General features: G+C 43.4%; 1 pseudogene; it reads left to right on the top strand.

The window, feature by feature from the left end:
• Window positions 1-36,447: 36,447 nt before the first annotated feature.
• On the top strand, window positions 36,448-47,465 carry LOC132390923 (eukaryotic translation initiation factor 4E transporter-like; annotated as a pseudogene).
• The last annotated feature ends 24,624 nt before the right edge of the window (window positions 47,466-72,089 follow it).

The raw sequence follows: 72,089 nt of genomic DNA, 5'->3' as shown, positions 1-72,089 counted from the left end.
GTTACATTTTTTCATGTAGTTCCTTAAATTGAATCTCTAGGGTGCAAAATCAGGAATGCTGTGAAACAAGATGATTATAAAGTGTATTTCTAATATCTTTGCATCATATAATAAAAGCAATAATATTATACTAGTCCTTGAAGTATAAACAAACAAAATTGTTTTAAATATTTAATGAAATTTCTCATTAAGATACAATTTAAATGAGTAAATATGAAAAATTAACACTGGTCTTTGCCAAATTATTTTCAATTTGTCTTCAGATTGCTAATGTCATTCATATTGAATTTATTTTCTCTCAAGACATGCTTTACTTACTTGGTTATTTTTCTCCACCATAGGTAATGCGCCATGATCTGTTTATCTAAGTAACTGTTGGGTCTAAAGACTGAAGGGAAGTCCACAGTTGTGTAAACAGCGAAGCACATTGGCCTCTTAGCCCTGTAATTAATTCAAGTCAAGTCAAGTCAACTTTTATTGTCATTTCGACCATAACTGCTGGTACAGTGCATAGTAAAAATGAGACAGTGTTTTTCAGGACCATGGTGTTACATGACACAGTACAAAAACTAGACTGAACTACATAATAAAAAAACACAGAGAAAGCTATACTAGACTACAGACCTACACCGGACTGCATAAAGTGCGCAAAAACAGTACCGGCATTACAATAAATAACAAACAGGAGAGTGTCAGAACAGGCTTCGAGTATTGAGGAGTCTGATAGTTTGGAGGAAGAAACAAAGAATACTAAGACCATAAGACCATAAAATTTAGGACCCAGATTAGGCCATTTGGCCCATCGAGTCAGCTCCACCAACTCATCACAGCTGATCTATTTTCCGTCTCAGCCCCAAGATCTTACGTTTTCCATGTATCCCTTCAAGTTATGACTAATCAAGAATCTACCAGTCTCTGCCTTAAATATACCCAGTGATTTGGTCCCCACAGCCATTTGCTGCAATGAATTCCACAGGTTCACCACTCTCTGGCTAAAGAAATTCTTCTTTATCACCATTCGAAAAGTACGCCCCTCTATTCTGAGGCTGTGTCCTCTGGTCCTAGGCTCCCATACCACAAGAAGCATCCTCTCCACATCCACTCTACCGAGGGCTTTCAACAACCGATAGGTTTCAATGAGGTCATCTCCCATTCTTCTGAATTCCAGTGAGTAGAGGTCCAGAGCCATCAAACACTCCTCATACGACAAGCTTTTCAATTCCAGAATTATTTTCATAAACCTCCTTTGAACCCTCTCCAATGGCAGCACATCCTTTCTTAGATAAAGAGCCCAAAACTGCTCACAATACTCCAAGTAAGAACTCACCAGTGCTCCATAATACCTCATTTTGCTTTTATATTCTCATCCTAATGTGAGGTAGTTAACTTCAGCAGTAATGTTGGGTGCCAGCCATGTGAAAAGTTTGTCCAAGAGAAACTGACATTCGTAGTGTAGTTCCCAGTAGATACTTCTAGGTACTCCAATGAACACTACTATAATATCTGTGAAAAATAAAACAGAGGGTGATTGACCCTGAACTTGAACTTTGGTGTAGAGGTGTGGATACATTAGCTCCACACTTAGTAAATAAACTTGAGTATTGCAAGCAATCACCATGTTTCAGTGCCAAAGTGCAAGGACTATGTGTTTTGATGGGCTGCTTCTAACAGCTTGTTGGACCCCACTTGGACTGTGGTGTGCAGTTTTGGAGGCCACATCTAGAAAATTCATAATTTTGTGAGAGAGAATACAGACGAGGTTCATCCAGATGTTTGCCTGGATTAGAGAACTTTAGTTGTGGGGAAAGACTGGACAGGCAGGGATTGTTTTCTCTGGAGTAAAAGAGAGTGAGCAGTAACCTGAGAGAAAAACATAAGGTTAGTAGAGCTGTGGATAATTTAGACCATCAAAATCTTCTTCCCATACCAGGGATTTTAAAAATGGAGAGCCTACTTTTTAGGCGAGAGGAAAGAGTTTAAAAGGGCATCCGCATGATAAATATTTACACCAAGATTGGCAGATATCTGAACATGCTGCTAGAGGAGGTGCTGGAATTAGATGCAATTACTATGTTTAAGAAGCACCTAAATAGACACTTAAATAGGGGATGTATGGAGGGATACAGTTCCAAGGCAGGCAAATACAAATGGTGTAAAAGTGTGAAAAGTCAGCGTGGACTTTGTGACTTTTTTACTCTACCACTTTACAGCACGATGACCATGATTCTGTGAAAAATCTCTAAATTATATATTCCTGTACTGTGGTTGTAACTGACAAGATAACGTTTAATGTCACCCCTCATGGAAGATATTGTTGACCAGCTTTCTTTAACTTATTGTGGTGGAAGTCTTTCTACTGTTCAGGAATTGGTCTCAGCACTTTTATATGTTTCCAGTTTAGAACAATCCACAGCTTGGAGGAGAATCATATGGCTCTGGTATTGTGAGCAGTTGGAATGTTGTGAGCAGTTTTATCTAAGAAAAGATCTGCTGGCATTGAAAAGGGTTCAGAAGAGATTAAGGAGAATAATTCTGGGAATGAAAGGGGTTAACCTGTGAGGAGCATTTGATGGCTTTGGTCCAGTACTTGCTGGAGTTTCAAAAAATGAGGGGAAATCTCATCAAAAACTTATCAAATATTGAAAGGCTGAGAAAAAGTGGATGAGAAGATAATGTTTCCGATAGTAGGTTAGTCAAGGACTAGAGGTCATAGCCTCAGAATAAAAAGATGCACATTTAGAACATAAAGAGATGCACATTTAGAGTGAGAAGGAATTTATTTAGGCAAGGTATGGCAAATTTGCGGAATTCTTTGTCACAGACAACTATGGAGACCAAGTCCTAAGTATATTTAAAGCACATGTTGATAGGCTGTTGGTTAGTTAGGGCATCAAAGGTTATGGGAAGGAGGCAGGATAATAAGGTTGGAAACCATGATGGAATGGCGGAGCAGACTCGATGGGCAAAGTAGTCTAAGTCTGCTCCTGTGCCTTAAGCTCTTATGGTCTTATTCAAATGCAGCTGCTACTCCTGTCCTTCTTGAAGTTAGCATTGTGGGTTTGGGTTGGGGAATGTTCAAGAAATCATGATCAGTTGTGGAAGTTCATGTTGCTGCACCACTGTTGGGAGAAATGTACGTTTACCATGGGATGGGGTTCTAGATGGTGAAGCCTTTCTGGAGTGTTGCTAAAACTTCATTCATCCAAGTAAATGGATAGTATTCCATTACACTCCTTCCTAGTTGATAGTTGAATAGTTTGCTAGTGACTACTTCTGACCTATTTGTGAGATCACAATTCTTCATATTAAATTGCAAGGTGAGCCTACTCTTATAGCCTTGATATTTTAAAGGCCATAAATGTTTTCTATTGACAAATATAGATGCAATTTCTGTAATGAAGCATTACTGCTAATTATTAAATATGTATTCTTATTATGTTAATTCCTTAAATAATATGCAAATTAGACTACTGTGAATTTAGCTGAGTAGAGGCAGCTGGACCAATGGGAAATTCTTCAATCAATCTATTTGTCCTTGGTTATGTTTTCTAAACTCCCTTGTGTCTGTAGTTACTAGTCACATTTTTATTAAAATTGTTGACAGTACATTGACTAAAAACAATATGCAGATTTTTGTTGAAGGACAAGGCAATTGGAATAGCTCAGGGACAAATAATGTTAAGAACTGTTAGGACTGTTATAATGTAGAACCATAGCAACCAGCTTCAATGATCAGGCTTTTGAGTTGCTCTCTGGAAACTTGCTAGTATGGTTCTACATTAAATTATTCAAACAGGTGCATTATTGTCAATGAACGGTTTGGGAACAAGCTGAGACCAGAAAAAAAACAACAAAAAATGCAAATCACAATTGTAAAAATACATTTTCAGTGTCAGAGAGGGAGTTTGGTAATATTGAGATATACCATTCCAGTAAAGTGTCCTTAAATTTGGATGAATATGTCCTAACAAATTTTGGATCTAGCAATTAGTTAACTAACAGATAACTAAAACAACTGTGATGAATTACATGCCACACATTTGTATTTCATTTCTAAATTTATTGATCTCATACTCAGTGTGGGCTTCCTGAAATGCTACCATAGTCATCTGTGAATATGATGTACTTACTGTACATCCTTTAGCAAAGTTAAATGTAGTATAGGTAAATGTGGTTTACATTGCCTTTATTGAGGCTTTTGATCTTACTTTGTAGACTGGTGCAGCTGAGGCATATTGGTAAACTCAATCCAAAATTTGAGTTATAGGAAGTGGAGGGTAGTGATAGCAGGCATTTTTCTGTCTAGAAATCTGTAAGTAGGATACTATAGGGATCGATGCTGGAACCTTTCTTATTCATATTAAGTTTTTAAATGACACAAAAATTGGTGGATTCAGAATGTATGTCATATGTATATCATACAGAGATTCACCATCAAAGTTCAGTGGTGCCAATCAGCAATCAGCCAATCACCTTATCATTATTCCTGCATTAAAATCAAGATTAATTGATAAATTAATTAGCAAATAATAAACAAAAGGCATTATCTTGAAAAATTAATGAAATGTTACTTCAACAGAAAATTGTTAAACAGTACTACTGTCAAAAATTTTGAACATCTGGATTTTGCAGCAAATGGAGGATCCTGCATTTTCTAGAATTTCTTATGATGTAAAAGTGAAGATTACAAATAAATGAAGTGAGTCTTTACACAGTGCTTCTCCAACATTTGTGAACTCCAAAACTAATGCAAACACTGAATGTTTGGGGACAATAGACAATAGGTGCAGAGGTAGACCGTTCGGCCCTTTGAGCCTGCACTGCCATTTTGAGATCATGGCTGATCATCTACTATTAATACCTGGTTCCTGCCTTGTCCCCATATCCCTTGATTCCCCTATCCATAAGATAACTATCTAGCTCCTCTTGAAAGCATCCAGAGAATTGGCCTCCACTGCCTTCCGAGGCAGTGCATTCCTCACCCCCACAACTCTCTGGGAGAAGAAGTTTTTCCTTAACTCTGTCCTAATGACCTACCCCTTATTCTCAAACCATGCCCTCTGTTACTGGACTCTCCCAGCATCTGGAACATATTTCCTGCCTCTATCTTGTCCAATCCCTTAATAACCTTATATGTTGCAATCAGATCCCCTCTCAATTTCCTTAATTCCAGCGTGTACAAGCCCAGTCTCTCTAACCTCTTTGCGTAAGACAGTCCGGACATCCTAGGAATTAACCTTGTGAATCTACGCTGCACTTCCTCTACAGCCAGGATGTCCTTCCTTAACCCTGGAGACCAAAACTATACACAATACTCCAGGTGTGGTCTCACCAGGGAACGGTACAAATGCAAAAGGATTTCCTTGCTCTTGTACTCAATTCCCTTTGTAATAAAGGCCAACATTCCATTAGCCTTCTTCACTGCCTGCTGCACTTGGTCATTCACCTTCAGTGACTGATGAACAAGGACTCCTAGATCTCTTTGTATTTCTTCCTTACCGAACTCTACACTGTTCAGATAATAATCTGCCTTCCTGTTTTTACTCCCAGTGGATAACTTCACATTTATTCACATTAAACATCATCTGCAAAGTATCTGCCCACTCACCCAGCCTATCCAAGTCACCCTGAATTCTCTTAACATCCTCATCACATGTCACACTGCCACCCAGCTTAGTATCATCAGCAAACTTGCTGATGTTATTCTCAATGACTTCATCTAAATCGTTGATGTAAATCGTAAACAGTTGTGGTCCCAATACCGAGCCCTTTGGCACCCCACTAGTCACAACCTGCCATTCCTAGAAAGACCCATTCACCGTTACCCTTTGCTTTCTATCTGCCAACCAGTTTTCTATCCATGTCAATATCTTCTCCCCAATGCCATGAGCTCTGATTTTACCCACCAATCTCCTATGTGGACCTAATCAAATGCCTTCTGAAAATCGAGGTACGCTACATCCACTGGATCTCCCTTGTCTAACTTCCTGGTTACATCCTCGAAAAACTCCAATAGATTAGTCAAGCATGATTTACCCTTGGTAAATCCATGCTGGCTCGGCCCAATCCTATCACTGCTATCTAGGTATGCCACTATTTCATCTTTACTAATGGACTCTAGCATTTTCCCCACTACTGATGTTAGGCTGACAGGATGATAGTTCTCTGTTTTCTCCCTCCCTTCTTTCTTAAAAAGTAGGATAACATTAGCTATTCTCCAATCCTCAGGAACTGATCCTGAATCTAAGGAACATTGGAAAATGATTACCAATGCATCCGCAATTTCCAGAGCCACCTCCTTTAGTACCCTAGGATGCAGACCATCTGGACCTGGGGATTTGTCAGCCTTCAGTCCCATCAGTCTACTCATCATCATCGTTTCCTTTCTAATGTCAATCTGTTTCATTTCCTCTGTTACCCTATGTCCTTGGCCCATCCATACATCTGGGAGATTGCTTGTGTCTTCCCTAGTGAAGACAGATCTAAAGTACTTATTAAATTCTTCTGCCATTTCTCTGTTTCCCATAACAATTTCACCCAATTCATTCTTCAAGGGCCCAACATTTTTCTTAACTATCTTCTTTCTCTTCACATACCTGAAAAAGCTTTTGCTATCCTCCTTTATATTCCTGGCTAGCTTGCGTTCGTACCTCATTTTTTCTCCCCGTATTGCCTTTTTAGTTAAGTTCTGTTGTTCCTTAAAAATTTCCCAATCATCTGTCCTCGCACTCACCTTAGCTCTGTCATACTTCCTTTTTTTTTAATGCTATGCAATCTCTGACTTCCTTTGTCAACCACTGTGGCCCCTTTCTCCCTTTTGAATCCTTCCTTCTCCAGGGGATGAACTGATTTTGCACCTTGTGCATTATTCCCAAGAATATCTGCCATTGCTGTTCTACTGTCTTTTCTGCTAGGCTATCCGTCCAGTCAACTTTAGCCAGCTCCTCCCTGATGGCTCCATAGTCTCCTTTGTTCAACTGCAACACTGTCATCTCCGAGCTGCCCTTATCCTTTTCAAATTGCAGATAAAAACTTATACTGTAAAACTTATAACCTTATATTGTAAATATAGTTATCCTTTCATTCTTATTTGCAACATTCATGTGATCTTTGAAAGTAATTTGATGTCAAACTGGCTATGCTCAATGTCATGAAAGAGGAGAGAATACTCTGGCTGAGCAATCACTTCTTTCAGAGTCCTCATTCAATCAGAAGCAGCATTATATTGCACAAAAATATGTAAGCTATTATCTGGGTTATCCGGAAGTTATTCTTCACCTCCCTTAGCAAAGTAGTAAATATAGATTACATGGCCTTTACTAATGCTTTTGATCCTACATAGTAGACGTGCAGCTAAGGCACAATAAGCTGAGACATATTGGTAAATGTGATCCAGAACTTGAGTGAGAGGAGGTGGAAGGCATTGATATATGGAGACTGTGGATTGGAAGTCTGTGGCTCCTGTTGTGACTGTGAATGAAGTCACCAGAGAGATGTTAAAGCTGGTGGATATACTGTAGAAGTCTTTACTCAGCAAAGCAAGCAGAAGTCATTATACTAGAGGCACTCTTGGAAGAAGAGGTTCCTAAACTCAAAGTACATCATGTTTTTATACCTTTAAGAAATGGTAACCCAATGCAGTTTAAATGGTTACAATGACATTGTTTACTTCAACACTTTGTGTTGGCAATGCTTCATTTAATTTGCAAGATAAATTTCAAACACCTTACTCTTCACACCAATGCTCCAGACACCCTAGATTGAATTTTAATCACCATTGCCTCTCTAGCTGCATTCATGCATATGCAGACATCTCAGGTGAATGAATGTTTCCTGGCTTGCAATCAACCTCAGTCTGCAGCTCCAGGAAGACCTTTTGTTCTGAGTTGCATTTTAATTTCAATCTACAATCAGATCTGAAGACTGGTTGCTATTGAAATTAATATTTGCTAAATACCCCAACTCTAGAATATGTCCTAACAACTCCCTGAAAGTGGCAACACATAGATAGGGTAATGGAAAATGCATTTAATATGCTTGCCTTCAGTGGTGAGCCATCGAGTACAAGAGCCAGGACATCATGTTGCAGTTTTACCAAATATTGATTAGGTGGCTCTTATTGTGTACAGAAAAGATGCAGTAGTAATAGAGAGTGTGCAAAAGAGATTCATTGGAATGTTGCTTGTAATGGGTTTGTAGTTGTAAAGAGAGATTAAACAGACTGGATTTAACTGGAATGTTGCGGGCTGAGGGGTGACATTATAATGGTTTATAAAATTATGGGGTATATAGCTAGAACCTTTCACTCAGAAGAGGAAAATGTGAAAGCAGAAGACCCAGGTTTATGGTGAGGTTGGTGACTATCTGCACTGCCAGAGGAGGTGTTGGAGGGAGATACAATTACCATGTGTAAAAGGTAATCAAGTAAATACTTGAATAAGATCGTCATAAAGGGATGTGGACTGAAGGTGGATATATCTGATGATGTAGTCAGGTATCATGGTCAGCGTTGATGAGGTGGACCAAGAAGGCCCATTCCTTTGTTGTACTCTTCTAAAGTTCAATAATTCTGTGGTCCTGGTTTGTCTGATCACCACGGGTGAAAGTCATTGAAGTTTCAAACATTCTGCTCATTCATGTTTCCGCGTCATCTTTTTCTGATCTTTCCTTTCCCTCTTGGAATGATCAATGGAAAGTTATGCTTAAATGATACCAGGTAGTGAGCTGTGGCTTGGGGGTCAGTGGGTCCCATACTATGGGGATGTACTAAACAGAGAGGTTTATACAGGTGAGATAAGCAGAGCTTTGAATTCTGTTTGAAGTACAGCAGTGAGTTTTTGTTTTCAGCTATTTGTGATATCACCTTCTACACTGCAGTGGTAATTAATTCTGGTGTACCCGGAAATAAAAAGTAACAAGACTTGAAAAAATGCACTAATCTATTTTAAGACTGCTTGTGTCCTCTTAATTAGTGATGGGACTCCTTTGGGCAAAATTCAGGATGTTCACTCCTGACTTCCCTTTTCCATCAGGAAATGGGAGTGGGAAGGAGAATTATGACAGCAAGTGAATAGAAACTCAAGACAGCCATTGTAAACAGAACACAGGTATTCTACAAAACTGATGCATAGACCTGATTATAGACCATAGACTGGGACCACCTTGGTGCTGGAGATTTAGATGCAACAGAATTTGGTAGATGCATGTCAAGGGGGGCCGGGTGGACCCAAACGCAGGACGCAGGCACTGAAGTACTAGGGGGAGGACAGGATGGGGATGCCATGGCACTGAAGGGTAGCTGGGGTTCAGCAGATAGAGTTCTGGCAGGCGGAGTGGAGCGGGCTCCCGAAGACCAGGTTCAGGTAGACAGGCTCCCAGGGTTCAGGCAGGCAGGCAGGCAGGTCCCAGCGTTCAGGCAGACAAGTCCCCGAGGTTCAGGCAGGTAGACAGGTCCTCGAGGTTCAGACAGGTAGACAGACAGACAGGTCTAGGTGGCGATAGGCTAGCCGAGAGCCTTCCCTGGGTGGACCGCATGTATCCCGGGAAGGGGCGCCTCCCAGGCGGAAACATTGGAGGCCTGGGCACGATGAGGACCCCTAGGCAGGTGCGGGTACTATCCCAGAGTTCGGGCGGAAGAGAAGGTGGGGGCAGAACTACTGCCGGGCCACGGCGGGTCGGCCGGAGCCGCCCAACAGAGGCGAGGGATAGGAACAGGCAGAACTCCTGACAGGCCACGGCGGGTCGGCCGGAACCGCCCGATGGAGGCAAGGGATAGGAACAGGCAGAACCCCCACCGGGCCACGGCCCATCAGCCGGAACCGCCAGACAGAGGCAAGGGATAGGAACGGGCAGAACCTCCACTGGGCCACGGCCCATCGGCCGGAACCACCCGACGGAGGCAAGGGATAGGAACAGGCAGAACCCCCACTGGGCCACAGCCCTTCGGCCAGAACCGCCCGACGGAGGCAAGGGATAGGAACAGGCAGAACCTCCACTGGGCCACAGCCCATCGGCCGGAACCACCCGACAGAGGCAAGGGATAGGAACAGGCAGAACCTCCACTGGGCCACAGCCTATCGGCCGGAACCACCCGACGGAGGCAAGGGATAGGAACAGGCAGAACCCCCGCAGGGCCACGGCCCATTGGCCAGAACCGCCCGACGGAGGCAAGGGATAGGAACAGGTATAGGTCCAGGTCAACCAACACAACAGCCATGACAACAGAATATTCAGAAACGGTCAGCAGACAGCACGACCGCGCAAAACACAAAACTGAGCGGAGAAGCGGGACCAGCGCATGGGAAGAAAGTTGGGAGAGCGGACCAACCTGGCAGTACTGGTACAGGCAGAGAAGCATGATGAAGAATAGGTCTGAGCCCAGACGGGATGACAGAATGCAGAGACAAGTTCAGAGCTGGCAGGGAAACAGAACAAAACAACCAACAGTCTGGTCCCAGTCCCAAGACCCCTTATAAACACCTGCAGCTCAATGAGTTACAGGTGTGTCTCCTTGAACCAGGGGGGTCCTAACTAGATCATGGGTGACGGGAGGGACAACTGCAGGACCCAGAGTCCGGAGCCCCCGGACCGGATCAAAACCCGGAATGCTGTTCCGGATCGGACCCTGACAATGCATCTAAGAGGGTGTCTTAAATCAGTATGAAGATAGTGCAACTAGAGAAGGATCCATACTGGACCTGGTAATAGGAAATGAATTTGACCAGGTGACAGTGCTTTCAAGGAAACAGTGATCATAACTTCATTACTTTTAAGAAGGATATAAAGATAAATATTGACCTTGTGAGAAAGTACTAAACTGGGACAGGGCAAGCTACAAGAGTATTCGGCAGGATCTAGTAGAATTTAATGTAAATAGTTTTTCTGGGCAATTTGAAATCTGGCATGTGGAGGGTACTTAAAGACCATTAAGAAGGTAGGATAAGAATGGCAATGTAAAGGTTTCTTCGATTACAAGTGAGGTGGTGAATTTAATCAAGAAGAAAAGGGAACTGAATTTATGGTGTAGGGAGCTAATATTAAACAGGTTCTTTAAAGATTATAAATAAATTAGAAAAGAACTCAAGACAAGAATTAGGAGAGCCAGAAGGGGCCATAAAAAGTCCTTGGCAAGTAGGAATAAATAGAACCCCAAGGCATTCCATAAATGCTGTACTTTAAAAACCTGGAGGTTAACTTGGGAGAGGGTTGGACCACTCAAGGGATAGGTGCTTGGACATCGAAGACATCAGAGATATCCTAATTGAGTGCATTGTGTCAGTATTTATCAAGGAGAAAAACATGTGGGATATAAGATCAATGTAGAGTGTGCTAATATTGTAGAGCATTTTGAGATGAAGGAATGAGTAGTATTGAGTCTCTTATGGTACATTAAGATGGATGACTCTGGGAATGATGGGATATACTCAAAGTTATTGAGAGGGGCAAGAGATGAGATTGTTAGAGCCTTGACCAAGATCTTTGTGTCCCCACTTGCCACATGAAAGGTCTCAGAGGAGTGGTAGGAGCTAATATTGTTCCAGTGTTGAAGAAGGAAGTAGGGATAATCCCAATAACTATAGACTACTGAGTTTCATGTCAGTCAGGGATTCTATTCTGAGGATTATGATTTATGAGCATTTGACCAGCCATGTCTTTAGCAACAGTCAGAATGGCTTTGAACAGGGCATATACTTACTAACCCCATTAAGTTTTGAGGGGGCAATGAAGGTGATTGATTTGGATAGAGTTGTGGATGTTGTCTATATGAATTTTAGTGAAGTCCCACATGGTGGTTCCATTCAGAAGTTTGAGAGGCATGGGGCATCCATGATGACTTGGCCATTTGAATTAGGAATTTGTTTGCCCATGGAATAAAAAAGATTGTAATCCTTGACTTATTATGGCTGGAAGTCTATGACCGATAGTATTCAGTAGGGATCCTTACTGGGACTTCTCCTGTTTATGATATATGTAACTAATTTCAAAGTAAATGTGGATGGGTGGATTAATAAATTTGTAGATGCTACAAATATTGGTAGCTTTGTGGATAGTGTATCAAATTGCCAAAAGAGATAAGAGTATTTATGTTAGTTGCAGATATGGGCAGACAAATGGCAGGTGAAGTTTAATCTAGCCAAGTGCAAGTGTTGCACTTTGAGAGAACAAATGTAAACAGACAGTACACAGAACTTTAACAGTGTTGATGTACAGAGGGATTTTAGTGTCTGTCAAGCTCCATAACTTATTGAAATTGATAGGGTAATAAAGAAGCATATGACATGTATATCATTATCTATCAAGGTATAAGTTCAAGAGTCAGGAAGTAATGTTGCACCTTTATAAAACTCTAGTTTGGCCATATAAGGAATATTGCATTTATTTCTGGTTGCCCTATTATAGGAAGAATATGGAGGCTTTGGAGGGTTCAGAAGAGGTTTACCAGCATACTGCCTGAATTAGAGGGTATGTGGTATAAGGGGAGGTTGGGCAAATTTGAGTTGTTTACTCTGGAGTGGGGATACCTATAGAAGATTATATGATTATGAGGAGCATAAAGAAGGCAGCTCCCAAGAGTGAAATATGTAATAATAGAGGGCATGCATTTAAGGCAAGAGCAGGTAAGTTCAATGGAAATGTGCAGGGAAAGCTTTTTACACAGAGATTAGTTGGTGCTTGGAATGTGCTGACTGGGTTAGCAGATTAACATAACTCAATGATTGCTATCTGATTCCGCTCTATCTTCTTTGGCCAAGCCAATTTTGAATCCAAGCTATCAAGTCTCCATGGATCTTATGCACTTTAATCTTGTAGATATTAGCTCATCATAAGGGATTTTGTCAAAAGCCTTATTAAAATACAACCTCCAGAACCTTATCCTCATCAAACATCTTCCTCACTTCCTCAAAGAAAAAGCAACCAAGCTTGTAAGACATGATCTTGCTTACACAAAGCCATACTGACTATTCCTAATAACTTTACACTTCCCCTGTAATTTCGCTACCACTAATGTAAGGCTCACTGACCTATAATTCCCTGGGTTGTACCATTTCCGTTCTATAATAGAGGAACAGCACTGCCTTTTCAACATTCTGTAGGACCTCTTTGGCAAAAGATGATGTAAACATCTCCTCATGAAATTTGACTTTTTTCATCATCCATTCCATCCACCCACCCAGACATTCTCCCTTTCCCCTCTTCCATTGGACAGCAAATAAAAAAGCCAGGAAGTATGGAGCAACGTGCTCAATGAAAGCTTCAACCCACTGTTTAACCCTATTGAATGCTTCCCTAGTACAATAAGCTGGGCTCTTGACCTCACAATTGAGCTGATTATGATCCTGCACCACTTTGTTTACCTGCACTGCATTTACTATGCAATTGTTACACTTTATTCTGCATTCTCTTATTGCTTTACTTGTTTGTCCTTCAATGCACAATGTAACGGTATGATCTATATGAACAGAGTGCAAGACAAGCTTTTCACTGTATCTTGGTACACGTGACAACAATAAGCCAATTCCAATTTCAAATCTCAAATTCATTATGTGAAAATAATAACAAAATAATCAATCATTGCAAACACAAAGAAATCTGCAGATGCTGAAAATTCGAGCAACAGACACAAAATACCGGTTGAACGCAGCAGGCCAGGCAGCATCTATAGGAAGAAGTACAGTCGATGGATTTTCCTCCAACCTGAGTGAGGCTTCATCTTGATTCCCACTCTGATATGTCCCACACATTTTAATTCCACATCCCATTCCCATTCTGATATGTCAATCCATGGCCTCCTCTACTGTCAAGATGAAGCCACACTCAGTTTGGAGGAGCAACACCTTATATTCCGTCTGGGTAGCCTCCAACCTGATGGTGTAAGCGTTGATTTCTCCAACTTCCATTAATGCCCCTCCTCCCCGTCTTACACCATCCTTTATGTATTTATTTATTTATTTATTTCAGTTTTTTCCCTCTCTTTTTTTCTCTCTCTGTCCCTCTTACAATCACTCCTTGCCTGCTCTCTGTTTTCCTCTGGTGCTCCCCTCCCCCTTCCTTTCTCCCTAGGCCTCCCGTCCCATGATCCTTTCCCTTCTCCAGCTGTGTATCCCTTTTGCTAATCAGCTTTCCATCTCTTAGCTTCATCCCTCCCCCTTCTGTCTTCTCCTATCATTTCAGATCTTCCCCTTCCCCTCCCACTTCCAAATCTCTTAGTATCTCTTCTTTCAGTTAATTCTGACGAAGGGTCTCGGCCCGAAACATCGACTGTACTTCTTCCTATAGATGCTGCCTGCCTGCTGCGTTCCACCAGCATTTAGTGTGTGTTAATCAATCAAGGTTTAGTTTTCCAATGATTCCAAACTATAATCTTTTGCCTATTGGATAATAATACTTCTTCATCTGTTTTTTTAAATACCATTCCACATTTTTGAAACTTCCAGAACTAGAAATTTTTCCACAGACATAAACCTGAGCACCATTTTTCAGAATTCTCCTTTTGCAATAAATACCTTCAAACACTTCTCTACCCTTGGAACCTCCTACACTGCCGTGATAAAAGACAGTGAAAGAAAGAAGTAGGAATAGGTTACATCGTGAATACTGAATGACCGGAGATCTGGAAAAAAGCTCTTAGCACCAATGCTGGCAGCAAAGTTCAATGTTGATGAAATACAGTTTGTGTCTGGAAAGCATGTAGTTATTTTTTTACATATTCCTCTTAAAAGTATATGTTGCCTTGCCCATAGTGTTCATAATTAGTTCAATGGTGCTCTTACAGGATTTCCGAGTTCTTACCAATAGAACACCGCAGTTAAAAGTGCTTGATTTATTTGAAGTAAACTTCAGTTATCACAAGGTGGAGAAATTGCAATTCGGGATGAACACTGCAATCTTAGGAGAAAATAGAAATTGCCTTTCTGTAACATCTTTATGTTTCCATCTTTTCTGTTTGGAGATTTTTCCAATTATACCAGTTCATTCAAGTTGATTTTTACTTCCTTCTCCAACTATTTGTGCAACTATTTCTCTAACTTCAAAAATGCATACAGATGTTTATGATGTTACAATAGAATGATACTAACCAGCAGAAAATTCACTCAGAAATTTCATGAATGGATGAATGGCGATAAAGACTCTTGTCTACCATTTCCTTCAACACCACATAAAGCAAAATACTGCAGAATTCATGATAATATGCCACAGTCATGACTGTGATAATCCGAGGTCCTTTGCTCAAACTACTGCCATTTCAATATTTATTAGCAAGGTTGCAAGGTTCACTGAGTAGAAATAATCTTTAATTTAGAAAAAAATGCATAGTCATACATAATATTTCACTCTTGAGTTTTATTAAAAGGAAGAAAACCAAAGTATTTGCAACATAATTTGTTTAAAATCTCTCATTCTGAGAAGTTAAGAATGGGTTTGACCAGATGAGTTATATCAGATGGCTTTTTTAATACTTTGTAGTTAAAGGTCAGTTCTTATACAAGTGTAATAATCACTTGCTCACATGTTGTGGCAATATGCTGCTCATTAATTATTGAAGTTGCAGTCTGATATTTATTTTTCAATATTGGGCAGCAATTTAAATTTTAATACCCTTCCAACCGTAATGTGCCAAGACCAGAGCACAATTTTATAATGTTCTAAACTGACTACTGAGCAGTTCAGTTAGTGTTGGAGAGTTAACAGGCAGTGACTCACTTGTAACCAAGTTCCTGCAAACAGTTCAACAGGGAAGTTGTATTTTCCATTAAAGAGGGAATTTGCAGAGCACAAGTGATCTTATCCACAAATGAACTGTCATGCCCAATGACTCCAAAATACAGGAGTGTCTGTATATAAGACCACAAGTCCATAAGATATAGGAGCAGATTTAGGCTATTTGGCTATTGAGTCTCCTCCACCATTTTATTGTGGCTGATCCATTTCTCTCTCAGCTCCAATCTCCTGTCTTCTCCCCGTATCACTTTATGCCCTGACTAATCAAGAATCTATCAACCTCTGCCTTAACTTGGGCTCCACATCCACCTGTGGCAAAGAATTCCACAGGTTCACTATTGTCTGGCTAATATCTTTGAATACGAGAGTGGGTAGAGTTGTATCTCCCTTGTTCTTTTCATGCACAGGTGCTGGTTGGGTAACGGTCCCTGTCAGTATGAAAAGGGAATGGAACAGAGTAGTTGTGGTAAGGCAGGAGTGGGGTAAATTAGAAATGACTGTTTATGGCTCCTGAAGCTTGTAAGTCTGGAAAATAAATGGAGTGAGGGGAAAGTCAGAGGCATATTAGGTTTCAATGCATCAGCAACTTCAATCTCTGTACTGTGTTGACTTGACCACTACCTATATCTATTACCACTTTCAGGAGCCTGGTTTGCTCTTGCAAGAGAGGCAGGCCACCTGCAAAATTGGCCCTATGAAGTCCTGTAACTTGTGGCCAAGTCTAGCTGGTCATTGATGACATTTTAATGAGGTCAGAGAATAACATTTGTAGATTTCGTCCTCAAGGTCAAATTGGAGCCACTTGTTAGCACAATGCTGATAAAGTTCAATTACAGTTCTCAATAATGTGAGGACATTATGATAAATCAACTGTAGTAGTATATCACCTATGCCATATTTTCATGAAACTTCTGAGCCAGTGCAATTGTATAGATCCAAAGAACATAGATGATAGAATAATATAGCACATTACAGGCCCTTTGACCCATGATGTTGCATGGAGCTTTTAATATACTCTAAAATTGAGCTAACCCATCCCTCCTATGTTACCCCCTATTTTTTCTATCATTCAGGTACCTTTCTGAGAGTTTCTTAATTGTCTCTAATCCATCTTCCTCTGCCATCAACTGGCAGGATGTTTCGCATACCCACCTCACTTTGTGTAAAATACTTACTGAGATTCCAATAAATTCTGGATTATAAACTCTTCAAATCCAAAATTAGAATGGAAAATGGAAAAAAAACTACAGTTTTATATCATGCTAACCATTGCAAATCAATGCAAACTTTGTAGATACGTGCTTAGTAAACTGAGCTATTGCATGGATGATTGTTAATCCCATCTGGGGTAGCCAACAGATCACTCAACTGTGAAATCTCTTTCGAGCAAAACACTAGGCTGGTATTGCAGCCTAAGCATATTCCAAGGACAGAACAAATAAGCAATTTGGCATACAAATTAAATAATATTGAAAAATACAACTTACCTCAATCATATCATTATAGACATCAACAACAAAAATGTAATTTGCAGTAAACCGTGCAAACAATTACAGCTGTAAATCAGTGAATCAGTTGTAAATATAGTTCCAGTTGGTTAAAAGACTGGGTTAATAAACCAGGGAGCAGCATTAACAATTGAAAACCTTGAGTTCAAATCCCACCTTAGCAGCTATGGATTTTAAATACCTTTAATTAATTTATCCAGCATTGAAAAAAAAACCTGTTTTGATAATATTCATGAAACTGCCGGATTGTCAAAACAGCTATCTGATTCCTCAAGAAAAGAAATCTGTTGTCTTTATTTGGTCCGGTTTACAATATGCTATGCTACAATTACAATGTTTACAGCAATATGGTTGAACATGAATTGTCCTCCGAAATGGTCCAGAAAACAGCCACTCAGATATGGCACTTGCAATTGAATATATTTAGTACGCATCTGGCAACTCTAAATAAGGTCTCCATGAGACTCATGAAACCATCAACTTTGACAACAATGTGGCGACCCATTTCCTGGCACATCCGAACTGGCTCACAATTAGCCAGCATTCCGGCTAAGGGAGATAGCCTACAGGGGTTTGCGAGCACAGAGCTTTGGAGCCTCTGCGCCACGGGGGGACAGGTTGAGCGAGGCTTAAAAGCAAGGCTGGGTGTTTCGAATAGAGTTTTTTCTTCGACTGCAGTTACCGACTCCGTGTCGTAATTTTAGCGCTGCGTGTAGCACACCGCTACAAATGGTGACCCCGACGGTCCAAACGATTTTTGGACCAGAAATGACCGACGCCGCCTCTATTCATGCGGTTTCGTTGAAACTGCTGGGTTTCTGGACACAACGACCTCACCTATGGTTTCAGCAAGCCGAAGCCCAATTCCACGTTCGGCAGATCACCTCAGAGAATACCCGCTACTACTACGTGGTGAGCTCCCTCGACCAGGACAGAGCGGCCCAGGTCACGGAGTTCGTACAGTCGCCCTCGGCCGATGGCAAGTACACGGAATTCAAAGCCTTGCTCCTCAGGACTTTCGGACTCTCAGGGCGCAAGCAGGCTGCCCATTTACTGCACCTGGATGGCTTGGGAGACAGACCTCCATCGGCTTTAATGAATGAGATGTTGTCTCTAGCCGACGGACACACACCCTGCCTCATGTTTGAGCAGGCATTCCTGGAGCAGCTGCCTGAGGACATACGTCTGCTGCTGTCCGACGCGGATTTCAGTGACCACCGGAAGGTGGCAGCCTGGGTGGACTTGCTGTGGAACGCCAAGAAGGTGAGCAAAAATCCATCGCACAGATCACCCAGCCACGCTCCCGGCAGCAAACCGGTCCAGGCCCGGCCGCAGAGCCCGCCAACCCCAGGGGCAGGGGTGGGGTGCTTCTACTGCCAGCAGTGGGGTGCAGAAGCCCGCTGTTGTCGCCCGCCCTGCAAGTTCCCGTGAAACACAAGGGCCAGCCGCTACTGATAGCCTCCTGCATGTGTGGGACAAGCGGTCAGGATGCCATTTTTTGGTTGACACCAGTGCTGAGGTCAGCGTCTTACCTCCGACGAGTTACGACACCCGCAGCAGGGTACCGGGTCCCCCCCGAGGGCCTCGAACGACAGCACAGTAAGGACCTATGGCACCCGTCAGGTGCAGCTACAGTTCGGCTCCAGCCGGTTCACGTGGGACTTCACACTGGCCGCCGTAGCCCAACCGCTTCTGGGTGCGGATTTTTTGCGGGCTCACAGCCTACTGGTCGACTTGCCCAGGAAGAGACTGGTCCACGCCGAGACCTTTCAGACGTTCTCCCTGGGTGCAGCCCAGTTGCCAGCCCCACACCTCGGCTCCATCACGCTGTCCGACAACGACTTCACCAGGGTCCTGGCGGATTTTCCTTTGGTTCTGGCACGACAGTTCACAGTGGCCCTGCCCCGCCACGGCGTACAGCACCACATCCCGACCCAGGGACCACCCCTCCATGCCCGCGCTCGGCGGCTCCCCCAGGACAAGCTCCGACTGGCAAAGGAGGAGTTCAAGAGGTTGGAGGAATTGGGGATCATCCGGTGGTCCGACAGCCCATGGGCCTCCCCCCTGCACATGGTGCCCAAAGCGACAGGGGGCCGGAGACCATGCGGCGACTACCGCAGACTGAACGAGGCTACCACACCGGACCGCTACCCTGTGCCGCACATTCAGGACTTTGCAGCAAACCTGCACGGCGCACGGATCTTCTCCAAGGTAGATCTCGTCTGAGGGTACCATCAAATCCCGATGCATCCGGACAACGTCCCCAAAATGGCTCTCATCACCCCGTTTGGCCTTTCCGAGTTCCTTCACATGCCGTTCGGCCTGAAGAATGCCGCAGAGACGTTCCAGTGGTTAATGGACGCGGTGGGACGGGACCTGGACTTTGCATTCATCTATTTGGACGACATCCTCATAGCCAGCAGCAGTTGTCAGGAGCATCTGCCCCACCTTCATCAACTCTGCGCCCGACTGAGTGAGTACGGTCTAACAATCAACCCGGCCAAATGCCAGTTCGGACTCGATACCATTGACTTCCTGGGCCACAGGATTACTAAAGATGGGGCAACCCCTCTGCCCGCTGAGGTAGATGCGGTCCACCACTTCCCCTGACCCACCACGGTCAAAGGCCTTCAGGAATTCGTAGGTATGGTCAATTTCTACCACCACTTCCTCCCTTCAGCTGCCCGGATCATGCACCCCCTATTCGCTCTGCTGTCCGGTCCGGGCAAGGACATTACCTGAGACGAGGAGTCCGCCGCCACTTTCGTTCAAACGAAGGAAGCTTTGGCGAACGCCACGATGCTCGTGCACCCCAGAACGGACGTCCCTACCGCCCTCACAGTGGACGCATCTAACACGGCAGTTGGTGGGGTACTGGAGCAACTCATCGCAAGTCGCTGGCAACCCCTGGCATTTTTCAGCAAACACCTGCGGCCACCCGAGCTCAAGTACAGTGCTTTCGACCGGGAAGTGTTGGAGCTACCTGGCAAACCGGCATTTCAGGTACTTCCTAGAAGGTCGGCCCTTCACCACGTTCACGGACCACAAACCGCTTACCTTTGCGTTTACGAAAACGTCTGACCCCTGGTTGTCCCGCCAACAACGCTACCTGTCCTACATATCTGAATACACGACGGATGTCCGGCACGTCTCGGGTAAGGACAATGTCGTGGCGGATGCGCTCTCTCGCCCTACCGTTCATGCCCTTTCCCAAGGGGTAGACTTTGAGGCACTGGCAGAGGCACAGCAGGCAGATGAGGAGATTCCGAGTCACAGAACCGCAGTCTCCGGTTTGCAGCTCCAGGACCTCCCCGTAGGCCCAGGTGAGAGGACCCTACTCTGTGACGTCGCCACCGGCCAACCCCGTCCCGTCGTCCCGGCACCTTGGAGGGGACACATTTTCGACTCCATTCATAACTTGGCGCATCCCTCCATCCGGACAACTGTCCGGATGGTTTCCAGCAGGTTCGTTTGGCACGGACTCCGCAAGCAGGTCAGTGAATGGGCCAAAACGTGCATGCACTGCCAGACGGCCAAGGTGCAGCGGCACACCAAAGCCCCACCGCAGCAGTTCCATCCCGCCCACCGGCGTTTCGACCACATTCATGTGGATATCGTGGGCCCCCTGCCAGTGTCACGTGGAGTGCGGCACCTCCTGACTATCGTGGACTGGTTCACAAGATGGCCAGAGGCGATCCCGCTCACCGACACCACCTCCGAATCTTGCGCCCGGGCACTGATCACAACCTGGATATCTCGCTTTGGTGTACCAGCCCACATTACCTCCGACAGAGGCGCCCAGTTCACCTCCAGCCTGTGGTCAGCTATGGCCAGCCTTTTGGGGACTCAGCTGCACCACACCACTGCCTACCACCCGCAGTCAAACAGGCTAGTGGAGCGTTTCCACCGTCACCTGAAGTCGGCCCTCATGGCCCGCCTGCAAGGAGCCAACTGGGAGGACTAGCTTCCCTGGGTCCTACTCGGCATCCGCACAGTGCCCAAGGACGACCTGCACGCCTCGTCGGCCGAGTTGGTATACGGCGCGCCCCTGGTCATCCCCGGGGAGTTCATACCAGCCCCAAGGGGGCAAGAGGAAGAACCCGCAGCAGTCCTGGGCAGACTACGCGAGAAGCTCGGTAACCTGGCCCCCATACCCACTTCACAGCATGGGCAGAACCCGACCTGCATACCCCAAGACCTGCAGAATTGTAAGTTTGTGTTTGTACGAAGGGGCAGGCATCGGCCACCGCTGCAACATCCCTAAGGGGCCGTATATGGCGCTCCGGAACATGGGTCCACGTTCGTTCTGGACATTGGCGGGAGAGAGGAGGTTTTCACGGTGGACCAACTCAAACCGGCCCATGTGGACCTGGCGCAACCAGTCGAGTTTCCGGCACTGCGGCGCAGAGGCTGATCTCCCAAACAGGGTCCGGCCCAGACTGTGGACATGGGGGGGGGGGGGGTGTATCACCAGTTCTGGGGGGGGTGTTATGTGGTGACCCATTTCCTGGCACATCCGAACCGGCTCACAATTAGCCAGTGTTCCGGCTAAGGGAGATAGCCTACGGGGGTTTGTGAGCACAGAGCTTTGGAGCCTCTGCGCCACGGGGGGCAGGTTGAGGGAGGCTTAAAAGTGAGGCTGAGGATTTCGAATAAAGTTTTTCCTTCGACTACAGTTACCGACTCCGTGTCGTAATTTTAGCGCTGCATGTAGCACACCGCTAGAACAATAGAATAGATTTCCACCACAATCGAAATTATAATGCCCTGGCATACCTTCAGTCTATCATTGCCATTAAACTGATTAGGAGGGATGGATCAATGTGGAGTATAAGTCATGTTGGGATCAGAACATCCCACACATGTTAATGAGGTGAGAGCCTGGCAAAAATTTAGCATATAATGTAATCAGCAAGAAGTAGACAGATTTAAACACAATGATAGATTACATCAAATTCTGCAGCTTTGTTACATTGGATCATGAATGGAAATAGATAATTAAATAACTAATAAAAGGAGGAACTTCCAAGAACAATAGCATCTTTAAAAACGGTGGAATATAAGTATGTGGAACATAAGTCAGTGCTGTAACATTTACCATTATGTTTAGATGGAGTGGATTGTCCCACCCCGAGATTTCCACCACTGGAGAAAACAGCTCTTTACTCAATTTCAGTCACCTCATGTGAAATTGAGACATTACAAGCAGAACGCAGATGCTCCACAAAACAGGCAGCTATTTTATGCTTGGTTTCACTATTGCAAAGGAGGTCACATTGAATACACCAAATGTAACAGAACAAGTTGGGAGAGGTGCGGTTGAACTTCTGTCCCACCGGAAAGGTTGCTTATACCCCTGGATTACAGTTGGGGAGTAGGTGGAGGGCCACATATTATACCTCCTACAATTGCAAGAGAAAGTGTCAGGGGATGGCAAGGACTGTATGAGGAGCAATGAGTGGATCAGGGCATCTGGGAAGGAGAAGTTCCTGCAGAATGTGAAAAGGATTATGTTGGAACTGGTAGAAATGGCAGCAAATATATAGGATATAGAGACTGGTGGGTGAAATGTGAAAATCAGTGAAAATTAATGAGAATTATTGTTGTTCTGCCTAGGAATGGGGTGCACAACATATGCCAGTAGAGATCACTCTTAGAACACGATGCAGTGTTCCAAGCAAAGGTAACATTCAGAGAGGTGATAGACTATGATGGTTGTTTAGCATGGCTCTTGTTTCAAATTGTAAATAATTAAATTCAATTTGTTCAGGCTGGTATTTCTAACAAAATGGTAAATATCCTTGGAATGCTTAGAAATATTTTAAAGGAAACATTGAAAGAAGGAAGTATATATTAACTATCTTAAAATGTATATGCAATTTTGCAAAAGCATTACAATTAATAAGACTGCAATGCAGATTCATCACATAATTAACATATTTTGATGTCATGAAAAGCACCATGGTATCGAAGTCAATTAAAAGGCCCATGGTTTGCTCTCACTAGTGAAACCAAACTGAAAATGTCACATCTGGTTAATCTGAATTTACTGACAGCTTCTAATGATCTCCCTTGGGCTGTATGGTATTTATTCACTTCACAGCTCATCTTACTTAGTATAACTCAGACAGTTTTATAATGCAGATAATAAGTATGTTTCAACAAATTGCAAATGATTCATATGAGAAAAAAATCAAGTATTTAAGCAAGATACTTTGGAAAAATAAAAGTATGCACAGCAGCATCAGTATTCTTCCTACAATACTATAGATTTCATTGGGATTTAAATTATTTTCTGCATATGGCTGAACAATTATGTACTTTGAGTAACTTGTGAAACAAACTTGTGTAAAATATTATTATGCTGGCATAGAATTTCCTACACAATATAATTTATACCGTTTTGCATAATATTCTCAGAGATGAGAATTGGCTCCAGTATTTAAAGGATCTTAATTTAAACAAGCCACAGGGTGGATGTGAGTGAGTCTGAACTACTACAGCTAACAACCAAAATACTTTCAGGAATACAATGCAATAAATCAGATCAAAATACTTGATGCTTATCTCTTACTTGTGTTTAATTATGAACTGAGCTCTTGTGATTAAAATGATGATTGTGATTCTGTCTAGTCTATTCTGATGCTGCAAAGTCTTGAGAAATGTGAATAGTTTTGCTGACCCACAAATGCAGTTCAAAGTTTCCAATCACTTGTCTTTTCAATTCTCCACCCACTCTGACTTGCTGGCTTTGATTATACACACCACCGAATGTCAACCTAATTATAAAAGGAGAACCCCATTTTCCATTCATTTTATTATCTTCCCATAAAATACAAGGCCCCTGTATGGTAAAGCCTACATAATGTAGTGGCCATGGACCATTACATCATGGGTAAAGTCCCCTACACCAACACCATTGAGCAAATCTACATGGAGCACTTTGCAGGAAAGGAACATCCATCATCAAGGACCCCCATCATCCAGGACATGCTCTCTTCTCAGTGATGCCATCAGGAAGAAAGCACAAGAGCCTCAGGTTCAGGAACAGTTATTACCCCTCAACCATCGGGCTCCTGAACCAGAGGGGATAATTTCACTCAAATGCACTCAATTTTCCTACAACCTATGGACTCATTTTCAAGGATTTTTCATATAATGTTCTTGATATTAATTGCTTATTTATTATTACTATTACCATTATTATTCATCCTTATTTCCTTTTCTATTTGCACAGTTTGTACTCTTTTGCACATTGATTGTTTGTCCATCCTGTTGGGGATCATTCTATTGTTGATTCTATTGTTTTTCTTGGATTTACTGTAAATGCCTGCAAAAAATGAATCTCAGGGTGGCATCTATGCACTTTGATAATAAATTTACTTTGAACTTTCCAAGATCAACACTGAGTGTAATATTTCTAGACCCATGTCTTATTCTTTGCTTCAGTTATCATCAATATTGTTTAATCTCTCCTGTCTTCCACCTATGTAACTTTCTTTTCAGTTTTTCTTTTCTTACTGAGTTCATGTTTAAAAATTGATTTACCTTTAATTCTGGTGAACTCCAATGTACTTCAAGCTCCAGTTTGAACTCTAGAGATACTGACTGATCTGCTAAGCAGCTGGACAATTTTCTGTTTCTATTTCAGGTATTCCGTTCAGTTGAGTAGGTGCCTGGTTCGTGCAGGTTCAGATGAAAGGATGTTGCTGAGTCAAGTTCCATCTATTAGTTTAATTTGTGTCGATGCCTGAGCATGTTTCTGTTCTTGTACTAATTGTCCTCTGATAAGTGAGCTGACTGTGCCAAGTGTACGATGTCCCTCAGTACCAGAGTAACAACTTTCATATTATGCCAGCCATTTTCATAGACACACAGAACTTTACAATGCATAAGGAGTCCACTCAGCCCATTAGACTAGACTGCCATGGTATAACTACGGCAACATCCCTGGTAGAGTGCTCAGAGGATGTGCAGACCAGCTAGCGGATGTTCTCACTGACATCTTCAACATCTCCCTGAGCAGCGCCACCGTTCCAACGTGGTTCAGGCCACCACCATCGTCTCTGTGCCGAAGAAGTCTTCAGTGTCCTGCTGAAATGACTACTGTCCCATTGTACTCACATCCATCATCATGAAGTGTTTCGAGAGGCTCGTCATGAGGCAAATCAAGACCCTGCTGCCCCCCTCACTGGACCCCCTGCAGTTTGCGTACCGTCCCAACCCTTCAACAGATGACGCCATTGCCACCACCCTCCACCTGGTGCTAGCCCACCCGGACAAAAAAGACACGTACTTTCGGATGCTGTTCATAGACTTCAGTTCAGCATTCAACACAATCATCCTTCAGAAACTGATTGGAAAACAGCCTACTGGGCCTGAACACCTCCCTCTGTAACTGGATCCTAGACTTCCTGACTGGGAGACATCAGTCAGTCTGGATTGGGAGCAGCATCTTCAACACCATCACACTGAACACGGGGGCTCCCCAGGGCTGCGTGCTCAGTCCACTGCTGTTCACTCTGCTGACCCATGACTGTGCTGCAACACACAGCTCGAACCACATCATCAAGTTCACCGATGACACAATCGTGGTGGGTCTCATCAGTCAGCTTACAGAGAGGAGGTGCAGTGGTTAACAGACTGGTGCAGAGCCAACAACCTGTCTCTGAATGTGAACAAAACAAAAGAGATGGTTGTTGACTTCAGGAGGGCATGGAGCTGCCACTCCCCACTGAACATCGACAACTCCTCGGTAGAGATCATTAAGAGCACCAAATTTCTTAGTGTTCACCTGGCGGAGAATCTCACCTGGTCCCTCAACACCAGCTCCATAGCAAAGAAAGCCCAGCAGCGTCTCTACTTTCTGCGAAGGCTGAGGAAAGTCCATCTCCCACCCCCCCATCCTCATCATATTCTACGGAGGCTGCATTGAGAGCATTCTGAGCAACTGCATCACTGCCTGGTTCGGAAATTGCACCATCTCGGATCGCAAGACCCTGCAGCGGATAGTGAGGTCAGATGAGAAGATCATCAAAGTCTCTCTTCCCACCATCACGGACATTTACACTACACACTGCATCCGCAAAGCAAACCGCATTATGAAGGACCCCATGCACCCCTCATACAATCTCTTCTCCCTCCCGCAATCTGGGAAAAAACACTGAAGCATTCGGGCTCTCACGACCAGACTATGTAACAGTTTCTACCCCCAAGCTATCAGACTCCTCAATATCTGAAGCCTGGACTGACATCTTACTGCCCTATTGTCCTGTTTATTATTTATTGTATTGCCTGCACTGTTTTGTGCACTTTATGCAGTCCTGGATAGGTTTGTAGTGCAGTTGTTGTGTGTTTTTTTTTCTCTGTGTTGTTTTTTATGTAGTTTAGTCTAGTTTTTGTAATGCGTCATGGTCCTGAAAAACATTGTCTCATTTTTACTATGTACTGTACCAGCAGATATGGTCGAAATGACAATAAAAGTGACTTGACTTGACTTGACTTGAACTATTCTGCCTAATCTCATTTTCTATCTGTGGTTTATAACCTTGCAAGTTATTTATAGTATTTAAATACCTTTTAAGGAAGTTTTCCGTTTACCACCTTCAAGCAGTAATCGCTATTCCACCAGGTCCTTTGGATGAAAAAACATCTCCATTTTCATTCTAATCTTTGCCCCAATTACTTTAAATATAAATCCCTCATTGCTGTCCTCTCTGTTTAGGAATATGGATTCTTTCAATTCATACTGTGCAAGGAAGTTAAGTCTTCCCTTAACCACCTTTGTCAAAAGAAATGTGGTATTTTCAATCTTTCTGCACTACTGCTTTTAAATATTTTCATAAATTTCCTTTGAAGGATTCCCAGTAACATCGTATCATTTCTGCATAGCAGTTGTCAGAATCATTCATAACACCTTCCTTTGGCCTTCTCTTTGCTCTTATTATCTGTACTTTGATGGTTCCTCAAAGAGTGTTGGAAGCTGAATAACTTTAAGGCCCAGAGGTCCAAATGGCCTAATCCTGCAAACAATTTCAATGTTTATATGTTCCTATCTAATTATTAGGCAGACTCAGCTTTCAAATAATGAAATTCTGCTTACATCACTTGATTCATAATAGTAAGTACTAATCCTCAGAAGATTTTCAAACAATTTTACCACCATCGATGTCTAATATTACTTACTTTATTCCAGTCATTCTTCTTCAGCAAAGCTATGATATCAGTCAGAGAGAATTAGAAAATGCTAATTAGATATATTGCTGCATCTTAAACACAAGAAATTCTGCAGATGCTGGAAATCCAAAGCAACACGCACAAAATGTTGGAGGGACTCAGCAGGACAGGCCGAATCCATGGAAATGAATGTATCGGGCCGAGGCCCTTATTCAGGACCAGAAAGGAAGGGTAAAGAGGCCAGAATAAAAATGTGGGGGAGGGGGAGGAGGATATGTGGGTAGGAAACATCAAGGGCTGAAGAGGAAGGAATCTGATAGGAGCGAAAGTAGGATATAGGAGAAAGGGAAGGAGGAGGGGACCCAGGGGGAAGTATTAGGCGAGTAAGAAGAGGTAAAAGATCAAAGTGGGGAATAAAGTGGGGGGGGGGGGGGGGAGTTGTTTACCAGATGGCAAAATCAATATTCATGACATCAGGTTGGAGGCTCCCAGACGGAATATAAGGCACTGCTCCTCCACCCTGCAGGTGAATGCTTCAGATTGTGACAAAGCTTATTTGGCCTTTTTAAAAGCCTCTTCACATCAATTTGTCCTTTACCAGTGTATTGATTTATTTAAAAGCTCAAAATGTGGTTTCAGCTGGCTAAGTCAGTAACAAACTTTACGTATTATTTTAGTAGTCCAAAGAAAGATCTTAATTGACTTACATTCTGTGGTGATAGAGCCTCCATGATTGTCTTCATCTTTGATGGTACCATTTGTTGTGTTGATCATATGGCCCAAATTTTCAATTGAAGGTTGAAAGAACACACACTTGGTCTTCCAGACAGACCCTTAGTCCATAATTCCTGAAACTTTGTAATGTAATATCCAAGTTTTGTGGGTGTTCGTGTTCACTTTTCCCAGTAATGAGTAAGTCATCAAAATACCTTTGCGTCCCTGTCAAATGCAGGGAAATGTACTATGGACATGTGGTCGATGTTTAAGGATCTCTTGCAGGATGTTAGGGATAAATTTGTCCCAGTGAGGAAAATAAAGAATGGTAGGGTGAAGGAACCATGGGTGACAAGTGAAGTGGAAAATCTAGTCAGGTGGAAGAAGGCAGCATACATGAGGTTTAGGAAGCAAGGATCAGATGGGTCTATTGAGGAATATAGGGTAGCAAGAAAGGAGCTTAAGAAGGGGCTGAGAAGAGCAAGAAGGGGGCACGAGAAGGCCTTGGCGAGTAGGGTAAAGGAAAACCCCAAGGCATTCTTCAATTATGTGAAGAACAAAAGGATGACAGGACTGAAGGTAGGACCGATTAGAGATAAAAGTGGGAAGATGTGCCTGGAGGCTATGGAAGTGAGCGAGGTCCTCAATGAATACTTCTCTTCAGTATTCACCACTGAGAGGGAACTTTGTGACTGTGAGGACAATATGAGTGAGGTTGATGTTCTGGAGCATGTTGATATTAAGGGAGAGGAGGTGTTGGAGTTGTTAAAATACATTAGGATGGATAAGTTCCCGGGGCCTGACGGAATATTCCCCAGGCTGCTCCACAAGGCAAGGGAAGAGATTGGTGAACCTCTGGCTAGGATCTTTATGTCATCGTTGTCCACAGGAATGGTACCAAAGGATTGGAGGGAGGCGTTGGAGGTGGTGGACGTTATGGAGAACCCCACCAGCCTCTGGATCCAACGTATAATTCTCTGTAACTTCCGCCACCTCCAATGGGATCCCACTACCAAGCACATCTTTCCCTCCCCCACTCTTTCTGCTTTCTGCAGGGATCTCTCCCTATGCGACTCCCTTGTCCATTCATCCCCCCATCCCTTCCCACCAATCTCCCTCCTGGCACTTACCCTTGTAAACGGAACAAGTGCTACACCTGCCCTTATACTTCCTCCCTCACCACCATTCAGGCCCCAGACAGTCCTTCCAGGTGAGGCGACACTTCACCTGTGAGTCGGTTGGCGCGGCATACTGCGTCCGGTGCTCCTGGTGTTGCCTTTTATATATTGGTGAGATCTGACGCAGACTGGGAGACCATTTCGCTGAACACCTACGCTCTGTCCGCCAGAGAAAGTAGGATCTCCCAGTGGCCACACATTTTAATCCTACGTCCCATTCCCATTCTGATATGTCTATCCATGGCTTCCTGTACTGTCAAGATGAAGCCACACTCGGGTTGGAGGAACAACACCTGATATACCAGCTGGGTAGCCTCCAACTTGATGGCATGAACATTGACTTCTCTAACTTACGTTAATGCCCCTCCTCCCCCTCTTACCCCATCCCTGATATATTTAGTTTTTTTCTCTCTCTCTGCCCATCACTTTGCACGTTCTCCATCTCCCTCTGGTGCTCCCCTCCCCCTTTCTTTCTCTGTAGGCCTCCCGTCCCATGATCCTTTCCCTTATCTAGCTCTGTATCCCTTTTGCCAAAAACCTTTCTGGCTCTCAGCTTCACCCCCCTCCCTCCCCCCCGGACTTCTCCTATCATTTTGCATTTTCCCCTCCCGCTCCTACTTTCAAATCTCTTACTATCTTTCCTTCCAGTTAGTCTTGACGAAGGGTCTCGGCCCAAAACGTCGACAGTGCTTCTCCCTATAGGTGCTGCCCGGCCTGCTGCATTTCACCTGCATTTTGTGTGTGTTGCTTACCTAATAGCTGTCTCTTTGTCCTGAAACAGATAAAACAGGCAAAGCTTCTTCAACTCCAGAATAAGAGTCACTCAGTCTGTCCTCATTATGTTCCATCTTGTTCACGTTTCTTTTTGTTTTTCCAAATATTACTTTTCTTTATTGCAGTATTTTTGTTGACAGTGTCTTTTTACTTTTACAGTCATGTTCAATATGTCCCTTTTTGCCACAGCTTTGGCTATCTAAAACCTTATACCAATGTTCTTTTGCTAAATACCCAGTTTTGCCACAATGTAATATTGATTGCCAATAGGTGTCTTGTTCTTAAAGTCAGTAGAAACTTGATGAACTTATGAGATACACTTAACAGCTATGTTTCTTTAGCTGCCATCTCCATAGATACTCTAATCTCAATTGCCTTCTGTAAAGTTAGTCTGTCATCTGTAAGTGAAAGTTTCTGAATTGTCTCACTACACAGAGCATATGCCTCTATCACATAACACGTCGATCAGCAACTGTCCAAAATCACAGAGTTCAGACAACTGTTTCAACACTGCCACAAACTGTGAAATAGACTAACCTTCCTCTTGATTCCTTTTATAAAATATAAAAGTCTAAAAAATCTAAAAATCTAAAATCTCAGCAACAGTTAAGGGGTTAGGTGTATAGTGGCCCTTTAACGCTTTAACTATGTCCCCGCTTAGCAGGTCGCACTAGATTGCTTAACAAACTAAATGTTTTTGCACAATCACAGTCAGAAAAGTTGAAACACAAATACCATCTGAAATTTCCAGAATCTCCAGGCTTTCCCCGTTTATTATCTGAAATTCAATTTGCCAGTGCAAAATATTCCGATCCTTCTGTATATGACCTCCATTTTGACAAAAAAATGCATATTTCCAAACATTGGTGCCACTTTCAAATACAATCTCATTCCAGAAAAGTCAACTGGTCTTATCCGTCTCTTTCACCCTCTCTTATTTGTTTCATTTAACCATCCCATTCTTGTTCTTTCCCCTCAGATTCTTCACTCACCTTGCTCCCTGTGGCCATTTGTTTTTCATGTGTGGCATTTTCATTTTGCTCACCAACATTATCCAGCAGTCCACTACCAGCATTGCACACAGATTTTATTTTTGCTGAAAGGAGCAAACCAGTAAATATCACATATGAGGACTTGTCACCCTATTGTCAGTTGTTACACTTGTGGTACTGGGAAGCTGAGTGGCCGTGAACAACACACATAAGAGATGGAGAAGTGGGGAACAAATGTGCTGCTGTTTATTTTACTTGTAACTTACCTATTCAAAATCTTCTCACAATATGTTCAGTACATAACACACAGGGAAGCTTGAAAGCAACTTGTAAGGGTCAAAATATAGATGCACAGATACCTCTTCAAAAAACTCCACGAGGTTTGTTAGATATGACATCTCACACACAAAACTATGCTGACTAATCCTGATCAGGCCTTGTGATGCGATATCTTGTCCCTCAGAATTCCCTCTAACAACTTAACTACAAAAGAATGCAAGCACATGGCCTTGGATTTAAAAAAAAGAATCTAGTGCTTTCATGGAGTAAATGACGAATAGTCTTCTTGGGCTTCCAGCTGGGTACAGGTATTGATCATAACCAACATTTCGATAGCAAACTCTGCCACGTTCTAGAGTTTGCCATCGAAACATTGGTTATAATCAATACCTGTACTCAGCTAGAAGCCTGAGATAGTTTATTCATCTTGGCCTTCTTGTTCCTCTGTTTTTGATTGAAGTATGGCGGAAACGCAGTCGAAACATTCCTGTGCAAGTCCAGTGAAGAACTTTAAAAAAAAGCTGTTTTTTCAACAGTAGTCTTTGATTGGAGCACAGTACAGATGCAGTAGAAACACTCCTGCACTTTAAAATCCCAATCTCCATAAAAGAGAGGTACATCTGAGTGGAGCAGTCATCAGCAGAATGGTCTGAGTCAGAGTGGTAAGGCTTTGGCTCAACAGGTTTCAGCGAGATCAGGTGGAGGCAAGTTCATTCCTTATTTCTTATTTCCTTTTTCTAATTTAACTCTTGAGGGAATAGGGGGTCTACAGGGCCAGTGTTCTGTTCTGGGTGTCAGATGTGGGATTTCTGGGAGACTACCAGCCTCTGTTATGGTCACAACTACACCAGGTGCACTGAGAAGCAGCTCCTGAGTGACTGTGTTAAGGAACTGGAGCTGCAGATCGATGACTTTTAGCTTGTCAGGGAAAGTGAAGAGGTGATAGACAGGAGCTACAGGGAGGCAGTCACCCCAAGACTATAGGAGACAGATAAATAGGTGGCTATATTAGGAGGGGAAGGGAGAACATCAAGTAATAGAGACCATCCTCTCCAACAGTAAGTACTCCATCCTGAGTACTATTGGGGCGAGCAGGGGTGGTGGAATGACCTACCTGGGGAAAGCAACAATGTCTCAGTGTCTCTGGCACTGAGTCTGGCCCAGTGGCTGAAAAGGGTAGGGAATTGAAGAGGATAGCAGCAGTAATGGGAGACTCTATAGTTAGGGGGACAGATAGGAGATTCTGTGGACATGAAAAAGAAACACAGATGATAGCTTGCCTCCCAGGCTTCATGGTCCACAGTGCTTCTGAACGCATCCACAATATCCTGGAAAGGGAGTAAGCAGCCAGAACTCATGGTATATATTGGTATTAACAAGAAAGGCAGAAAAAGGGAGGAGGCCCTGAAAACAGATTACAGGGAGTGAGGAAGGAAACTGAGAAGCAGGACCTCAAGGGTACAGTAGTAATCTTAGGATTGCTGTTTGTGCTACACAACAAAGAGGATAGGGATAGAATGAAGTGGCGGATAAATGCAAGACTGAAGAATTGGAGCAGGGGGCAAGGATTTAGATTTCTGGGGCAGATGTGACCTATACAAAAAGGACAGGTTGCACTTGAATCCGAGGTGGATCAATATTCTTGTGGGCAGGTTTACTAGATCCATTGGGAGTGGTTTAAACTATTATGGCAAGAAGATTGGAAACAGTATGATAGAACTGAGACATGAGGAAATCTGCAGATGCTGGAAATTCAAGCAACACACACAATATGCTGGTGGAACGCAGCAGGCCAGGCCACATCTATAGGAAGAAGCACTGTGGACGTTTCAGTCAGAGTCCCTTTGTCAGGACTAACTGAAAGAAAAGATAGTAAGAGATTTGAAAATAAGAGGGGAAGGAGGAAATCCAAAATGATAGGAGAAGACAGGAAGGGGGAACCTAACAGCTGGAAAGGTGATTGGCAAAAGAGATACAGAGCTGGAGAAGGGAAAGGATCATGGGATGGGAGGCCTAGGGAGAAAGAAGGGGGGAGGGGAGCACCAGAGGGAGATGGAGAGTGATGATCAGAGAGAAAAAAAAGGGGGAATAAATAAATCAGGGATGGAGTAAGAAGGGGAGGAGGGGTATTAACGGAAGTTAGAGAAGTCAATGTTCATGCCATCAGGTTGGAGGCTACCCAGACGAAATATGAGGTGTTGTTCCTTCAACCTGAGTGTGGCTTCATCTTGACAGTAGAGGAGGCCATGGATAGACATATCAGAATGGGAATGGGATGTGGAATTAAAATGTGTGGCCACTGGGAGATCCTGCATTCTCTGGTGGACCGAGCATAGGTGTTCAGCGAAATGGTCTCCCAGTCTGCGTCAGGTCTCACCAATATATAAAAGGTCACACCGGGAGCACCGGATGCAATATATCACACCAGCCGACTCACAGGTGAAGTGTCGCCTCACCTGGAAGGACTGTCTGAGGCCCTGAAAGGTGGTGAGGGAGGAAGTGTAAGGACAGGTGTAGCACTTGTTCCACTTACAAGGATAAATGCCAGGAGGGAGGTCGGTGGGAAGGGATGGGGGGGACGAGTGGACAAGGGAGTCGTGTAGGGAGCGATCCTTGTGGAAAGCAGAAAGAGGGGAGTGAGGGAAAGACATGCTTAGCAGTGGGATCCCGTTGGAGGTGACGGAAGTTACAGAGAATTATACATTGGATCCGAAGGCTGGTGGGGTGGTAGGTGAGGACAAGGGGAACCCTATCCTGAGTGGGGTGGCGGGCGGATGGGGTGAGGGCAGATCTGCGGGAAATGGGAGAGATATTTTTGAGAGCTGAGTTGATAGTGGAGGAAGGGAAGTCCCTTTCTTTAAAAAAGGAAGACACCTCCTTTGTCCTGGAATGAAAATCCTCATCCTGAGAGCAGAAGCGGCGGAGACGGAGGAATTGTGGGAAGGGGATGGCATTTTTGCAGGAGACAGGGTGGGAAGAGGAATGGTCCAGGTAGCTGTGAGTCAGTAGGCTTATAGTCAATATCAGGAGATAAGCCGTCTCCAGAGATGGAGACAGAAAGTTTAAAAAAGGGGAGAGAGGTGTTGGAAATGGACTAGGTAAATATGAGAGCAGGGTGAAAGATGGAAGCAAAGTTAATGAAGTCAACAAGCTCAGCATGCATGCAGGAAGCAGCGCCAATGCAGTCATCGATGTAGCGAAGGAAAAGATGGGAACAGATACCAGTCTCGGCATGGAACATGGACTGTTCCAAGCCTATACAAAGGGGCTTCCCTTCATCCACCATCAACTCTGCTCTCATACACATCTCTCCCACTTTCCGCACATCTGTCCTCACCCCATCTGCCTGCCAGCCCACTCGGGATAGGGTTCCCCTTGTCCTCACCCACCACCCCACCAATCTCCAGGTCCAACATATAATTCTCCGTAACTCCTGCCACCTCCTATGGGATCCCACTACCAAACACATCTTTCCCTCCCCCCTTCTTTCTGCTTTCCGCAGGGATCACTCCCTACACGACTCCCTTGTCCATTCATCCTCCCCATCCCTTCCCACCGATCTCCCTCCTGGCACTTATCCTTGTAAACGGAACAAGTGCTACACCTGCCCTTACACTTACTCCCTCACCACCATTCAGGGCCCCAGACAGTCCTTCCAGGTGAGGCGACACTTCACCTGTGAGTCGGTTGGTGTGGTATACTGCGTCCGGTGCTCCCGGTGTGACCTTTTATATATTGGTGAGACCCGACACAGACTGGGAGACCGTTTCGCTGAACACCTACGCTCAGTCCGCCAGAAAAAGCAGGATCTCCCAGTGGCCACTCATTTTAATTCCACATCCCATTCCCATTCTGATATGTCTATGCATGGCCTCCTCTACTGTCAAAATGAAACCACACTCAGGTTGGAGGAACAACACCTTATATACCAGCTGGGTAGCCTCCAACCTGATGGCATGAACATTGACTTCTCTAATTTCCATTAATGCCCCTCCTCCCCTTCTTACCCCATCCCTGATTTATTTATTTTCCCACCCTACTTTTTTTTCTCTCTGACCATCACTCTGCACGTTCTCCATCTCCCTCTGGTGCTCCCCTCCCCCTTTCTTTCTCTCTCGGCCTCCCATCCCATGATCCTTTTCCTTCTCCAGCTCTGTATCCCTTTTGCCAATCAACTTTCCAGCTGTTAGCTTCACCCCACCCCTTCCTGTCTTCTCCTATCATTTTGGATTTCCCCCTCCCCCTCCTACTTTCAAATCTCGTACTATCTTTTCTTTCAGTTAGTCCTGATGAAGGGTCTCGGCCCTAAATATCGACAGTGCTTCTCCTTATAGATGCTGCCCGGCCTGCTGCGTTCCCCCAGCATTTTGTGTGTGTTGCTTGATAGAACTGAGGATAAGCTGGCAGGTTTACAAGTTGATGATGGGTGTAATATGAATGTAGGGAAGGACAAGCCAATGATTGGGTACAAATGCAGACAGAGCAAAAAGTTAAATTATTCTATAGAGGCAAAATTCAAAAGGATGAAGAATGCAGGACTCAAGGTGTTGTATTTAAGTGCATGCAGCGGTTGGAAAAGTTGAACAAACTGATGGTGCAATTAGAGATTGGTCAGTATGATATTGTGGGCATCAAAAGGCTTAAGCAGTGGTGTGGCTCTGCTAGTAAGAGATAGAATTACATCTTTAGAAAGAGGTGACATAGGGTCAGAGAATGGTGAATCTTTGTGGGTGGAGTGAAGAAATTGCAAAGGTAAAAAAAAAATTATGAGAATCATATATAGGCCTCCAAATATTAGCCAAGATGTGGCTGGAAAGGGAGCTGGAAAAGTCATCAAATAAAGGTAATATCACAATTGTAATGGGGGGCTTCAATATGTAAGGAAATTGGAAAAATTAGGTTGGTGTCAGACAGCAAGAGAGGGAATTTGTTGAATGCCTATGAGGCCTATTAGAGCAGATTGTACTTGAGCCTACTTGGGTAAAGGCTATCTTGGATTGGGTGTTGTAATCTTATTAGTGAGTTTAATGTAAAGGACCAGAGAATGTTCTACCACATCTTCATAGGCTTCAAGACAGAGTCTGGCATGATGCCTTATGGGCCACCATGAAGAAATTGAACATCGGGCAGAAACTGATTCATACAATCCATCAGCTTTACACCAAAGCAACCAGTGCAGTACTTACTCAGGGCACCATTGGGGAGTGGTTCCAAACCTGTGTAGGGGTCCGTCAGGGCTGCCCCCTCTCCCCCACTCTCTTCAACGTCTTCCTGGAATGGATCATGAGTGTTGCCCTTGAAGATGGTGTGGGCACTGTCAGCATCGGAGGGAGGAACATCACAAACCTAAGATTTGCTGACGACATTGATGGACTTGCAGAAAAAGAGGACGAACTGGCCAACCTGGTCAGCCATCTTGACAGAGCCTCCACAAAGTTTGGAATGGAAATAAGTGCCGAGAAAACCAAGCTCATGACAAATGCCAATGGTGCCATCACAACAGACATCTCAGTCCATGGTCAGAAACTTGAGACAGTGCAGCAGTTCAAATACCTGGGGGCAACCATCAGTGATGAAGGATCAAGACCAGAAGTCTTAGCAAGAACCACACAGACAATGACTGCACTATCCAAACACAAGACAATAAGGAGGGACAGCAACATCACCATGAAGTACAAGATCAGACTCCTGCGTGCATTCGTATTCTCCTTCTTCCTGTACACATGCAAGAGATGGACCCTCAAAGCAGAGCTACAGAGGAAGATACAGGCATTGGAAATGAGATGCTATCGCAACATCTTGGGCATCTCATACTTGGACCACATCACAAACGAGCAGGTCCGCAAGACCATCCAGCTCCACATTGGCCCTCGTGAAGACCTTCTGACAACTGTGAAGAAAAGAAAGCAAAGATGGTACGGCCACGTAACAAGATCCAGTGGCCTTGCAAAGACTGTTCTACAAGGAACTGTGGAGAGGAAAAGGAGAGGCAGATGGAGGAAAAGTTGAACAGACCACATTAAAGAATAGACAAGGAAATCATTTGCAGTGACCCAATCTCTGGCACACAACCATGACAAATGGAACAGACTGGTGCAAAGTTTTTCATGATGGTGCCCCGACGACTCCACTAGGAGTTGTGAGTGCAAGCCAAGGCAAGGCAATGTAAAGAAACCCTGAGGAGGCAGTGATCATAATACAATTGAATTCATACTGCAATTGGAGAGGGAGAAGCATAAATCACATATATCAGTATTGCAATGGAATAAAGGGAATTACAGAGGCATGAGAAAGGGGCTTGACAAGGTGGATTGGATGAGGAAACTGGGGGGGGATGACAACAGAGCAGATGTGGCTGAAGTTTCCGGGAATAGTTTACAAGCCCAGAGTAGATAAGTCCCACAGAAGAAGAAGCTCTCAAATGGCAGGGGTAGGCAACTGAAACTGACAAGTGAAGTTAAAGACTGCATAAAAGCCAAGCAAAGGACATATGAGGTAGCAAAAGTGAGTGAGAATTTAGACAATTGGGAAGCTTTTAAAATCCAACATAAGGCAACTAAAAACAGTTATAAGAAAACAGTTATAAAGATAAAATATGAGGGTGAACTTACCAATAAGATAAAGCAGGATGCCAAAAGTTTTTTCAGTTATATAAAGAGTAAAATGGAGGTGAGAGTTGCTATTGGACCACTGGAAAATGATGCTGGTGAGCATGTAATGGGGGACGAAGAAATGGTAAATGAATTAAATGATCTATTTTGCATCAGTCTGCAATGTGGAAGGCAACAGCAGTATGCCAGAGGTTCATGAGTGTCAGAGAGCAGGAGTGAGTGCCATTTGCTAAAGGAAAAATTGCTAGGGAAACTTAAAAGGTCTTATGGTGGATCCCAGAGTCCTGAGAGAGATTGCTGAAGAGATAATGGATGTATTGGTCATGATCTTTCAAGAAGCATTTGATTCTGGCATGGTCCTGGAGGACCAGAAAATTGAAAATATGATTCCACTCTTCAGGAAGGGAGGAAGACAAAAGAAAGGAAATTATAGACCAGTTTGCTTAACTTCAGTGGTTGGGAAAGTGTTGGAGTCTCCTATTATGGATGAGGTTTCGGTGTACTTGGAGACTAATGATAAAATAAGTAAAATTCAGCATAGTTTCTGTAAAGGGAAATCTTGCCTGACAAATCTGTTAGAGTTCTTTGAAGAATTAACAAGCAGGGTGGACAATGGAGAGACAGTGAATTTCATTCAGTTGGATTTTCAGAAGGCATTTGATAAGGTGCCACACATGAGGCTGCTTAACAAGATTAAAATCCTGTGGCATTACAGGAAAGATATTGGCATGGATAGAGAAATGGCTGACAGGCAGGATGCAGTGAGTAGAATAACGGGGGCCTTTTCTGGTTGGCTGCCAGTGACTGGTGGCGTTCCTCAGGAGTGTGATTGAATACAATAAGGGTCCTGTTTCAGTGCTTTACCATCCTGTGACTCTTTGTCTTTGAATTTATGACTCTAAAACAAAGTGGCATAACCTCACAATAATGGATTGGCCATTTAGGATGGCAACAAATAGAAATGTCCTTATTAAAATTTTTTCAGTCTTTATTCCAGATCACACTAGATAATAACTCAGAATATGTGCAAGATGGAAATTAATGTATTGTTGAATGCTAAGGAAATCAAAGGCAATCAGATGGTAGGGATAGTGTAAGGATCAATTGTGATTTATCTGAATAGCAGAGTCGCCTTGAAAGAATAAGTGGTCCACTACAATTTCTTGTTATGTTCTTTCATAAAAAATATGGATGATTCTGGTCCCACTCAGATAACCAGCCTGGCAAACTATTACAAATCAATAACTTTGGATGTTGTGTTCCCTTGGGATTCCTATCTACAGATTATATTGAAATTATTCCATCTGTAATCAGTGTTCTTCACACAGTTGTGTTATCTACACTGTCAAAACCTGTACATTTAGAATACTATTTGCAACGAAGCAAGGTGAGTCAAACTTGCAAACTTATGATTGCCAATACTTATAGTGATCACCTCCAGAAGTTCTCCCACGAAATATAATAATTTAACTCTTGCAAGACTTATCATGAGCTGCTGAAATTCTAAGATGTGATGTCACCTTTTAATTTGAAAATGCAGTACAAGACCAGATAGATATACTTTGTATGGATTTTAGCAAATCAATTGCCTCCACTCGGATTCTGAGATTATTTTTTAATCCAAATCCTTAATAATGGATCTAATAAGGTGCCTTTTCTTTCTTTATTCAATCCAAAGTGTTTGATAATATATTAACCTTTTTTGAATCAGTCAAATGTTTGGTCTATTCCACAAAGTACCAATTAAAGACTGAACTACTTGGAGTCTGTTAATTCAATGAGCACTGCCACACAAGCACACCCAGTATCAGTCAATTCTGTGTTATTTTTAATTTTATTCAACTTGTAGATCAGATTTCAGTCTCATTCAGCAAGATCAAAATGGGCTCAGCTTGGTTGCCAATATTAAACACCATTCAATTTTACACTCCCTTTAAGTTAACGAAGCGCAAAATCAGATGTAGTGTAAAACAGAGATCGAAGATGAGCATGTCTTATCCAGATATATTGGTTAGATTGAAACTGGACCTTATTGCCTGTAGAATTATTTCTGCTAGTACAATGAGCATATGCCTCTTGTTGACTGTGGAAATGAGTATGTTGAATATATGCATTGCATAAACTAAAGCCTTATTGTCTCAAGTATGAATCTGCAAATGACAGATTGGAAATGTATCTCCTTCCAGAGAAGGGTATTGAAGCAGCATTGTATGTTGTCCTTGTGATGACTTTAAATACAGCCTAACTCAATAGTTTTTGTTCAAACATTTCCTCTTTGGCAGATCATAATAAAATCTTCAGCTGAATTTTGTGCAGCTGTCAGCTCTTAGACCACAGCTGTGACTTTGGGGCTCCAGCCGTTCAAGTGGCAGCACTACAAATCAAACATCAATTCTGAAGTAGTAATTATCCACAAAGAGTCCAGAAGAGACAGGAGGTGGGAGGAAGAGAACCACGCTTCATTGATTTAATGGAGGCAATGCACACAAGCCAAGGGGTCCTTTAGTGTCTGGGCAGAGGTACAGAGCCATCTGGGGCAACAGTCGTGTGCATCTACAAAAAAGCTGCAGCAGGGATGGTTTCGCAGAGCAGAACACCCAGCAGATGGAGCAATGTAGAAAAAAAAAAGTAAAATATGTGATGGTGAGAGCTCTACACAACAAAATCACATTGGGAATCAGCTCTTACATTTTCACTCTTGCTTACATCCAGTCAACGCCACCTGCTTCTTCTCTCCCCTTTAGCACTGACAATCCAGAGATGAACATATTCAATAAGTAAGCCACTTCATTAATACCCCGCAAGTTGCAAGAAATCAGAGCTTTTCACTCCAGAGAGGAACAGAACCCATCACCTTACACATCAACACTTGCCCAGCTCCCAGCCCTGGAATTAAAGCTCAGAGTCTGGTTACTCTACAACCACTGGGCCATGTGTTCTTGGAAAATCCAGCCTCTATAGTATGTTTTTGCCACATCACTCCCTCCCAAACTGAAGTGAAATCAGTTTGCTACTCTCCATCCAGAAAAAAATCAAGCATGCACATTGCTGCGTTGAGTTCTTGTGGAGTGGGTGGTTATTTCTTTGAATAACCATGGTGGGTGTACCACACATATACTGTATACTTTGTCATGTCTTTTTCCAAGTTCTAAACTACAGCTGATTAACAACTTGTTTTAAGAATGAGGAAGCAGCCTTCAAGCAGACTGGAGAAGTGGAAAGTGAGAGTTTTTTGTAAATCTACTTTTCAAGATTTTGGTCATAAGAGCATAAGATAGAGCAGAAATAGGCTATTCAGCCCAACAAATCTGCTCTGCCATTTGACCACAGCTGATTTATTTTTCCTCTTAACCTCACTCTCCTGTCCTTTCCCCATAACCTTTGAAGCCCTTACTAAGCAAGTAGCTACCAAACTCCCCTTGACTTGGCCTCCACAGCTGTCTGTGACAATGAATTCCACAGATTCAAACCTTCTTGCTAAAGATATGCCTCCTCATCTCTGGTCTAAAGGGAGGTCCTTCTATTCTGAGGCTACGCCATCCAGTCCTAGCCTTCCCAATTATTGGAAAAATTCTCTGGAAATCCACTTTTCATAGGTCTTTTCAATAAGATTTCAGTAGATTTCAATAAGATCTTCTAAATTTCAGCAAGTACTGTCCCAGAGTCATCAAACACGGCTAACAGATTAACCTTCTTCATTCTTGGGATCTTTGTTGTAAATCTCCTTTTGAAATCAGGTAACTGGCCTATATTTTTCTGCCTTTTGTCATCCCTCCCTTCCGAAAGAGTGGAGTTGCATTTAGAATTTTCCAGTCTTCCAGAAATATTCCAGAATCTAGTGATTCTTGAAAGAGGATGGACTGAGTGACTCTCTCTTTGTGGTTGATGAACCTTTATATATTTTCTGTTTCAGGACAAAAAGACAGCTACTGGGTGACCCCACACTTGGACAGGGCTACAGAGAGGATACAGGTAGACACAGGTGCTGCTGTATCACTGATGTCAAACAATTTACTTGGAGAAATTGCAGCAACACACCCCAGAAGTGGTGAGGTTGTTCCAGTGTGGGGAGTACCACATGTTAGAGTGGAGATAACACCCAGAAAGAAACTTCTACTCTACATTGTTAAAGGTAGTTGGGCTGCTCGTGTGATGAGAGTTCTTGCTGAGGATGGCTTGGACCCAAGTGCTGAACTATCCAAGGCTGGGATCAAAACACAATATTAAACGGGATCAAGAAACTGAGCACAAAACAAGTGTAGACAAATCACTGATAGGCTTACAACTGAGCACTGAACAGACATTTAGATGTTCCTTAAGTACTCAATTCTTGGTGCCCAAAACATGATTATCAATTAATGGAAACACCCTAAGCCCTTAAGGAGGCTGCGCCAGCTTTCTGTACTCTGGAGAGTTAGAGTGTTAAAATCTCGGAACCTGGCGTGGTTGAGAATGTCTCATAACAGGACTCCCTCACCCGTGGCCGACTTTTGACGGCCCTGGTTGCTCAGAGAGGCTGTGATGTTAATTGTGGATAAGAGCCAGATCCAGGATGTCTCTTTCCAGCACCCAGCACCTTTCCTCTTGTCCAAATCCCTCCCAGTCAAATAGGTATAGCTGAACACCTCGAAGAGTATGTGAATCAAAAGGTCTTTTTCACCATGAAGACCTTTTCCCCCTTGTTAAACCTGGGTGGTGACAGAGTTGATGATGGTGGGGCTAAGGGGATGGTGCAGGCAAGTTTTATGCTGGAGATGTGTTAGGTGGCATTCAAATTTAGGGACTTAGGGAGCTTCAAAGTGTAAGCCACTGGGTTTACTTTCCTCAGGACCTTAAAGGGACAAATAAACTTGAGACCAACTTTCTAGATCCGACTCAGAGAGGCAAATCATGAGTGGACAGCGAGACCGGTTATGTGGGTTCCCAGATTTCTCCTTCAGTTACCTTGGTCTCCACTCTCTGGGTAGAAGCCAGCAAAATCTCTCTTGCCCTCATCCATTTCTCCTTGCAGCGTTGGATCTTCTGCCACAGGGACTCCAACCTTAGCTTCTTGTTCTGGAAAGAAAGGAGGAGGATAACCAAATTGGCACTCGAGTGGTGACATCCCATGTGCCGAATGCTATAAAGTGTTGTCGATGATTCTGCCCACATCAATTGATCACACCACTCAATGAGGTCTTTCCAAGGCCAGGCATCTTCAGGTTTGTTCTAAATCTTGGTTGGTCAGCACATTCTGGCCATTGGACTGTGGATGAATCCCAGAGGAAATGTTTGCTGGTGCCCTTATCAGTTTACAGAACGCCTTCCAGAAATGTGATGAGATTTATGGACCACGATCTGAGACCAGGAATCTGTGGACCCTGAAGATTTAGTCCGGGATGATCTCAGCTGTCTCTGCTGTGAAATGTAACTTCTCTAAGGCAATGAACTTGCAGGCTTTTGAAACCGATTGATAGCCACCACGATGACCAACTTCCCCTTTGATGGCGGGAGACTTGTGACAAAGCCTATGGAACAGATAGGTGTGAGGAGCACTTGAGATTGCAAACAAGGCTCCTTGTTCCAGAAGCATACCTCACATGTTTGCACGTACTGCCGAACTTCTCTCATCATTCTGGGCCATCAATACCTCTTCTTGATAAACTCAGAGGTCCTGGCAATTGCTAAGTGTGCAGTCATTCTATAGCTCAGCATTTAATACCATCATTCTCACAATCCTGACTGAGAAGTTGCAGAACCTGGGCCTCTGTACCTCCCTCTGTAATTGGATCCTCGACTTCCTAACTGGAAAACCACAATCTGTGTGAATTGGTGATAACATATCCTCCTTGCTGACGATCAACACTGGCCCACCTCAGGGATGTGTGCTTAGCCCACTGCTCTACTCTGTATATACCCATGACTGTGTGGCTAGGCATACCTCAAATGCCATCTATAAATTTGCTGATGATATAACCATTGTTGGTAGAATCTCAGGTGGTGACGAGAGGGCATACAGGAGTGAGATATGCCCACTAGTGGAGTGGTGCCGCAGCAACAACCTGGAACTTAATGTCATTAAGATGAAAGAGCTGATTGTGGACTTCAGGAAGGGTAAGATGAAGGAGCACGTACCAATCCTCATAGAGGGATCAGGAGGGGAGAGAGTGAGCAGCTTCAAGTTCCTGGGTGTCAAAATCTCTGAGGATCTAATCTGGTTCCAGTATATTGATGCAGTTATAAAGAAGGCAAGACAGCGGCTATACTTTGGAGTTTGGAGAGATTTGGCATGTCAGCAAATACACTCTAAAACTTATACAGTTGTTCCATGGAGAGCATTCTGACAGGCTGTAACACTGTCTGGTATGGAGAAGCTACTGCAGAGGACTGAAAGAAGCTGCAGAAGGCTCTAAATCTAGTCAGCTCCATCTTGGGCACTAGCCTACAAAGTACCCAGGACATCTTTAGGGAGCGGTGTCTCAGAAAGGCAATGTCCATTGTTAAGGACCTCCAGCACCCAGGGCTTGCCCTTTCCTCATGGCTGCCACGAACTCCTCCAAATCTGCACAGAACCCTGACCTTTTACTTCACTTTACTTAATTGTCACCAAACAATTGATACTAGAGCGTACAATCACCACAACAATATTTGATTCTGAGCTTCATGCTCCATGAAGTACAAATCAAAGTAAATATAATGAAAATTTAAATTATAAATCATAATTAGAAGATAGAAAAGGGAAAGTAAGGTAGTGCAAGTCAGGTCCGGATATTTAGAAGGTACAGCCCAGATCCGGGTCAGGATCCATTTAGCAGTCTTAACACAGTTGGAAAGGAGCTGTTCCCAAATCTGGCCGTATGAATCTTCAAGCTCCTGAACCTTTCCCCGGAGGGAAGAGGGACAAAAAGTGTGTTGGCTGGGTGGGTCATGTCCTTGATTATCCTACATTCCCCAATGCGCTGAGGGCTCTTCCAGTGAGGAGCGAGATAATGAAGACCACTTTACCATGCTCCAAAGGAAACTGGGACAGCTGAATTTCAAATACTGATGAGTATTGAATGAGGAGGCTGCGCTAGAGCACGTTACCATTGAATCTCTCCAGGATTAGAAGATATACTGGTTCCAGAGTGGGACCAGCTGGTACAAACAAGCAACTCTGGCTTTCTCCTTGGAAAAGCTGGCCAATGCCTACCTGGAGGTTGTGAATCTCCAGGCTCTATCTGAAAATATCTTTGCTGTGGCTGGTCACAGCGGACCATAGACTCTGATACCCTACTGGGTGCATGTTGGCTCAATCATGCTGTGATGAGAGTTCTTGATGAGGATGACTTGGACCCAGTTGCTGGAGTATCCATGGCAGGGATCAAGACACGGTCTCAAATGAAATCAAGAAACTGAGCACTAAACAAACACTAGACAACCGCAGGCTATCCATGCTCAGTAGAGTTTAGAGCGTTTAAATCTCGAAAGCTGGTATGTTTGGGAGCATCTCATAACAGCTCATGGTTGGGGCAGCTCAATTTCATCTGGCACAAATTCTATTTGATTGATGGAAGCACTGGTTTGCAAGAAGTATTGAAGAAACATCCAAAAGTATTCAACCCAAAATTGGACAGTATGAAAGGAATCACTGTTAAGCCTGGGTTCTTATCAGAGTGGCAGAGGTGGGTGCTGAGCCTCAGGAAGAAAAGGATGGATTGAAGAAAATATCAATTAAATGATACAATAAAAATGTGTGACATGAAGAAACCATATAGATATTCCAAGGAAAACCCGCTGGAAATCAACAAGTGCCCACATGCGAGGCATAGACAAGCATGTCATATGGTAAAATATGACAGCGAAAGCATCTGGGACCCTGAAAATTGGCTTATACCCTTGGATCCCAGTTCTGGCAGGAGTTTGACACTGGATGGAACTCAGAAGTTCTATGCTTCAGATATAGTGAGAGTAGTTCTCAAGCGAAGAATTGCAGATTGACAACAGAGAATAGAGGAAGATGTTCTCAGTCCTCAGTGCCAAAGCTTTGGTGGTGGCTCTCATTTGACCAACACCTCCAATATTTGATGATCTGGAAGCCCAAAGAGAATGAAAATACTCGTGTGTGGGGTTGCCAGTGGAGAATTGGAAGTGAGCGTAATAACTTAAAGAACCTTTGATCAACATGGCAGAGACAAAGACTTGCATGACAAAGATGGTAGAGCAGGAAGGGAAAGAGACTTCAAGGAAACATGCTTTAGGTGTCCAAGACCTACTGTTTCTGTATCAGATGCTAATCAAGAAGCTCCCCAGGAAGCAGTCCTGCTTGAACCCTCAATGGGGGACTTTGACTTCATTAAGTTCTTCAACATGAAGAAAAGTATACATGGACTAGCGTCAATGATTGAAGAGGTGCTTGATGAAGGATCAATGTCATCCAGGCAGTTCAGTAAGTGTCTGTCAAGTAACTTAAGTATACCAGATAGTCACTCCAGTAGCTAGAGGTCGAACTCACATGAAGAACTTGAGAGACATCTTGTCTGGAGCTGAGGATTGCAACTCCTGTTTTGCAACTTGAAAATTACTTTGCTCCCATTCCATCATGAGAAGATAATAAGGAGATTAATTAAAAAGGTTGATATTTTAGAAATATTGCAAAAAGCAAATCTGGATGTGAAACTACTGTTATCCAATCTCACTGCCAACAAGGAGAAACTAAAGGAGAGTTCACAGACTGGAGTGGTTTAGTCTGTGGAATAGGTCCAGGCAGAACTGAAAGATCGCAAACAAGAGAAAGTCTGCAGATACTGGAAATCCAAGAAACACACTCGGCAGTCCAAGCAGCATTAATGGAAAAGAGTACAGTCAACATTTTGGGCTGAGATCCTTAATCAGGACTGGGAGAAAAAGATGAGGAGTCAGAGTAAGAAAGTGTGAGGAGAGGAGGAAGAACCGCAGGTGATAGGTGAAACCAGGAGATGGAGGGAAGGGTGAAGTAAAGAATTGGGAAGTTAATTGATGAAAGAGATACAGGGCTGGGGAAGGGGGGATCTGATAGGAGAGGATAGAAGGTCATGGAAAAAAGAAAAAGGGGAGGAACACCAGAAGGAGGTGATAAGGTGAGAGAGGGAATGGGGAATGATGAAGGGCAGTGGGCAGTGTGCATTACGGGAAGTTTGAGAAATTGATGTTCATGCCATCAGGCTGGAGTGTGAACGGGAGCTTGTAGCCCTGTTCCTGGTGGAATATCTACAACATACTGTAACTGCAACATTTTGTCCAGAACAGATACAAAAAAAAGCCCACCAATTTGACTGCTTTCAATAAGAACAGTTAACAGTATGAAGTGGAACCTTGCCTTTGAAATCAAAACCACCAGAATTTCTACCGCCCTCTGTAATGTGGCCTCCATCCCCAGATATTCTAGGTGACCTGTTTGGCAGTCAGAATCATCACATAAAAGTCCTTACTCAGCAAGGCCTTTCATCCCTCATCACCTGTGCCTCTGATAATGCAAGATCAATACATTCTGTACACCACCAAGAGATAAAATGACTTTGGCATCATCTCCAGGTCATTGGCACCTCCAGAGGACCAGACAGCCTCTAGACAGATTGAATCTCTAGTTTCATAAGAACATAAGAAATAGGAGCAGAGTAGGCCAGATAAGCCTGCCTCACCATTCAATATGATCATGGCTGATCTGACCATGGGACTCATCTCCACCTACCTACCTACCTTTTCCCTATAACCTTTAATTCCACTACTATGCAAAAATCTATCCAACCTTGCCTTAAATATATCTACTGAGGCAGCCTCTACTGCTTCATTGGGCAGATAATTCCACAGATTCGCCACCCCCTGGGAAAAGCAGTTCCTCCTCATCTCCGTCCTAAACTTACTCCCCCAAATCTTGAGGCTATGTCCCCTTGTCTCACCTACCAGTGGAAACAGCTTTCCTGCCTCTATCTTATCTATCTCTTTCATAATTGTATATGTTTTTGTAAGATCTCTTCTCATTTCCTTCATGACTAACCCTCAGCCGATGGGGCAGAAAAAAATCCCCAGTGTTATGTTTGGGAATAGAGGCAGATTAATGTCTTTCCTTAGTTTAGAAAAAAAATGTTTTTTGGTGTTGGTTGAATTGGATGTTTACTCCATTAAATGTTAATAGTTGAGCAGCTGATCTGTGTGTGGGAATGGAGAGAAATCTTTAAAATAGGGGAGTTGCAGCGTGCCGTGTACAGGCTGAATTGAGGCAATGATGCCTGGGCCTGAGAGCGAGGAACGAGCTGATATTTGGTCATTGCTGGAGCAGAATCAAAGGGGATTCAAAGCAGCAGATTGGAAAGATTGGGTACGGGTTGAATTAAGGCAGTGGGTCCTGGGCTTGAGAGTGTATTGATGTGGCAGGGCCAGGGTCCAAGAGTAAGAAACAATCTGCTGTTTGACCGACTTAATTGCTGGGTGAGATTGTAAAAGTCAGGGTGTTGAGCCTGAAGACAAGGGATGGGCTGGTATTCAGCTCACTATTCATGAGGTTTACTCATCTTTGTACTGAACTGAGGCTGTGGATTGCAAGCAATGGGCTCCTAGATCAGCTATGACTTAGGCTACATCCACACTAGACCAGATAATATTGAAAACGCTGGTTTCATGTAAAAATGATAGGCGTCCACACTATGCATTTTTAAAGTATCTCTGTCTACATTGAAATGGAGATTTCGGCGAATCTCCTCCTACTGCGCATGTGCAGGACACATCTACCGAAAACAAACAACATGTTTGGTGTCGAATCTCGCCGTAAAAGTGCACGTTTGTGTAGTTACAGACTAGAGAAACGTAAAATGACGGACAGCTGTTGGCTCTCACACAGGAGAACTTAAAAGTAAAAAAAAACAAATACTGGAGCGTATGGAGGCAACCAACAGAGAATTCACAGACAGATTGACCCGGCTGACGATGAACATTGAAAAATTGACTAACTCTGTTGCATTAATAAAGCCCCTTGTTAAATGTATAAAACATGTCTGCATCAGTGTTATCTTGTATTTCCATACAATGTTACATTAGGCTGTTACACATCTATTGTCAGAGAAGTACTTGCATAAATAGGTAAACCACCTTCATACAAGCAAGGACAGAAAACAGGGCAAAGTAAGTATACTTATTTATTCAGTAAGTTATGGGTCAAAGTATTTGGTGAGTACATTTCTAACTCTTCTGGCTTCAATCTCGTTGCTGTCTGTTTCGAAATTGTTAGGTTGTGTTCAAGAAAACAATGAAATAGCGGCTGCCGTCTGACAGCTTTTTCAGAAGTCTCTGGTTACCCCATCCACACTGATCTGCCCGAGAAGCGTTTTCAAAAATAGCCACCCTGGAAAGCGTTTCTGAAAAGCTCCGGTTTCGGGGGACGGAAATGCCATTTTAGTGTGGACAGAGGTAAAAACGAAGAGAAAAAGTTTCGGTTACAGATTTATCCAGTGAAGTGTGGACATAGCCTTGCTTTGAAGCTGTGGATTCACTTTTGTGAGCTTCAGTTCTAAATTTTATTTTCTGACTTTAATTGTTTCCACAATTTTCTTTTGCATATTGGGTGTTAGAAAATCTTTCTTTTGCCTGTAAGGAGATAAGTCTCCTTGATACCTTGATAATAAATGTACTTTGAGCTTTATATATGGTTGAATGAGAATATACATGAACTTAAACTTCCTAGTCACATGGAAATCCAACTTTGAGCATGGAACCTGTCTATGACTTCCTAACTGGTGGAGGGGGTGGTGGGGCCACCGGCTCGCATTCTCATCAGTCTACTGGGCCAACCACACTTCACCTTGAATTCAGCTGCATGGTCCATGCCTGGGTAAATGGAAACTGCATAAACAAGCAGAATTTTAAAGATTCTGTGGCATTTGATAGAACTGTTAATGATATGTCCCAGTTCCTTACTGATGACTGAGCATTGATTGATTAGCCAGTAATTAACCTGACTGGATAGGTCCTGCTTTAGCAAAGTGTTGAGTTGTCATGTTGAGTGAATCTAATTAACTCAAGATTGACTTCATGGACACTGAGTGTTATGGGAGAAAGCTGCAGTGGTTTATTCCCTCAATGGTTGTGAACACATCATCCATGTTGTAGGAGACATGTATCTGTTCTTTAACCACTTTATATTCTGTGCTGCGATGCTTATTATAGTAGATTGCCACATTGTAGGGTGATGTAATAGAATTCACAACCACCAACATTGGGTTGGCAGTCACTTTAAGAGGCTGGTTTGTCGTGAGGAGAAAATTACGTTAGGACTTCTAGCATGCTTTGTGTTCAAGATTTGGAGTTCAATAAGCATGTTTTACAATCTTCTTGAATTTAAAATGCCTCACGTCATGCTATTTGCAAAAACCTGCATTGGTGACCTCAATGCTCCAGGACGATTTCAGAGTTATTAACCATATTGGCCAATATAGTCGCTTTGAAACTGCTGGAGCCTTGGGAGCAAAATGCTTGGTTTGTACAAGACAAGGCCCAATTCAGGCTGAGAGAAATCACTGCTCTCGACACTAGTTTCTACTATATGGTAGCATTGCTCAGAAACAGCTGCAAGAGTAACAAATCTACTAGAGCACCCATTTGAACATGATAAATACTGCTTGCTGAAAACTCACCTGCTACAAACTTCTGGACTATCAAGTCCGAGCACGCCAAATGGCTGTTCTTCTTGCCCAGCCTCAGTGATTGTAATCCATCAGAGCTAATGGATCACATGCTGTCTCTCCTGGGAAATCACCATGCGTGTTTTATTTATAAAGAACTCTTCATTGAGCAAATATCTGTTCAAGATCGCATAGACCTCACTAATGCACCCATGATGGATTATAGGGAGCTTGCTAAAATGGCTGATAGTCTGCACGTAGAGGTGCACAATTCCTCCTCTTTCCCCTGCTTCAACAAGCCTGGTCAGCAAGGCCCCCAACATAAGGTTGCCCTCGCCCGCAAACAGACAATGCCGGGGCTGTGCTCTTACCATGCTGGCTTTGGTACGAACGTTAGGAAGTGCCGACCGCCTCGCAGCTTCGACAGTGCCAGCACACCGGGACATCAGATGTCTGTGAACACCGTGGGTTTCAGCTGTCAGGATCACTTACCATTCATTACCGACACCCTTCCAAGGCAGAGCTTTCCTGTGTGACACGGGTGCTCAAGTGACTGTGCTGCCAGCATCACCTATTGACAAGAAGACAAAGAGCAAAGAAACCTCAATGACAGCAGGATCCAGACCTATGGGACATGACGAGTGATGTTCTGCTTCAGTGGGTGACGTTAAACATGGGACCTTGTTCTAGCTAAGCTGGTGATGCACCATCAATAACTCTCTCTGAGACATAAAGGTGAGATATTGGCTTTATAGACTGGAAGAAGGAACAAGCAGTGGTTGACCACCATACTACATCCTGGAGACTGAGGCCGGGGCTATGTCTCCAATCGCCTTTATACCGGGGTCTGTGGGAGGAGCCACAGGAGCAGTCAGCAGGGGGCGTGTCCAGACAGGTATATGTAGTTCACCACAGGTGGCTCGACCACAGTTCAGTGCAGATTTACTGTGTGCCTGAGGACTGTTAGATGATCTTAAGAATTGCCTACTTTGGGACATTACACTGCTCTACTAGTAAGTTCCCTATAACAACTCTGTCAAGCACGTGCTCCTCTGCATGTGAGTTTACTTGAATACTGGGTGAATTCCCAAATCTCACCAAGCCCACATTCTCCATTACAGTCACAAAACATAAGGTCAAGCATCATATTTCTACAATTTACCTGCATCCTATTGACTCTGGAGATCTCCCATCCACCAACCCCAACCTCATAGTTCCTGCACTCTACATCTTCCGTTTCCACCTCCAGCCTAAAATCTGCAAACACGCTTACCCAGGTAGGCCCATTGTTTCTGCTTGTTCCTGCCCCACTGAACACATATCTGCATACCTTGACTCTGTTTTATCCCCCTGGTTCAGTCCCTTCCTACCTACATTTGTGGCACATCACATGCTCTTGGTCTTTTCAAGGATTTCAAGTTCCCTGGGCCCCATCATTTTACTTTTGATATGGACTTCCAGTCCCTATATATCTCCATCCCCCACCAGGAAGGCCTCAAAGATCTCCATTCTTTTTTTGGACACCAGAACTAACCAGTTCACCTCCACCACCACACTCTTCCGCCTCACTCTTAATAATTTCTCCTTTAGCCCCTCCCACTTCCTTCAAACAAAATGGGCACTTGCATGGTCCCAGCTATGCCTGCCTGTTAGTCGGCTACGTGGAACAGTCGATATTCCAAGCCTTCACTAGTGACCGTCCCTCACTTTTCCTACACTACATCAATGACTGCATTGGTGCTACTTCCTACACCCATGCTGAACTTATCGATTTCATCCACTTTGCCTCCAACTTTGCTCCAACGGGATCCCACCACCAAGATTTCTGCAGGGATTGCTCCTTATGCAACTCCCTTGTCCATTCATCCCTCCCTACTCATCTCCCTCCTGGCACTTATCCTTGCAAGCAGAATAATTCCTACACTTGCCCCTACACCTTTTCCCTCACTACCATTATGGGCCCTAATCAGTCCTTCCGGTTGAGACAACACTTCATCTCTGAGTCTGTTGGGGTCATATACTATATCAGATGCTCCCGGTGTGACCTCCTGTATATTGCTGAGACCCAATGTGGATTGGGAGATTGCTTCACCGAGCATCTCCATCCAGCAGGAAAAGCAAGAACTCCTAGTGGCCACCCATTTTAATTCCACTTCTCATTCCCATTCTGATATATCCTTCCATGGCCTCCTACACAGTTGGGATAAGGCCACACTTGGGTTGGAGGAACAACTCCTAATAGTGCGTTTGGGTAGCCTCCAACCTGATGGCTTGAACATCGATATCTCATATTTGGTAAAGCCTCTCATCTCCCCCTCCCTTCATAATTTCCCCTTCCCTTTTCCCTCCTTCCCTTATCTTCCTGCCTACCCAGCATCTCTCTCTGGTGCTTCTTCCCCTTTTTGCTTTCTTCCATGGCCTTCTGTCTCTTTCATCAATCAACTTCCCAGCTCTTTACATCATCCCTCCGCCTCCAAGTTTCACCTATCACCTGGCATTTCTCTCTCCCCTCCCCCAGCTTTAAATCTACTCCTCGGCTTTTTTTCTCCAGTCCTGCTGAAGGATTTCAGCCTGAAACATCGGCTGTTTTTTTTTCCATAGATGCTACCAGGCCTGCTGAGTTCCTCCAGCATTTTGTGTGTGTTGATTGGCAACCACTGAGGTCGAGTTTGCCAACGTGGGAAATTTTGGCATTGTACGCCTGTTGAATAGCCCCAAGCTTTGCACCTCCAGATGATCCCCAAGTCCAATGGCTGTTGCCACCTATATGGTGATTTCCAACACCTTCATGAGGTCACCACCTCGATCATAACCCAATCCCACACATCCATGACTTCTCGGCACAATTGGCCAGGAAGTAAATTTTTTCCAAAGCCAATCTAGTTAGAGAATACCGTCAGGTGCCTGTGTGCAGTGAGGACATTCCCAAAACAGCTGTGTTAACTGTTTGACCTTTTTCAGTTTCTGAGCATGCCATTTGGGCTGAGGAATGCAGCACAGACTTTCTAACAGCTGATGCACTCTGTATTAAAAGACTTTGATTTCCTTTTTTTTAACCTGGATGACATACTTGTCACGAAAGCATCCAAATCCAAATACGTATCTCATCTCCATTAACTTTTTGAGTGCTGAAGCCAACACGGGTTGATTGTTAACCCGACTAAATGCCCAGGTTGTCAACCATCGACTTGGCCGTCGCACCTCTGCAAGAGGTTTGAAACCGCTCCCATCAAAGGTGGCCACTATTATGGATTTCCCACTGCCTTGCACAACAAAAAACTAAAGGAGTTTGTGAATTTCTATTGCTGCTTCATTCTGCAAGATACTGAAATTATGCTTTCCCTGTATAGTGCACTTAAAGGCCATACCCCTAATCATGTGCTTGACATGACCAGGGCATTTGATGATACCAAATGAGCTTTTTCTCGCACAACCCTACTAGCACACCTGCTCTCCAGTGCACCCATAGCCGTTACTACTTACGCTTCATTCTATGCCATGGGTGCTGTGCAGTTGCTGACCTTCCTCAGCCAGCTGCTCCGTCCCCTCTAAAGGATATACAGCACATTTGACCTTGAGCTTCTCCCTCTCTATCTGGCTCTCAACCATTTTTATTTTCTTCTAGAGGGTCACCATTTCACAGCATTTGTTAACGATAAAACCCTCGTATGGGTGATGTCCAAAATTTCAGACCATTGGTTTGCATGGCAGGAATGCCAACTGGCTTACATATTAGAGTTCACATCTGATTATAGAACATATCAAGGGGGAAAATAATGCTGGGGCTGATTGCCTCTCACAGCACGCTGTTGAGTCTTTGCTCATATGGGATGACATAGGGCAAGGCAGCCAACCAAGCTACTAACCTAGAAGTCCAGTGCAAGTTAAGTTGTTAATCTATCAGCTAGGCATTCTTTCTCTAGCCTTCCCTAGTAAGCATTACTTCATGCAGTAACAGTCTGAATATGAATGGAAAAATCAATTGATACATTTTTTTCCTGGAATAATCCAGTCTGTTCTCTGTTCCTCCATCACTGGTTTGGATCAGCTACCAAACAAGACAAGAATAGACTCCATAGAACCATCAGGGCTGCAGAAAGGATTATTGGTGTGAAGCTGCCCTCGATCCAGGACTTACATGCATCTTGAATCAGGAAGCGAGCAAACAGCATTATTGTAGACCCATCACACTCTGGACATCACCTGTTCCAACTCCTTCCTTCTGGTAGGCGCTTTAGATCTCTGTATGCCAGGACAAATAGGTACAAGAACAGATTCTTTCCGAATGTCATCAGTCTTATTAACACTTGAATTTTAGTCTATTTTAAACCTGTACATTCAGTGAGGTGGACCTCATTGTATATAGTTCGTGATTATTTGCACTATTGTTTTTGTTTGCTTTTAATTCTGTACAGAGAGAGCTCAGGAAAACCGGCATCAAATTCCCTGTATGTGTCCTCATACTTGGCAAAAATAAAGGATTCTGATTCTGAGTCAGACTTGAATCAACTGAAGATCTCAGAGAATCTCATGGAAGTTGCATGAATCTTCTTTGCACTGAATAGCAGTCACAAACGTGCAGTTGGCTGACATTAAGTTTGGGGAAGCAGGGGTTTCTCTCTTGGCCAATGTCTCTCACCATTGTGCCTGCAAACTGGAGGCTGAATGTTTTTGACTCCATACATGGCTTCTCACATCTGGGCCAGAAGGCCTCACAGAAACTGGTTCTACTGAAGTTTCTTTGGCATGCCCTCAGAAAGGACTGCGTGATTGGACTGCAGCTTGTGAGGAACGCCAATGGGCAAAATTAACTGTCATATCCAGGTGCTATTGGTACCTTTTGAGGTTCCTGAGCAACAGCTTGACCATGTCAGCATGGATCTTGTTGGTCCTCTTCCTCCCTCCCGTGATTTCACGCACCTCCTTACCATGGTGGACCGCACCACAGATGGCCAGAGGTCCAACCTCTAGCATTGATGATTGCTGCAGATGTGGCTCAGGCATTCATCAACATCTGGGTCGCTTGGTTTGGCACCACTTCTGATATTTCCTCTAACCGTGCTCCCCCAATCATATCAGACCTCTGGGCTGCGATGGCCCAGAACCTTGTCTTTAGGCTACATCACACCACAGTGTATCACTTATTTGAGTAGTTTTACCGCTCCTTAAAGGCTGCTCTGAGGGCTTCCCTGACTGATGAGTGTTGGCATGACGGTGTCCTCTGGGTCCTGCTGGGGCTCAGTAAAGGGGGAGGAGTATGCTTCATGGTCAACAATGTTTGATGCGACCCCCAGAATATGCATGCACTCAAATCCTTTTGATCCCCAGACCTGGAATACCTGGTGCTGCTGTGCCGACCCTACTGGTTGCCTAGGGAGTTCATGGCTATTATCATCACAGCGGTGTACATTCCACCGCAGGTTGATACCGACCTGGCTCCCAAGGAACTGTACAAGACCATCAACACGCTGGAGATTGCACACCCAAAGGCTACCTTTATCGTCGCCGGTGACTTTAATCGAGCGTCACTGACGAAAGTCTCTCTGAAGTTTCGTCAGCACATCCAGGTGAGCACTCGTAGAGATAAGATACTTGACCACTGTTGCACTCCCTTCCGCAACACTTACAAAGCTCTCCTTCGCCCAGCTTTTAGAAAATCAGATCAACCTTCGATCCTGCTTTTGCCGACGGTCAGGCAGAAGCTGAAACAAGAGGCAGCCATAGTTAAAACCGTCCACTGTTGGTCCGACCAGTCAGCCTCCGTGCTGCAGGACTGTTTCGATGATGTCAACCAGAATGTCTTCCATGATGAGGATGTCCCCGAGTTTATGGATGGAGTCACGTGCTTCAACCATGTTGTCCCCCAGAAGTTGGTCAGGGTCTTCCTGAACCAGCAAGCCTGGATCAGTAGTTTCATTCGAGCAGTACTTAACTGCGCAACATAGAGCTTACATCGCCGGCAGTCAGCTGGAGCTCAAGAAAACCAGCTACAATCTGCGCAAAGCTATCAAGGCTGCGAAACAATACAAGAATGAGTCAAGATTCACAATGAATAGCACACGTGACTTGTGGCGAGGGCTGCATACCATCACTGACTTCAAAGCCAAACGTTGTGGTGCCACCAACATCGAGGCCTCTCTCCCAGATGAGCTCGGTTGCTTTGATGCTCGGTTCGATGTTGCTAACTCCAAGCCTCCGAGGAAAGCCACCGCTACAACCTGCAAACTGGTCATCTCTGAGGCTGAGGTACGCAGATGTTTCCAATGAGTGGACAGTTGCAAGTCTGCGGGACTGGACGGCGTCCCAGGGCAAGTATTCAGGAAGTGCACAACGCAACTGGCAGGTGTATTTACAGACATTTTTAATCTCTCCCTCTCCCAGTGTAGAGTGTCCTCCTTGCTTCAAATCATCCACCATTGTCCCTGTACCAAAAAAGACCAGGGGAACATGCCTGAACGACTGGCATCCTGTCGCACTCACCTCAATAATAAGCAAATGCTTTGAAAGGCTGGTCAAGGATTACATCTGCAGCTTGCTTTCACACAAACTGGACCCCTACAATTCGTCCACCAACACAACTGATTGACAAGCAACGCAATAGCCACTGCTCTACACACCATCCTTACACAGATGGAGAAGAAGGATACTTATGTGAGAATGCTGTTCTTGGACTACAGCTCAGCAATCAACACCATAATCCCTTCCAGGCTCGACAGGAAGTTCAGAGACCTTGGCCTTGACCCTGCCTTGTGCAACTGGATCCTGGACTTCCTGTAAAATCGCCGGCAGGTGGTAAGAGTGGGCTCCCTCACCTCCATCCCTCTGACTCTCAATACAGGACCCCCTCAGGGCTGTGTACTAAGCCCCCTCCCTGTATACCCATGACTGTGTTGCCACCCACAGCTCTAATCTGCTAATTGAATTTTTCAATGACACTACATTGATTGGCCTAATCTCAAACAATAGTGAGGTGGCCTACAGGGGAGAAGTTATTTCTCTGACACAGTGGTGTCAAGAAAACAGCCTCTCCATCAATGTCGCAAAAACAAAGAAGCTGGTTGTGGAATGGAGACAGGCTAACCCCTCTTGAATTCAATGGATCTGTGGTTGGCAGGGTGAAAGTATGACCGAGGACCTCATGTACTCTATACACACCGGCTGTGTGGTGAAAAACGCACAACAGCGCCTCTTTCACCTCAGACGGTTCAGGAAGTTTGGTATGGGCCCCCAAATCCTGAGAACTTTCTACAGGGGCACAATAGTTGAGCATCCTGACTGGCTGCATCGCTGCCTGGTATGAGCACTGTACCTCTGTATGAGTGGTGTGGACAGCCCAGCACATCTGAAGTTGTGAACTTCCCATGATTCAGGGCATTTACAAAGACAGGTGTGTAAAAAGGACCTAAGTCACCCCAATCACAATCAATTCCAGCTGCTACCATCTGGGAAACAGTACCACAGCATAAAAGCCAGGACCGACAGGCTCTGGGACAGCTTCTTCCACCAGGTCATCAGACTGATTAACTCACACTGATTTGAGTGTATTCTATGTTACACTGGCTGTTCTATTTATTATAACTTATTATAAATTACTATGATTGCACATGGCACATTTAGACAGAGATGTATCGTAATAATTTTTGCTCCTCATGTATATGAAGGTTGTAAGAAATAAAGTCAATTCAATTCAACAGCTCCAAAAGAGGACCGGCAGTCATCCATGGCTAAAATGGCATTGAGGCAGCCATTATGATGGCCAGATGATTTTATTCCAGAAGCCATGAACGCCTGGTTAGTCTCTCAACAGTGTTTCTCCCTCCTCAGTAAATTTAATTCCGTTCCACATGTTCCTACCTCCTATCATGGTATACAGCACACTTTGGTTCTTGTTGACATATGTTCCACCTTATTTGTTTTCATTCACCATGATGCACACCAACATCCCCTTAGGCCCCCTTACGAAGGACTATTCCAAATTTTGGAATGGAGAGAAAAGACTTTTATCATAGATAAGAGGGGTAAATCTGAATGTGTTTTGGAAGATGAGCTTAAACTGGCCCACCAAGGTTTGGAGGATTCCGCTACCATGCCCCTGCCGTCAAGACATGACCATGAGTCTGTCAACACACCCCTGGATGAGCCAGAGGCACCTGCTGTCCTGCTGTTCCACCACCCCTGGAATGTAGGGTCTAAGCTGGCAGCTCGCTGAGCTCCAGCCAGGCTCACAATGCCATTTTTTAGTGAATTCTGGGAGGAGACGGGGTGGTGGGGGGCAACATCAGGTAATGTAATTGGTGGAAACGTACAGAATTCACACCACCAACTTTGGGGAGTGGGGGCATGCTAAAGATGAAGGGAATAAATTGTGTATTCTTGCTTATTTCATGGTAGTTTGTGGCTTGGGATCAGTGGAGTTTGAATCTTTGCTAACCACTTAATATTGCCTCAAGATTGTATGTTTGCTAATTGCTATTAAAGGTTCGACTAAGGGATGTGACTGTTTTGGACAATCATTTCATTGGAGCTGAGGATGCGTCATGCAAGTGTCACAACCCTGTGGCGGTTGCAGGCTAGTGGCAATCATTTTGTTGTGATTTATGGACTAGTTTTGCTGCGACACATGTACTTAGCACACGTATGTCAGGACTGCCATCACCAAGAATACTGGAAGCCTGCTCTTGCCGTTCAACAGCACTCAGAACTGGAACTTTGCACAGCAGGGCAGAAAGGACAGTGTTCCTTTCCTTGAGGGGCATCTTGGAACAAAATAGTTGTTTTGTAATATTCATTACTTACAACAAGATTATTTTTTTCAATTTTAGACTGTTAACTGAATTCCAATTCCACAGCTGCTACTGTGGGATTTGAACTAATGTCTCTAGCTTATTAGCTCAGGCCTCTGATAATTTAATAGCTACACCATCACAATACCTAAAAGTGTGAAAGTCTGAGAGTATGATTGCACTTGCAGAGCAATCATATTATGGAATTTGATTAACTGGTGGGCGGCTGACAACAGGCTAGATTTGGAAGATATCAAGCTGCATTAAAGATCAGTATTTCAAATGGATTGGTATCATTAGGAGAACAACTGATATGACAACAGCTTCACTCCCAAAGTGCAACTCACACTAGAATGAGCCCAGATAAAATTCTGTAGTGACTTGAAACATTTAAGAAATGTTGACTATTATGCTTTACTCTGGGAAAAGCAAGTTCATTTAAGTAGAGAAATAAACAAACCTTTCTGAAGATATTCATAAAGCAAATTCTTGTTTTTCATCCTTTGATATGGAGTAACTCTGAATGAACTGTTAGCCTGTTTCTGCACTGATCCAATGACTTGGTCCTTTTAAAGCAGGTGTATGGTTTTGACCCCTTTTGTTCACTCTACACATTGCATATTAGAATTATCCAAAGCCTGCAATGGTTCTACCTCGGGTGAATGCCAATATCCTTTTAGCTTCAGTGCCACAGGCCAACATGTGTTTATTTTTGTAAGCTTTGGGTTGAACACTTTGTCCCAGATATCAGAAACAGTGCAAATGCTTCCCACTTTGATACTAAACATCTAGTCAAGAGGAAAAGGGAAGAATACTTAAGGATTAGGATGCAAGAATTAGACAGGGCTCTTGATAGTTGCAAGGAAGCCAGGAAGGAGTTTAAGAATGGACTTGGGAGAGCTAGAAGGGGTCATGAGAAGGTCTTGGTGAATAGGAATAAGCAAACCCTAAGGCAGGGGTCGGCAACCTGCGGCTCCCGAGCCATTTGTGGCTCTTTCACCTCTGTGCTGCGGCTCCCTGTGGCTTTGGGAAATAATTGGTCAGTATTTAATTAAAATGTATTTTATGTTAGTTTGTTAGCTTTTGAAATGTAATTCTAAATTTGAAGATTATGGTGATCTTGTACAATCTAAGTGTGGCGACACATTTCCTGGCACATCCGAAACGGCTCACAATTAGCCAGCATTCCGGCTAAGGGAGATAGCCTACGGGGGTTTGTGAGTACGCGTCTTTTGCAGCATCTGCGTCCATGGGGGCTGGGTTGAGGGAGGCTTAAAAGCAAGGCTGTTTAGTTTGAATAAAGTTATTCGACTGCAGTTTACTGACTGCGTGAGCACACCGCTACAACGTGTTTTTATCGCTATTAATATACGTCACCACTGCCAATACCTGACACCCGCCAGTGCGCGATTTCTTTAATTTTTCGATCCAAGGTAAGCCAACTATGGAGAATTCTAAAAAAAGAAAAGTGACTGAAGAAAACAGAACGTTTAATGATACGTGGACAGATTCATTTGCTTTCACTGTTGACGAGACTGGTTTACCGGTATGCTTAATATGCAATGAGAAACTAGCAAACAACAAAAAGTCAAATGTCGCAAGGCATTTCCAGAGTAAACACGCAGCCTTTGCTCAAAAATATCCGGATGGAGATGAGAGAAAAAAAGCCGTTTCGGAACTGATGCGGAAGGTTGATCTGAGCAAAAATCATTTCCAGAAATGGATGAAGTCTGGAAAATCAATGACATACGCCAGTTATATTGCCGCTCAGGAAATAGTCAGGCACGGGAAGCAGTTTACAGATGGTGAATATATAAAAGAATCTTTCATTAAGATTTCAGAACATCTATTCACGGACTTTAAAAACAAGAGTGAAATTGTGCAGAAAATCAGGGATATGCCCCTCTCTGCAAAGACTGTCAAAGACAGAACCATAAAAATGGCAGAAGACATCACAAGACAGCAAATTAAAGACATCAATTCAGCTGTGGCCTACTCGATTGCCTGTGACGAGTCTAAAGACAAAGGTGATATTGAACAAATAGCGTTGTTCTGCCGGTATGTAAACTCTGCCGGGCCACAGGAAGAACTGATTGAGTTGATACCTCTAAAAGACCAAACACGGGGGGAGGACATCTGTGAGGCTGTCTTGAATTGTTTAAGAGCCAAAGGAATAAAGACCACCCATCTGGTGTCAGTAGCTACTGATGGGGCTCCGAATATGACGGGAACGCACAAGGGATTTGTGGCTTTACTGCAGAAGTCGCTGGACAGAAAGCTGCTGACTTTTCACTGCATCTTGCACCAAGAGGCACTGTGCGCTCAAACATTCCCTCCGGAATGCACAGAAGTAATGGATGTTGTCATTCAGATTGTCAATAAAATAATGGCAAAAAGTTTAAATCACCGTCAATTCCGTTTGTTACTGGACGAGATGGAAAGCGCATATTCTGATCTCCTGCTGCACAACAAAGTCCGGTGGCTGTCCAAAGGGGAGGTGCTGAAACGCTTTGTCGCGTGTCTGGAAGAAGTGAAAACTTTCCTGGGCAGCAAAGGGCTCACCTTTCCTGAGCTGGAACAGCCAGAGTGGCTGGAAAAGCTACACTTCATGGTAGACATGACAGCGCACCTGAACACGCTGAACACAGCTCTTCAGGGGAAAGGACGCACAGCCCTGCACATGTTGGAGGATGTTTTGGCATTCGAGCGCAAGTTGACAGTGCTTGCCAGAGATTTACAGAAAGGCACTTTGTCTCACTTCCCCAATTTGAGAGAGTTCAAACAAGGTCACGACATGATAATTTCGGAGTATTTACATTCTGCAATCATCGCAATGCAAACATCGTTTGGGAAACGCTTCTGTGAGTTCAGAGAGGAAAAAAACACATTATCCTTCCCGGTCACTCCCTTAAGCATCGATCCTTCCCTACTGAATACGACTGCATTGGCAGGTGTGAGTCAACCTGATCTTGAGATGGAACTGGCCGACATAGCCGACAAAGACATATGGGTGTCCAAGTTTAGACGCTTGACAGCAGACCTTGAAGATGTTGCCCGTCAGAAGGCCGTTCTTGCTCAGAATCACAAATGGAGCGATATTGAAAACCTCCCCAAACCGGACAAACTTGTGTTCGAAACATGGAATGCTATGCCCGACATTTATGTAAACATGAAAAAGTATGCGCTTGGAGTCCTGTCGATCTTTGGATCCACATATGTATGTGAGCAGGTGTTCTCCAACATGAACTTTATTAAAAACAAACATCGCGCACGCCTCACAGATGACAGCTTGCGATCCTGTGTAAAGATGAAGGTGACGTCATACAGCCCTGATGTGCAGACGCTGTGCGCTGAGGTCCAGGAGCAGAAATCCCATTAACCAAGTATGATAAATATTTTAATTGCCTATTATTTTATGTATATTCATATTTTTTCATTGTTCAGTGAAATAGTCCTTTCATTTTTCAGGATGACAGCTGGCTGACGTTATTTTTGGTTTGCTGCTGGCGGAAAATTTAAGTTCGGCGTTTTTCATAAATACAAGAAGGACTCAAATAGACATTGAATATTTTACTTAAAAGTAACTTTCAACCCAACGTCTTTTTTTCGGAGTTCAAAATGTTTTTGTTGCATGCAGAAATGTAATTTCGTTTTCTCTGCAGGAGTTCATCAATTTCATAAATGCAACACATTATAGTTTGTTTATACATAGCATAAAGGCAAAAAAAACGTTGTATGCAGTGTTATTTCATTTTAAATGTCAAACGGGTTTTGCGGCTCCCAGTGTTTTCTTTTCTGTGGGAAACGGGTCCAAGTGGCTCTTTCAGTGGTAAAGGTTGCTGACCCCTGCCCTAAGGTGTTCCATGTGTTCGTGAAAAACAATATGGATGTAGGTCTGATCAGGGATTCAAGAGGAAACCTGTGCCTGGAGTCAGAGGAGATAGGGGAGGTCCTTAATTAATACTTTGCTTTGATATTCACCAGTGAGAGAGACCTTGATGAATATGAGGTCAGTGTAGAACAGGCTGATATGCTAGAACATGTCAAAGAGGATGTGCTGGAACTAATCAGGATAGATAATTCTCGGGCGTTGGATGGGATATGCCCCAGCAAGGGAAGAGATTGCTACACCCTTGGTGATGATCTTTGCATCCTTACAGGTCACAAGAGTATGAGTAGTACCAGATGATTGAGGAATTGCAAATGTACTCCTGTGTTCAAGAAAGGGTGTAGGGATAACCCTGAGAATTATAGACCTGTAAGTCTTACATCAGTAGTGGGCAAAATATTGACAGGTACTATACAAGCATTTGGAGAAGCATAGTCTGTGTAGAATAGTCAACCTGGCTTTCTGAGTGGCAGGTTGTGCCTCATGAGCCTGATTGGATTCTTTGATGTAGTGTCAAAACATTGACGAAGGCAAAGCAGTGCATGTGATGTCTATGGATTTTAGTATGATATTTGGTGAAGTTCCCCATGGTAGACTCATTCAGGAAGTCAGGATACATGGGATGCAGGGAAACATAGCTGCGTGGCTTGCTGCCAATAGGCAGAGGTGACAGCAGATGGAGCTTTATCTGCCTGGAAGTCAGTGACCAGTGTTGTTCTGCAGCTATCTGGCTTGGGACCCCTGCTCTTTGAGATTTTTATAAATGACTAAGATGAAGAAGTAGAAGGATGGATTAGTATATTTGCAGATGACATGAAAGTTACTTGTGTTGTGGATAGTCTAGAAAGTTGTCATAGCTTACCAAAGGAGATTGATAGAATGCAGAGCTGAGAAGAGGCAAATGGAATTCAATCCAGAAAAAAATGAAATGATCTACATTGAAAGGTCAAAATTGATGGAAGAATACAGGGTTAATGGCAAGATTCTTAACAATGTGGAGGAACAGTAGGATCTTGGGGTTCATGTCCATAAATCCCTCAAAGTTGCAATGCAATTTGATAGGATGGTTAGGAAGGTATATGCTGTATTGGTCTTCATTAGTTGGAGGACTGAGTTCAAAACTCTCAACATAATGTTGCAGCTATAAAAAAACTTTTTAGTCCACACAGAGTACTCTAAACTTGTGAGATTCAGTACAGTAGATGCTCAAAATCCAGAGCAACACACAGAAAATTCTACACAAACTCAGAAGGTCAGGCAGCATCAATAAAAATAAATAAACAGTGGATGTGTTGGGCTAAGACCCTTCCTCAGGACTGGAAAGGAAGGGTGATGATGCCAGAATTAGAAGATGTAGGGAGGGAAAGGAGAACAAGCTAGAAGATGATAGGTGAAGCCAAATGAAAGGGAAAGACAAAGGGCTGGAGAAGAAGGAATCTGATAGGAGAGGAGAATGGACGATGGGAGAAAGTGAAGAAGGAGGGGCACTAGGGGAAGTGACAGACAAGTGAGGAGGAGAGTGCAGAGACCAGACTGGGGAATAGACGAAGAGGGAAGGGGGATGGGAAAACATTTTAAATTGCAGGAGAAATCGATGTTCATGTCATCAGGTTGGATACTACCTAGACGGAATATAAGCTATTGCTCCATTATGCTGAGAACAGCTTCTTCATGGCAAAAGAGGAGGCAAATGACTGACATGTTGGTGTGAGGATGGGGATATGAATTAAAATGGTTGACCATCAGGAAATTCTGCTTCTGTTGTTGGAGTGGGGATGCTCAACAATGTGGTCTTCGAAATTATATTGTGTCTCACTGATGGTGAGGAGGCCGCATCATGAGCACTGAATACAGTAGACAACCACAACAGATTCACAGGTGAAGTGTTGCCTCACCCAGAAAGATTATTTGTGGCCCTGAATGGAGGTGAAGGAAGAGGTGATTGGGCTTGTGTAGCACTTCTGCCACTTCCATGGCTATGTTCCATGATGGAGATTAGTGGAGAGGGATGAATGGATAAAGGAATCAAGGAGGGGATGATTCCTGCAAAAATTAGAGAGTGGAGGAATCTAAAAATGTGTTTGGTTGTAGAATGACATTGTAGATGCTGGAAGTTGTAGGAAATGATGTGCTGGATGTGAAGGATTATGGTGTAGTAGGTGAGGACAAGAGAAACTCTTGTTAAAGCAGCAGGAAGAAGGGATGAACACAGATGTCCAGAAAATGGAGGAAATGTGGTTGAGGGTGCATTAGTGATGGAGGAAGGGAAACTCCATTCTTCGAAGAAGAAAGCCTTATCCGTAGAACAGATATCGTAGAGACAATGGAACTGAGAAAAGGGAATAACATTTTTACAGGAGGCTGGGTAGGAAGAGGTACCGTGAAGAAAGCTGTGGCAATTGTTAGGTTTATAAAAGATCTCAGTGAACATTTTGTCTCCTGAAATGGAGATTGTGAAAGGGGAGAATGGTGTTAGAAATAGACCAAGTGAATTTAAGGGCAGGGTGGAAGTTGGAGGCGAAGTAGATGAAATTGACCAGCTCAGCATGGGTGCATGAAAAGGCACCAATGCATTTAACAATGTAGCGCAGTATGAGTTACCAGGGAAGGCTTGAAACATGGACTGGTCCACATCGTCAATGAAAAGGCAGGACTAGCTGGGGCCATTGCACTTGACCATGGCTACCCATTGAGTTTGGAGAAAATGGGATGAGCCAAAGTACAAATAATGAGGGTGAGCTCCAGTTCTGCCAGATGGAGGAGGGGAACTGGTTGGGCTTTTTGTCAGGAAAGAATCCAAGAGCCTTAAGGTCTTTTTGATAGGGGATAGAATTGTATAGGAACTGGACATCCTTGGTGAAAATGAGGTGGTCAGTGCCAGGGAATTGAAAGTTGTTGAGGAGTTTGAGAGCATGTGAAGAGTTGCAGATGTAGGTGAGAAGGGACTAAATCTCTGGATTCCAGGTAGATGGATATGGGCTCAGTGGGGTAGGAGCAGGCAAAGTCAGTGGGTCTACATGGGCAGTCAGGTTTGTGGTTCTTGAGTGGGAAGTAGAAACAATCAGTGTGGAGTATTCTATTCATTTCTGGTTGCCATATTATAGGAAGGTTGTGAAAGCTTTAGAAAGGGTGCAGAGGAGATTTATTGGAGTACTGCATTTAATGAGGATAGGTTGAGCAAGCTAGGACTTTTCTCTTCGGAGCAAAGCAGGATGATCTGTGAATTGATAGAGGTGATAAAAGGCATAGATGGAGTGAACAGCTAGAGACTTCTTCCTAGTGTGGAAATGGCTAGTACAAGAAGGCATAACTTTAAGGTGTCTGAAGGATGTCAGAATCAGATTTTTTAAACACAGAGAGTGGCGTGTGTGTGGACTGCACTGTCAAGGGGGGTGGTACAAGCAGATACGTTAGAACAGTTAAGAGACTCCTTGATAGGCACATGGGTGTAAGACGAATGGAGGGCAATATAAGAGGGAGGGGAGAGATTGATCTAAGAGTAGGCTAAAGGGTCAGTATAACATCATGGGCTGAAGGGCCTGTACTGTGCTGTAGTATTCTATGTTCCAAATATCCATTCCAGCTGAGAAAGCCAAGGGTGCTTCAGTGCCTGAGGACTGAAACTCTTCACAACATTTGTCACTCTGTGTCGGTATTGAGGATTCCTCTTCTGTATAGCATAGATCAGATAGACCAATAACCTCTGAAAGTGACTCTCAAGGTCTTAATGTAATATTTTCTCAATTTCCATTCCACAAAGATTGTTGAAGTAATGTTCTTTACTGTAATGGATGAAGTTGTTCCAAATTCCCAGCATCCAATGGTTTTATTGGGAATTCAAACTTGAAAAGTTAGCTTGTTGATAGACCACAAACATATCAGTTTCTCTCAGAACTGAGCACATCACCCATGCTGCATCTCAGACTGAAGGTATCTTTTGCAGGAAATTAACAGTTACTGTAATACTATTACAGCACCAGTGATCATGAAAAGGTTTGATCCCTCCATGGTACGTAAGGAGTTTGTAACCGTGTGGGTTTCCCTCAGGTGCTCCAGTTTCCTCTCACATCCAAAGATGTATGGTTAGGGTTAGTGAGCTGAGGACGTCCTATATTAGCATTGTATGGTGACACTTCTGTGCTGCCCAGCATAGTCCTCATTGATTTGATTTGAAGCAAACAATGCATTTCACTGTATGTTTTGATGCTCATGTGACAAATAAAACTAATCTACAATCTAATGCTAAACCTACCCTGTCAGATAGATTTAAAAGACAGCACCTTTTGAAGGAAGAGTAGGGAGTTGCCTAGGTGATCACAAGGTAGATTGTAGGAAAATATTATCAAAATAGATTAATTGGTTATTTGTCTAATTGCTCTTAGTGGGACCTCTTCTTAGCTAATCAACAACAAAATTTAAGTACAAAACATTAAATAATTTCTGTTGACAGTAAACAAGGAGCTCATGCGGGTTCATCATATGTCCCCAGTTTGTTGTTATGGCAATTTAAACAAATTGCTGTTATTATTTTTCCCCATTAAATGTCAGAAATACATTATAGTTTTAGAGAGGGTACAGAAAAAATTTATTTGAATGGTTTTGAAAATGTAGGAATTTAGTTACATGGAGAAGATAGAGTAGAAGTGTTATCCTCAGAACAGCAAAATTTAAAATATTTTGAATGAAAAGATTTCAATCATGAGTGATTTTGATGGATCATTACAGTGGCCAAGCTGGCAGTTAATGGAAGACACACAAAACGCTGGAGGAAATCAGCAGGTGAGACAGCATCTATTGAAGAGAATAAACAGTCAACATTTTGGACTGAAGAAGAGTCTCGGCCTGAAATGTCAACTGTTAATTCTTTTCCATGGATGCTGTCTGATCTGCTGAGTACCTCTAACACTTTGGATTTCTAGCATCTGCACAGTTGCTTGTGATAATAGTTAATGGAATTAACAGATTTAAGAAGATCAAGCAGAAGTCTGAATGTTATACTTGGATTGTTTTTGTAAGCATGAGATCGAACATTTTGTCCTGTTTTATCAAAGACCACATGGAGACTTACTGCTTTGATGCTAAATGACAAATCTAGCTTAGAGAGCCAAAGAAGTTACAGTACCAGAGTGAGTGCTTGTGATCTGGATGCACTGGATGAAAGAGTAGCAGATTTAATTGTAATAGTCATAGAAAAACTTGAGTGAAGCCAGAAGTGATAAGGGGACTAATTGAAAAGCTTCTACAAGAAGCCAACACAGTCATGAAGGATTATTGGTCCCCTTCTGTGTTGTGTCATTCTACACATGACTCTGTAGAGCATTACAATGTATGAAAATTTCTCTCAGTATTAAATTTATTGTTTTATATAAATTCTCCTTTTCATATTCATAAAGTGAAAAGTCATTACCGTTAATAATTGTTCATTGTCTTCCTTTAACTTTCACTGTTTTTCTAGCACCGTAAATTGCTTGTTAAATCTAGAGATTTGCGTGACACAAACACAAAATGCTGGAGTCACTCAGCAGAAAAGGTAACATCTATGGAGAGGAATAATGAGTCAATGTTCCATGCTGATAGCCTTTAGAGACTGGAAAGGAAGACTTCCAGGATACAGGGCAGGTCCTCTGAAATAGTAACACCCAGTAATTTAAAGTTGCTAACCCTCTCTGTGTCTGATCATCCAATGAGAACTGGCTCATGGACCTCTAGTTTCCCTCTCCTGAAATTTATAATCAGTTTTTCGATCTTGCTGATATTGAGTGAGAGGTCGTTGTTATGACACCACTCTGTCAGATTTTCAATCTTCCTCCTATATGCTGATTCATCACCACCTTTGATTTGTCTAATGACAGTGGTGTGGTCAGCAAACTTGAATATGGCATTGAAGCTGTGTTTCGCCACACAGTCATAAGTGAGCAGAGCATGGGGCTAAGCACACAGCCTTGTGGAGCACCTGTGCTGATGGAGATCAAAGAGGAAACATTGCTGCTAATCCAAATTGACTGAGGTCTACGAGTGAAGAAATCCTGGATCGAATTGCACAAAGAGATATTGAGGCCAAGGTCTTGGAACTTATTGAGCTCATCTGGAAGCAAAGCCTTGCTGTTTCCTATGTCGCTTGATTTAACGTTATAAGCGGCGATTACATTCAAGCCCTGCCTCAGCTGTCGAGCTGTCATTGATTCAAGTTTGGTCTGGAATTTCCACTTTGCCTGTGAGATGGCTTTCCAGAGATCATACCTGCATCTCTTCTAGCTTTCCTGACCTCTTGAATGCCTCTAATCTGGCCCTCAGCAGATTTCAAGCTTCATGGTTCATCCAGGGCTTCTGACTAGGGATGAGTCTGAATGATTTTGTGGGAACACACTTGCCCACAGCTGTTTTAATGAAATCCATGACAACCATTGTCTATTCATTCAGATCTCCACTTGAGTTCTTAAACACGGCTTAAAGTAGTTCGGTAATAACTCCTCTGTCTCCCACAAACACCTCTTTGTTGCTCTAATCTCTGGAGCTTTGTTTTTTTTAGCCTCTACCTGAATGCAGGGTGGAGAAGGACAGCCAAAGGTTCAAAGGTTCATTTACTATAAAAAAATATAACTCCGAAATTATTCCTCTCCAGGTAGTCACAGAACGAAAAGAACGGTAGCACTATCATCAACCCTCAAGTCTCCCCACCTCGCACAAAGAAGAGAGCTAAAACGGAACAGGTGCATCAACCCCCAAACCCCCTCCCACACACACAAAAAAAAGATCGGTCAAAAAACACAGAATATAAAAAACTATAAGCCATATGATTTGATGATTTGATTTATCTTTCTGTGGTCTGGGCAAGGAATGATAGACTTTCCTTAAGAATAACAGTGGTCTAGTGTGTTGGGACCTCTGGTGCTACGGGTTATGTGCTGGTGGTAAATGGGCAGGGATTTCTTTAAATAAGCTTGGGAAAGTCTTTGACTATATCTTGAAATGCATCAGTATAGCCTGTTTCTCATTTGCAGACGTCATCATACAGTGTCGCAAGTGCTTGATTGTAGTCGGGATAGCACAGGAGAAATCCCCAGGTAAATCAAACGGATGCATTCACACATCCTGCTTTTGCCATTTCTTAAAAGTAAGTAAATTGCACATGTATGCATAAGCATTATTATTGCATATTATAATATAAAAATGAAGATTAGTAGTTTTTGGAGCTGCTTTTAATTGCTGATTTAAATTTGGCAAGATATATCAAATGAAGAGAGATCTGGTGAGATTTGTCTTTGATTTTCCTCTAGCATATCTAATTACTTAATGTAGGAACCAAAAATACATATGCCTTCATATGCAGCCAAAATAAACCTAAAGGATCTAGTGTAACTGAAGTCACTCAGTTCTGGCCTTGTTCACTGAATAGTTGTTCATTAAATCAATGTCAAATCTGAGGTCATTGTCGTACACATGTTTACGTAAGTGTAACAAACACTTGCAGCTATATCACAGGCACATAGCAACAATATTCCCAAGAAAAACATAAACTAATCACCAATTATGCACTTGCTTTTTCAAGAAAGGTCACAATTAGAACAGAACAATAAAGTCCATTGAAGTGTAACTAGTGTAATGTTATAATGTGTAACATTATAGTGTTGCTACAATGAGCTACAGATCAAACCATTTGGTTGGAGGGAAGTAGCTGTTCTTGGAGCTGTTGGTGTGGTCTTCGGGCTTCTGTTCTTCCTGCCTGTATATGGCTGCAGGAAGACAGCATAGCCTAGGTAGTGGGATATCCGATGACAGATGTTGCCTTTTTGGGGCAGTTCCTCATGTAAACGCTACCGAAGATGGGGAGGGATCTTCATATGATGTATTAGGCTGAGCCTTGTGCTCTCTGCAGCTTCTTATGTTCCTAAGCATTCTAACTCTCTGCAGAAGTTTGTTAGAGTGCTTGGTGACATACTGAATCTTCTTAACTGTGAAGAAAATAAAGATGCCAACACACCTTCCTTGTGATTACATCCATGTGCTGGGCCCAGTTCAGGTCACCCAGGAATTTAAAGCTTCATTGGCAATCCTCCAATATAGATAGACAGATGTTCACCCTCCTTTCCCTTCCTGAAGTCAGCAATCAGCTCTTTCATGTTACCAACAATGGGCCAAAGATGGTCATTTCATTACCACTCAACCAGGTGACCTGCCTCGCTGTTATTCATTGACTGGTCACCACCTGCGACTTATCCATGAGTGGTGTTGCCAGCAGTTAAAATTTGTATACGACACTGGAACTGTGCTAGTGTATGATAGGTAGAGAAGGAGGCTATACCATGAAACATGCGGTTTCAATACAAATTATTTGATCAGTTACTATATGAAGGTGAGATATAGGAGCCTCCAGAGAAAATGTGTTAAATATAGATTATCCCTTGTTGAGTTCCTCTGTATCGCTGAAAGCTGAAATTTCTCATACAGTTGTAAAGGTGGTAAGTGAATGTAAATTCACAGACAAAATTTTAGGAATCAACTGCAGATGAGAGTAAAGAAACTGGGTGAGATATAGGGTTACATTGCATGCCGTTATCATCCAGTGACATGTTTCTCTGGAAGCTCCAGGCAGAACAGCCTGATTGCCATCTGATCCACCTACCTTATCTGCAACCCTGAATGCCTAGGCATGCTAATGACTCGATGTAAAGTACACAATTTGTCACCACAGAGCTGTATAAAGTAGGAAATCCCAAATAATCGAGGTGCTGAAATCTCTACTTTGTAGTGCTATGATTTCCCTCAATGTTTATTTCTATTGGAAGTGTGCATTGCTTCTATCCACTGTTGAGCACAAGAATGACCTCCACGCTATAGGACAAAGTTGAAAATA

The sequence above is a fragment of the Hypanus sabinus genome, chromosome 3, assembly GCF_030144855.1.
Source record: "Hypanus sabinus isolate sHypSab1 chromosome 3, sHypSab1.hap1, whole genome shotgun sequence".
Lineage (NCBI taxonomy): Eukaryota > Metazoa > Chordata > Chondrichthyes > Myliobatiformes > Dasyatidae > Hypanus > Hypanus sabinus.
The sequence above is the reverse complement of the archived record's forward strand: the minus strand, read 5'-3'. Positions and strand labels throughout refer to the sequence as shown.